The sequence below is a fragment of the Carcharodon carcharias genome, chromosome 5, assembly GCF_017639515.1.
Source record: "Carcharodon carcharias isolate sCarCar2 chromosome 5, sCarCar2.pri, whole genome shotgun sequence".
In the NCBI taxonomy this organism is placed as follows: domain Eukaryota; kingdom Metazoa; phylum Chordata; class Chondrichthyes; order Lamniformes; family Lamnidae; genus Carcharodon; species Carcharodon carcharias.
In genome coordinates this window covers 95,055,483-95,117,906 of record NC_054471.1, presented here as the reverse complement: position 1 = coordinate 95,117,906, position 62,424 = coordinate 95,055,483, and the positions used below count along the sequence as shown (strand labels likewise).

General features: G+C 41.8%; 1 protein-coding gene across 5 annotated transcripts; it reads right to left on the bottom strand.

The window, feature by feature from the left end:
- Positions 1-11,893: 11,893 nt before the first annotated feature.
- Positions 11,894-60,804, bottom strand: fbxo25 (F-box protein 25). 5 transcript variants are annotated; one of them, XM_041188515.1, is made up of 10 exons: positions 60,436-60,804; positions 51,062-51,165; positions 44,975-45,024; positions 44,798-44,890; positions 38,456-38,549; positions 32,896-33,080; positions 26,850-27,032; positions 20,744-20,887; positions 13,089-13,115; positions 11,894-12,811 (listed from the first exon to the last, which is right to left on the bottom strand). In XM_041188515.1, the coding sequence occupies exons 1-10, from the start codon at positions 60,612-60,614 to the stop codon at positions 12,722-12,724; spliced, it is 1,149 nt and encodes a 382-aa protein (XP_041044449.1). In that variant the 5' UTR covers positions 60,615-60,804; the 3' UTR covers positions 11,894-12,721. The 5 variants fall into 5 exon arrangements, with proteins under 5 accessions (XP_041044449.1, XP_041044450.1, XP_041044452.1 ...); XM_041188516.1 differs by lacking the exon at positions 13,089-13,115; XM_041188518.1 differs by lacking the exon at positions 44,798-44,890 and having other exon boundaries at positions 38,456-38,540.
- Positions 60,805-62,424: the final 1,620 nt, after the last annotated feature.

Sequence of the window (62,424 nt, the reverse complement as noted above, 5' to 3'; positions counted from 1 at the left end):
TAAATGTTTCATCCCAGGCAACATCCTGGTGAATCTCCTCTGCACCCTCTCCAGTGCAATCACATCCTTCCTATAATGTGGCAAATAGAACTGCACGCAGTACTTCAGCTGTGGCCTCACCAAGGTTCTATACAATTCCAACATGACCTCCCTACTTTTGTAATCTATGCCTCGATTGATAAAGACAAGTGTCCCATATGCCTTTTTCACCACCCCACTAACATGCCCCTCCGCCTTCAGAGATCTATGGACACACACGCCATGTTCCCTTTGTTACTCAGAACTTCCCAGTGTCATGCTGTTCATTGAATACTTCCTTGTTAAATTACTCCTTCCAAAGTGTATCACCTCACACTTTTCAGTGTTAAATTCCATCTGCCACTTATCTGCCCATTTGACCATCCCGTCTATATCTTCCCATAACTCAAGACCCTCAACCTCACTGTCAACCACCCAACCAATCTTTGTGTCATCCGTAAACTTACTAATCCTACCGCCCACATAGTCATCTATGTCATTTATATAATTGACAAATAATAGGGGACCAAGCACAGATCCCTGTGGTACGCCACTGGACACCGGCTTCCAGTCACTAAAGCATCCTTCTGTCATAACCCTCTGCCTCCTAAAACTAAGCCAATTTTGAATCCACCTTATCAAATTACCCTGTATCCCATTTGCCTTTGCCTTCTTTACAAGTCTCCCATGTGGGACCTTGGCAAAGGCTTTGCTGAAATCCATATAATTTACATCAACTGCACTACCCTCATCTACACACCTGGTCACCTCCTCAAAAAATTCAATCAAATTTGTTATGCATGACCTACCTCTGACAAAGCTATGCTAACTATCCCTGATCAAACCTTGCCTCTCCAAGTGGAGATAGATATTCTCCTTCAGAACTTTCTCCAATAGATCTCCTACCACTAACGTGAGACTCACTAGCCTGTTGTTTCCTGACTTATCTCTACAACCCTTCTTAAATAGAGGAACCACATTAGCTGTTCTCCAGTCCTCTGGTACCTCCCCCGTGTCCAGAGAGGAATTAAAAATTTGGGTCAGAGCCCCTGCGATCTCCTCCCTTGCCTCCTCAGCAGTCTGGGACACAAATCATCCAGACCTGGAGATTTGTCCACTTTTAAGCCTTCCAACACCTCCAATACCTTGTCACCCCCTATATCAATTTGCTTAAGAACCTCGCAGTCTCTCTCCTCGAGTTCGATACCTTCATCCTCATTCTCTTGGGTGAGTCATGTGTGCAGTCAATGGAACCCTGAATGTGGGGGATTCCAGCAATCACTTCAAAGTCTCTAGCTTACTCAGCCTGGCTGGCCTTGTCTGTACAGTAAAGAATAAAGGTCAGTACCTGCCTGAACAGAGCGTTCTCTCACCAGCTTGATGCAACTGTGAACAGCTGATTGGTGGAGTCCACAGAGATCCCCCACTGTGACCTTCAGAGCCACTGGCATGGGGTGTCCACCCACACATTCGGAGCTGATCTCAGGCCCAATCATCTGGCAAATGGAGGTCACGCTCTCCTTTGAGAGGCCTCCTTCAGTATTGTACCTTGGATATATTGAGGTAGCTGCATCACCACCTGTAAGTCCTGGCAGCAGGATATTGGCATCTTCTGCGGCCACCTGCACTTTGGACTACCTGCTGGCCCTGTGTCCTTTGTGTCTGCGCCTCTCCTCCCACAGATCGCTCCCCTGGAAGCTGCACTGGGGCACCTGGCCTCCTTTCTGCCCCTCTCTTCCTCCTCAGAGGAGGTGCCACCAGTGGAGACCACAATCCCCATTACCAGCGAGATGGAAGGCTGTCTGATACCTGGACGGGTCCACACAGTCTGAATCCTTCGGGTTCCTCGGAGCCATCAAGGAGTCCTGAAATGAAGTCTGGAAAAGCTAAGAATGAAGACCTGAACAGAGTTGAAGCTGCCAAGTACCAATAAGTCACCAGCAACAAACTATATACCAAACTCCTCACTACTCATGTTTTGAGTCCGTATGACTCTTCAACAGAGCTAAGGAAAAATAGAAGAGAAGTGAAATATAAGCTGGTGTAAGTGGGTGGCAGGGTGGGTGGGATAGATAGAGCTGGATAGAGGGACAGTGCTAAGTGGACATTGCCAAAAGATGTCATAGACAAAAGGACAAAGAGGTGTTGATGGTGGTGATATTAGGTAAGAAATGTGCTAATAGGTGACATTAAGGGTAGAAAGCAGGATGAGCAAGGTACAGATAGTCCTAGTAGGGGTGGGGTGGGGGGAAGGGATCGAAATAGGCTAAAAGGTAGAGATATAACAATGCATGGAAATACATTTAAAAATAATGGAAATAGGTGGGAAAAGAAAAGTATATATAAATTATTGGAAAAAAGGGGGATTAGAAAGGGGGTGGGGATGGAGGAGAGAGTTCATGATCGAAAATTGTTGAACTCAATATTCAGTCCGGAAAGCTGTAAAGTGCCTAGTCGGAAGATGAGGTACTGTTCCTCCAGTTTGCGTTGAGTTTCACTGGAACATTGCAGCAGGCCAAGGACAGACATGTGGGCATGAGAGCAGGGTGGTGTGTTGAAATGGCAAGCGACAGGGAGGTCTGGGTCATGCTTGCGGACAGACTGGAGGTGTTCTGCAAAGCGGTCACCCAGACTGCGTTTGGTCTCTCCAATGTAGAGAGACTGCATTGGGAGCAGCGAATGCAGTAGGCTAAATTGAGGGAAGTGCAAGTGAAATACTGCTTCACTTGAAAGGAGTGTTTGGGCCCTTGGACGGTGAGGAGGGGGGGAAGTAAAGGGTCAGGTATTGCACCTTCTGCGGTTGCATGGGAAGGTGCCGTGGGAGGGGGTTGAGGTGTAGGGGGTGATGGAGGAGTGGTCCAGGGTGTCCCGGAGGGAACGATCCCTGTGGAATGCCGCCGTTGTGGGGGTGGGGGTGAAGGGAAGATGTGTTTGGTGGTGGCATCATGCTGGAGTTGCGGAAATGGCGGAGGATGACCCTTTGAATGCGGAGGCTGGTGGGGCGATAAGTGAGGACAAGGGGGACCCTATCATGTTTCTGGGAGGGAGAGGAAGGTGTGAGGGTGGATGCACGGGAGATGGGCTGGACACGGTTGAGGGCCCTGTCAACGACCGTGGGTGGAAAACCTCGGTTAAGGAGGAAGGAAGACATGTCAGAGGAACTGTTTTTGAAAGTGGCATCATCAGAACAGATGCGACAGAGACGAAGGAACTGAGAGAATGGGATGGAGTCCTTACAGGAGGCGGAGTGTGAGGAGCTGTAGTCAAGGTAGCTGTGGGAGTCGGTAGGCTTGTAATGGATATTGGTGGACAGTCTATCACCAGAAATTGAGACAGAGAGGTCAAGGAAGGGAAGGGAAGTGTCAGAGATGAACCATGTGAAAATGATGGAGGGATGGAAATTGGAAGCAAAATTAATAAATTTTTCCAGGTCCAGATGAGAGTATGAAGCAGCACCGAAGCAGTCATCGAGGTACCGGAGAAAGAATTGTGAGAGGGGGCTGGAATAGGACTGGAACAAGGAATGTTCCACATACCCCATAAAGAGACAGGCATAACAGGGGCCCATGCGGGTACCCATAGCCACACATTTTATTTTGGAGGAAGTGAGAGGAGTTTAAGGAGAAATTGTTCAGTGTGAGAACAAATTCAGCCAGAGGAGAGTTGTGGTGGATAGGGATTGTTTGGGCCTCTGTTTGAGGAAGAAGCGGAGAGCCCTCAGACCATCCCGGTGGAGAATGGAGGTGTAGAGGGATGTCCAATCCCTGCTTTTGCTGTTGTTGTTTTTGTTTTGGATTTCCAGCATCCGCAGTTTTTTGCTTTTATCCACATGACTCCCACTGTCAATGCTGCTCTTTTTATCCCACTCGTGGATGAGGTTTTTGAAGATGTCAGCTGGCTGCCTGCCCACTTTGCCCATGCAACGAGTGCAAAATCATACAGGCAATGTTAAATTGCTGTCAATTGGATTGTTAATGGCCTTAAGTGGCCTGTTAATTAATGGCGGGTGCAGCTTTGGCACCTGATCATGCCCACCGACCAAAATATTGCGCAAGTGCACGATGACATTGAGATGCTCACCCGACATCATTGTGCATTATTTTACACCCGATTGGGTCAGGCGTGCACCTACCTGCGGGATGTAAAATTCTGTCCTGTGTGTCACTTCCTCATAGAATAATATTGTATTAGGTGAAAGCAAGCATCTGAAGGAAATCTGTGGTAGCAGATAGCTGATTGAAGAACTGTGTAACATGAGAAATTGGTTTTGTAAAAGAAAGAAACATAGGGCGGAATTTTCTGTGTCTGCTGGCATCAGGCCTCCCAAGTCAGGGTGGTGAGAAAGCTGGACCTTCTGTGGCCAGAACTGGGGTGGAGGATATCACGGTGGTCCTCCAAAAGGCATTCCAGTAATGGGTCACTGAACTCTTCTTGGCTTTCAAGGCCATGTCTTCACTGGAGCAGTCCTGGGCTGCAAACGTTGAGAAATGTGACCTCCTTGCTCCTGTACTCAAGTCCTCTCACAATGAAATTTTCAGTGACTGGTGTACAAGGACACCAGGTCCCTTTGTAGATCAACATTCCCCATAATCTATCACCATTTAAACAATGCTCTGCCATTCTGTTTTTCTGGAGTGGATAAAGGTGAAGCTATATCCACGTTATACTGTTTTTGCCATGTATTTTCCCACTCACTGAAGCCTGTTAACATCCCACTCACCACTCACATTCTCACCAACTTTTATGTCATCAGCAAGCTTGGAAATATTACACTTGGTTCTGTTATCCAAATCGTTGATATATATTGTGAATAATGGGGCCCAAGTACTGACCCCTGCGGTGCACCACTAGTCACCACCTATCACTCCAAAAAAAACCCCATTTATTCCTACTCTCTGTTTCTCAATCCATGCCAATATATTACTCCCAATTTCATGTGTTTCAACTTTGTGCACAAACCTCTTATGTGGACTTTATCAAAAGCTTTCTGAAAGTCCAAATAAATCACATGCACTGGTTCTCCCTTACCTATTCTGCCAATTAAATCCTCAAAAAACTCCAGTAGGTTGGTCAAATATGATTTCCCTTTCAAACATCCATGTTGACTTTGTCTAATCCCATTGATATTTTCTAAGTGCCTTGTTATCACATCCTACTACTGATGTTAGGCTAACTAGTCTGTAACTCTGTTTTCTCCAGCTCTTTTTTAAATAGTAAGATTACATTTGCCACCTTCCAATTTGCTAGGACTGTTGCAGAATCTAAAGAATTTTGGAAGATGACAACAAACGCATCCACTATGTCCATGGCCACCTCCTTTAGTGCCCTGGGGATTTATTGGCTTTCAATCCCATTAATTTCTCCAGCATTTTTTTTTAGTAATACTAATTGCCTTCAATTCCTCTTTCTTACTAGACTCTTGGTTCCCTATAATTTCTTGGAAGTTATTTGTGCCATCTTAATTGTTCTGCCTTGTTCCCTGTTATAAATTCTCCTGTTTTGGACTGTAAGGGATCTACATTTGTCGTCACTAATCTTTTTCTTTTTACATACTTATAGAAGATTTTACCGTCCATTTTCTAACAACTTTATATGACTCCTCTTTTGGTCTAATACTATCTGTAATTTCTTTTGTAAGGCATGGTTGTGTTTTAGCATCAGAAAGGAATGTATAACAGCTGCAATGCATACATTAGTTACTTATATACTAGCCATTGCAAAGCCACTGTCATACCTATTAATGAAGTCTCCTAATCTATGTTAGCCTGCTCACGCCTCACACCTTTGTAATTTCCTGTTTAGCTTTGAGACCCTAGCTTTAGATTGGACTACTTCACTTTCCATCCTATTGAAGAATTCTATCATGTTATGGTCATTCTTCCCTAAAGGATCCCTCACAAGATTATTAATTAACCGCATCTCATTGCACAATACCAAATTTTGGATAGCTTGATCCCTAGTCAGTTCCTTACACACTCCAGGAATTCAACTGCCACAATATTTTTGCTAATTTGGTTTGCCCAGTCTATATGTAGGTTAAAGTCACCTATGATTATTGTAGCACCCTTGTTACATACATTTCTAATTTCCTGTTTAATACCATTCCCCTACCTTACCATCACTGTTTGGAGGCTTAAAGACAGCTCCCACTATTGTTTTCTGTCCTTTGTTGCTGATTAGCTCCACCTGGATTGATTCTACATCTAGGTTTTCTAAACCAAAATCCTCTCCCACTATTGCACTGATTTCATCCTTAACTAACTACGCCACCCCACCTGCTTTTTCTTTTTGTCTGTTCTTCCTAAATGTCAAATACGCTTGGATATTCAGTTCACAGCCTTGGTCACCCTGCAGCCATGTCATAGAAACATGGGAAAATAGAATTAGGGATTGGTCGTTCGGCCCTTCGAGCCTACTCTGCCATTCAATATGATCATCGCCTCTATCTCAATGCCAAACTCCCACTCTCTCCCTATAACCCTTGATGACTTTAGAGTCTAGAAATCTACTTCCTACTTAAATATGTTCAGTGACTTGGTCTCCACAGCCTTCTGTGGTTTAGAATTCCACAGGTTCACCACCCTCAGTGAAGAAGTTTCTCATCTCAGTCCTAAATGGCCGATCCCATATCCTGAGATTATGACCTCTTATTCTAGATTCCCCAGCCAGAGGAAACATCATCCCTGCATCCAGTCTGTCAAGCCCTGTCAGAATTTTATATATTTCAATGAGATCCCCTCTCATTCATCTAAACTCCAGTACATACAGGCCTGGTCAGCCCAATCTCTCCTCATATGACAATCCTGCCATCCCAGGAATCAGTCTGGTGAACCTTCACTGCACTTCCTCCATGGCACTCCCTCTATGGATTGTCTCTGTAATCACAATCATACTGTACCCATTTACATCTATTTGCAATGTTAATTTGTCTCCCTTATTACAAATGCTCCATGCATTCAGATTGTGAATAAAACAAGTCTAAAGACACTTTTTAAAAATACAATATCCCTATTTTCGGCTATCCCTCATTTCCTCAGCCTTCCACTACTGCTTTCTACTTTTCTTTTTTCATTCCTATCTTTGCTTCCCTCTCGTGTCTCCATGCTCAGGTTCCCATCCTCCTGCTACTCTAGTTTAAACCCTCCCCCTCAGTACTAGCAAATACCCCTGCAAGGATATTGGTGCCGGCCCTGTTGGGGTGCAACCCGTTCAGCTTGTACAGGTGCTATCTTCCCCAGAATCGGTCCCATTGTCTCAGGAATCTAAATCCCCCCTCCTACGCCATTGATCCAGCTACACATTCATCTGGTCTATTCTCCTATTCCTGATCTTGCTACCATGTGGCATTGGGAGCAATCCTGAGATTACTACCATTTTAATTTATTTCCTAGCTCCTTATACTCTGCTTTCAGGACCTCATCCCTCTTTTTATCCATGTTGTTGGTATTAATGGACCATGAGCCCTCCCCTTTAGAACACCCTGCAGCCACTTAGTGACACCTTTGAACCTGGCACCATTCTGATGTCATGTCTGTGGCTGCAAAACATCTATTTCCCTTACAATTGAATCCCCTATCACTATTGCTCTCCCACTCTTCTTTCTCCCCCGTATAGCTGAGCCACTTGCAGTGTCATGGACTTGGTTTCTCAGGAGAATACAGCAACAGCCATCTCCCCCAGCAGCTTTCAAAACACAAAATCTGTTAGAGAGGGAGATGGACACACCTGCCTAGTGCTTTTAATCTGTCTGGTCATCACCCATTCCTTTTCTGCCTGTGGACTAAAACTCACCTCCTGCCAACCCAAAGAGCAACTTTCAGTTAATTGCTAAATTAAAGACTATAGATAGAAATTAACCCAGAAGGGTCCCTCTCACCAAACTCCAACTTAGCACACTAAAGCAGCCCAAAGTAGCACTCCAATGCAAGAGGGGAGCCATTAAACCACAGTGCATAGTAAATGAAGATGTCATTCTTTTTAAAAATAGACATTAACTGCATGTTAGTTCTTCTACCAGCTTAATAGTGAGCTTCCTGGAACACATTGCCAAAGGGTGCAGACTCCCTCTACACCTTCGTAAAAGGAGCCGGTCCAGTTCTTGACTGGGACTGATACCGCATTATAAAGATGGTAAGTGACCCTAAATTAATAAATCTTTTGGACTGGTTTTGATCACCTCGGAGGGTCAGAGAGGAATTTTTCAGAATATATTCCCCCACAAACTTGCTCTGAAATTCCTCATCCCGTCAGCAATCCAACAACTTACCACCCCCACAATCACCCAACATTACACAGGAGTTGCAGTTTTGGCCTATGCTAATGATCTGATCTTGCAAAATACATTAGGGTCAGTACCTTAAATCACTGGCAGGCAGATGTTCTAGTCACCATCACTGGAGCAGAAACAGGCTCATGTAATGTTGAGATGAATATTTATCAGCTCTGGGATCTAGGATCCAATGCAGCTAAGGCAAGTTAAATTATCCATTAATAAATATCATGGCACACTGAATTATATTTGCTTAGCAGTTCACAAATTGCCTGAAGTTATGAAATTCAATATTATAAACCATTAGAGCTAAGTTTGCATTCTACCATTCCTTGGTGGATATTAGTGCACTACACCACTGGGCCTCTGCAATATTATAATGTAACAGTCAGCATTTGATATATAGAGAAGCACTATCTGATTATCTCTTATATGAAATGAGACTGCTTTGAAATTCATAAAGGACATTTTTGGCATATACAGGAATGTACTGGCAGTTATTGGAATAGGAAATATAATCTAAAATGTATTGCAAAAGCTTACTACTAGACAGAAAATGAAATCAATGGTTTTATTGGCATTGCATGTGTTTGCTATTATGGGTTGAAAGGCAATGATGCCTACATCTTTAAATCCTAACTATAATAAATCCAAAAAATATAGCTATCTGGAAACATTAATCTGCAGATTGATATTTTTGCATTGATAATGTATTATTTCAACACATAGGAAAATGTGAGCCTGATGTTCTTGGGTTTGCTAGAATCATCAGTGAAAAATATCCAGAGAACTGAATGTTAACCACTATTACTTTGGTAGAGTTGACATGAGATTCACATCTATGACCAGAACACCAATCTAGAATTATCTAAACTGTATTCTAAAAATTCAACTGCACTTTCGTGGAAATTTTTGCAATGAATGCAGCTCCCAAGCTTGTTTTCAATTTCTCTCATGCTAGAGCCAATTTGGGATTTCTCAAGGGTCAATATGGATCAGTATATAATACTTGCTTGTAACTATCCATGCTTTGACTGGGCTGTCAAGATTACAAAAAAGTGAACACTCATAAAATATTTATTCACAACTGTACCTTTTGTGTCAACTACAAAACCTGCTCTAGTTTCAACTATTATATTCTCAACACTTGTTAAATGAGAATGAACATAGTTATAATAGTTTGTTCAATACTGAAGTATGATTGCCTTTTAACTCTTTAGTGCTAAACAGGAGACCTGACTTTTGACAAAGCTTAAGATAATCAAAAATATGAATTCATTGATAAGTGGGAAAACATTTCCATTTTTGGACTATAATGCATGCAGCCATCCTCCTTCACCTAGCTGAACTTGTTCTCATATTGAACTACTCCTTTAACTCAATTCCTTCAAAAAAGGTATTGCTATGCTTACCCATGAGTCCTAGCCTATTTGTGGTATGTGTGGAACGTTCTGTGTTCCAGGCCTACCTGGGTCCCCTCCTTCACCCCTTTTTCCTGGTACAATGATGACTATATCAGCACAATTCCCTGCTCTTGCCCTGAACTGGAAAACTTCACATCAACTCTGCTTCCAGTTTTCTTCCTTATCTTACCTTCATATGACACACTCAATCAAATGCTGCTTGATGTCAAGGGCAGCCATTTTCACTTCACTTCAATTCAGCTCATTTGTCCATGTTTTGACCAAGACTGAAATGAAGCCTGGAGCCAAGTGACCCTAGTGGAACTCAAACTGAGCATTGGTGAGCTGTTGTTGCTGAGTGTCTGTAGATAGCACTGTCGATGACACCTTCTATCACTTTGCTGATGACTTGAGAGTAGACTGATGGGATAGTAATTGGTCGGATTGAATTTTTGTCCTGCTTTTTGTGAATACATAACCTGGGCACTTTTCCGCATACATCAGGTAGTTTAGAGGTGAAGAATGATCTATAAAGCTCCTAAAAGGTTTTACAGGATAAATATGCAGACAGGCTGTTTTCTCGAGCTGGAGAGTTTATAACTGTAAATCAGTCTCAAAGTATCGGGTTGATCATTTAGGATTGTGATAAAAGAGAAAGCTCTTCACTCAAAAAGGTTGTCAATCTTTGTTATTCTCTACTCCAGAGTCCTGTGAATGCTCAATGAGCATATACAGGACTGAAATTGATAGATTTTGGTAAACTAAGAGATATGGGGACAGGGCAGGAAATTAGAGTTGATGCAGAAATTCAGCCATAATCTTACTGAATGGCAGAACAAGCTTGAGGGACCATAAGGCCTATTCCTGCTCCTATCTCTTGCATTTATACAAGACGATCTGGACAAGGAGCCAAGCACATACTGTAATTTAATAAAAAGTTTGAAAAGGAGAGGAAAGCTTAAACATCAGTGTTTGATGAACAAATATAAAGGGTAAGCAGTGTACTTTTATAGGCATTCAGCCAAATATGCTGGATAAATGCATTGCTATGGTTAGTAAGTAGAGGCTAAACAAGCACAACCTTAAATAAGCAAAGAAAAATTAAATCAAATATATAATGAGGAAATATTTTCTTTACAAAAACTGCAGGAGAAAATGTGAGGGGATCCACTGGGATTCTTTCAATAAAAAGATAAGCTAGTGCGCACAAAAATAAACAAAAATCCTAATGAGTATAAAAGTTAGTATATTATCTACCTTGTCAAAAACAGAATTACCTGGAAAAGCTCAGCAGGTCTGGCAGCATCACAACTTGAGTTCGAGTACAAGAAAGAGTTGAAATATAAGCTGGTTTAAGGTGTGTGTGTGTGTGTGTGTGTGGCGGGGTGGGGGGCGGAGAGAGAGAGAGAGAGAAGTGGAGGGGGTTGGTGCGGTTGTAGGGACAAACAAGCAGTGATAGAAGCAGATCATCATTTTGTCCCTACAACCACACCAACTCCCTCCACTTCTCTCTCTCTCCGCACCCCCCAACACACCTTAAAACAGCTTATATTTCAACTCTTTCTTGTACTTGAACTCAAGTTCTGTCAAAGGGTCATGAGGACTCGAAACGTCAACTCTTTTCTTCTCCGCCGATGCTGCCAGACCTGCGAGTTTTTCCAGGTAATTCTGTTTTTGTTTTGGATTTCCAGCATCCGCAGTTTTTTTGTTATTATCTACCTTGTGTTCATCTTAACTGATTACTTCATTCATGTATTCACTTGGAAATATACAAGCAACTTGTTCCCCTAAATAACCAATCCCAGTAGAAGCAACAAATGAGGGGAAAGTCTAAGATGATCAGAAAGTTAAAATAAATGCATATACAGGTGTTTGTCCTCAAATACTAACACAAACTTGAGAAAGGTTCACAAGACAATTACAATCATGATTTGCTCTAACTAGATGGTGCACATGTAAATCAACAGGATTAGGCTCAGCCATTGTGTTATCTATGACAATAGCTTTCAGACATCATCTTGGCTCACACATGAAGAACAGTAATTAGGGCAGGTTGCCAGAGGTATTGCTGGTATCACTGGAACCCTATCCCAGCAAACGCAGGACAGGAATAGGGAGAAAGCTGAAGAATAAACTTTTTTTAAAAAAGCAAATATTGACTTCAATCTCCAGTATGTAATACATAGGTGAATAGATTATACAATTGGGGATCAAATTATCTTTATTTCCTCCTCACTTCCCAAATATCTACAGGATACAAGCAATACATTACTGTTTTCGCACCAAAAAAAATTTACATTTAATTAATATTGTGGGAGTTTTTTTTCCATTTTAAACAACAATTGTATATTCTGCACTTCAAGCTTGTAACAATATAGTATTTGCTTTCAGCAAGCCTCTTATCCCAGCATCACAGGCAGCTGGAATTATTTTATAAAATAATGTACATCTGCAATATTTTTGAAAAAACCTTAAATATCACAATTCATAGCAGTAACATGGTTTTATCCTATCCATGTGGATCAGTCTTAATGAATAATCATACATAATGCTTTGTAGGGGTTAATATCCTGTTCAAAAAGCAGCTTAAAAAACAGAAAAAAGTGCTTTGTTTTAAAAAAGGCGGTACACTAGTTTAGAAATTTTTTTTCACCAATCTTAACAGATTTTAACATGTAGGCTAAAAAAACAGAACTAAAGCAACTGTTTCAATATGTAAATTACATTTCAGGCTAAATGTATCCATTATGTGCAAAAATATTTATTTTTAAACTTAACAACTTGTAACATTATTGAAGGTTTTAAATCAAGAATCTACTTCCAGATGTTTACATGGAGTTAATGCTTTTGTATTCTACAGGAACTTAAGTCTACATGATTTTCTTTTCTGATGGAGGAAATGTTTCTAATTAGTTTTAAATAAAAACAGCATACAAGAACACATGTATTGCACAAGAATAAGCAGCAACGTGCTCTCCTACAAAAAACAGCACCATCTAAAATAAAATCTTTAAAGCATTAATAGCTCCATTTAAAACTTAAAAAGGTCTATGAAATGCTGAGGTGATACTGGTGTAGAGCAGCTTTCAGGATTGTTGGCTGTACATGGATGTCCTGTGTCCTAGTAAAAAGGAAATATAACAAATTAATAGAAACCTTTTTAAGTGCTTTCGTGACTGATTAGAGTATCAAAAAACTTGCTACTCACATGCTTGCTACTTCTCAAGCAAGCCGAACATAATTTCTCTTTATGGAAAATGCCATGTGCAGTTTTACAATCCTGCCCTTGTCTCCTAACATTATGTTTAACTGAGGTATCAACATTTTGACTGCTATATCATTATTTATTTAATTTACTGAAGCAGTTAGAATTCAAGGATGTAAATATTTCAAAATACCTTGAATAATAAAGCAAGATGGTAGTCCTTTGAGATCAAGGAAGAAGGGAAGCATGAAGGAAAAAGGGAGAAAAAGGATAAATAGGAACAATTAAAAGAAGAGTTAAGGATTTTTCCCAACCTGATCACCCCTTCCAGTTAACTTTTCCTAAATAAAAAGTTAGTGTTCTGTAATATTGCTCTTAATTGGTTAATGGAATGAAAAACAATTACACAATATGTATGATATTTTTGGCAATTTGTTTTAAGATATTGGAATAACTGATTATTTTCACTCATTAGATAGCTTGGGGTCAATTGTGAAGAATGAACAGATACTATTCATAACAGATTTAATGAATTAGAGATGCTAGATTTCTTGCTCTACACAGCAGACAGTGCACAATGCTCGTGCTTCATATTTCTAATTCAATAGTTGGGAATTGAATGAAAATTCACAATTTGTCCAAACAATACTGGCGAGTATAATGGCTTTGAGGGGAATCAGCAAGCTTCAAACTTTCCTCAGCTTATAGGAAGCAGCCTGACAGAGCACTGTATAAGTTATACTTCAGTACTTATCGACGTTATCATTCAAACAAATTTTACAGAGTAAATACTAATACTTTTACATTTTCTGTAAATAATGTGGGGTAAATATGACAGAAGAGAGCCATAAATTTTAAAGGGACTTAACTAAAAGTTTCAGATTTTTGCAATCTATTATTGCTTTGACCCCAAGGCAAGTTAAGTTTTCACCCACACATCCTCTCCATCACCAACAGTGCCAAATTCCATCGCTGTAACATTGCATGTCTCCTGTCCTGCCTCAGTCTATCTGCTGCTGAAACCGTCATCCATGATTTACCTCCAGGTTCCACTATTGAGGACTCGAAACGTCAACTCTTTTCTTCTCCGCCGATGCTGCCAGACATGCTGAGTTTTTCCAGGTAATTCTGTTTTTGTTTTGGATTTCCAGCATCCGCAGTTTTTTTGTTTTTATCTGTGTTTAATTGACTGCCACTGCTCTTCAAGAAATGCCTACCTCCTTGAAGAAGCTCTGTTCTTTTCTGCGATAAGATTTCCGTACCTCTCTTTTGCCTTGCTCACCTTCATTGATTTCCATTTCCCTCCTGGTGTTTGATGATCTGCCTCTATCACTGCTTGTTTGTCCCTACAACCACACCAACCCCCTCCACTTCTCTTTCTCTCTCTCTCTCCCCCCCGCACCCCCCCCCCCCCAACCCCACCACACACACACGCGCGCACACACGCGCGCACACACACGCGCACGCACACGCGCACGCACACGCGCACACACACGCGCACACACACGCGCACACACACGCGCACACACACGCGCACACACACGCGCACACACACGCGCACACACACGCGCACACACACGCGCACACACACGCGCACACACACGCGCACACACACGCGCACACACACGCGCACACACACGCACACACACACGCACACACACACGCACACACACACGCACACACACACGCACACACACACGCACACACACACGCACACACACACGCACACACACACGCACACACACACGCACACACGCACACACACACGCACACACACACGCACACACACACGCACACACACACGCACACACACACGCACACACACACGCACACACACACCGCACACACACACCGCACACACACACCGCACACACACACGCACACACACACGCACACACACACGCACACACACACGCACACACACACGCACACACACACGCACACACACACGCACACACACACGCACACACACACGCACACACACACGCACACACACACGCACACACACACACCTTAAACCAGCTTATATTTCAACTCTTTCTTGGACTCGAACTCAAGTTCTGTCGAAGGGTCATGAGGACTCGAAACGTCAACTCTTTTCTTCTCCGCCGATGCTGCCAGACCTGCTGAGTTTTTCCAGGTAATTCTGTTTTTGTTTTGGATTTCCAGCATCCACAGTTTTTTTGTTTTTATCCACTATTCCAATGTTCTCCTGCTCAGAGTCTGACCTTCCTTTGGCTTGAGCTCATCCAAAACTGCTCGTATCCCAACTTGCAACAACTAACATTCACCCATTACCCCTGTACTTGCTGACATACATTTTTTCCTGGTTTCCAAATGCTTCAATTTTAAAATTCTCATCACATGCAAATCGTTCCATGGCCTCCAACTCCTCTAGCCTGTAGCCCTTTGAGACCTTAATTTCTCCAATTTTGGCTTACTGTACATACCAGATCTCCTTCACCTCAACATTGTTGACCATTCAGTTGCTTAAGCCCCAAGCGTTGGAATTCGCTCCCTAAACTAGTCTCCCACCCCCCTCTCTCCTCCATTAAGACACTTATTAAAACCTACCTCTTTGACCTGTCCTAATGTTTCCTTTTCTGGCTGGGTGACAAATCTGTTCTTATTATACTCCTGGGAAGTGTCTTAGGATGTTTTCCTGTGTTGCATCTGTTTTACTATATTAGAAGTGTTACATAAATAAGCTGCTGCGGTTGGTAACATATTTTGCTTCAAAAAAAAAACAACAAACGCTCTATAAGTATTTAAGTCAACATTTAAACTTAAAGTCAACAAATTGGCTCTGAATTCAGATAACCTAAATAAAAAAAAAACTGCAATCTGGAATTAATTCAAAACTACATAAGTTAAAATGCAATGCTCATTCAGAAATAGATTTAAAATTCAATTACTGGAAACTTTATATCAAAATACTTCATACTGGGACAATTCTAGATTTAAAAAAATGCATTTAAAATATATTCCATCGGACTGAAACTTCACACCCACTTTAGCAAGGTCAATGCAGCTCTCACTGTATTAGAAAAACTTCCCTCTAGTCTAGTTCTACTCTAGGCAGGGAATGTCAATGTACTGTCATATTATCATGCTCACAACCATTCAGTTCATGAATCCAAGACCACAGACCTATTGTAATACTCATAGTCCTGTAATCTTATGCTTGTATTATATGAATGGGAATCTTACAGCAGAGAAGGAAGCCATTTAGCCTATCAGTCCTGTACTGGTTCTTTGAAAGAGCTGCCCAGATTAATCTCACACTCCTACTTTTCCCCCTAGAATCCTGCAAATCAGACTTCAAATAAACATCCAACTACCTTCCAGAAGTTCTTGTGTAATCTGATTTCACCATCCTTTCAGGTAGTGTGCTTCTCTGCGCAAAGAAATGTCTCATTTCCCTTGCAACTTTTTAAATATCTATGACCCATGGTTACCAACTAATTTGCCAAAGAAATTACTTTCTCCCTACTTGCTACATAAAAAGTCCTCAAGTACCTGTATTAGGTCTCCCTTAATCTTCTCCACTTCAAAGGAGAATAAGTTCAACTTCTCCAATCTCTCCACATAACTAATCTCCCTCTTTCTTGATATTACTCTAGGAAGGGTGTCAGGGCCCTGGAGAGGGTATAGCAGAGATTTACTAAAGCACGGAGGTCAGAATTGTACACAATACTCCAGCTGGGCCCAAGCAGAGTCTTGTAAAGTTTTAGCATGACATCCTTGTATGCAATGCTTCTATTTATAAAACCAAGTATCCTGTATTCTCTCTTAACCACCTTCTCAACTTACCAAGTCATCTTCAAAGATTTTAAAAATATGCACCCCTAGGACTTTCTGTTCATGCATCCCTTTCAAAATAGTACCCTTTAGATTCTACTGTTTCTTGATGTTGTGACTTCAAAAGTGCAAAGTCCACATTAAATTGCATCTGCCAGGTTTTTGCCCATTTAACAGTCTATGTCCTCCTGATGCCTTCTACTTTTATGCTCATTATTTACTATGTTGCTAAGTTTTATATTGCCCACTCAAGTCCAGGTCATTCGTATATAAGAAAACAATGATCCTAATATCAACCCCTAGGGGAGCCCATTGAATACTTCTCTCATCATAAAAACGTTCATCACTACACTTTGCCCCCCCCCCATCACTTGGATAATTTTTCTACACAAGTTACAATCATTCTTTAATACCACGTGCTTTTACTTTCCAATTAAGTGTTTATCAAATGCCTTCTGAAGGTCCATCAAATATAGGTATCCTTCATCAACCTTCAGGTTTGTTTCTAAAGTAACAGTCAAGTTGGTCAGGCTCCATTTGCCTTTAATAAAAACATATTGGCTGTCCCTTATTAATCCATATTTCTCCAAGTGAGAATTAACTTATTGTTCACAATAATCTCTAGTACTTTCTTACCTTACGTTAGACTGTCTGGTCTGTAGTTCCCATGTTGATCCCTCTTCCCTTTTTTTGAAGAGGGGTGTAAGATTTGCATTCCTCCAGACCATTCCAATATTTAGGGAGGTTCTAAGATTGCAGCCAGAGCTTCTCTGCTGTATCTCCTCTATCTTCCCTCAGCAAACTAGGATACATCCCATTTGGACCAGATGATTAGTTAACTGAATGATGCTAACCCATTTAGCACCTTTTTTCTATTTTTATCCAATTTAAAACTGCACCCACCTCCTCTACAGCAACATTTGCTTCATCCTAGTCTTTGTGAAGACAGATACAAAGTACTCATTCAGTACCTTAGTCATACTGTCTGCCTCCACAAAATTTCCTTTTATGTCCCTAATTGTTCTCTCAATTCCAATTACAAACATATAAGTAAAAAAAGTAATAGATTTTGGGCTCCTTTTCATGTTACTTGCAAATTTTCCTCATACTCTCCCTTTGCCCTTGTATCTTTTGCAATTTTCTCTGCACTCTTTATATTCTGATTATTCTGATTTCCAGTTGTATTCTGTACCTGACATTTGTCATAAACCTAATTTTTCTATTTTATTTTAACCTTTATTTATCATCCTGGGAGCCCTAACTTTGGGTTCTTTATCATTCTTCCTTATGGGAACAAGCTTGGTTCATCCACGAACAAACAAAAACTCTTCGTCTTTGCTTATTTACTGCTTTCCAAGTTTTTTTTTGCCCAGTACACCTGTGGTCGATCCTTTAAATCACAGAAATTGGTTTCCCACTAGTTTGATATTTTCATCTTTGATCTTTTTGTCCCTTTTTGTTTTTATTATTGTACTTAAATATTAATTATATCAGAATTATTGCCCAGAGCTTTTCCCCAAGAAAAACACGGCAGTTCTCTACTACACTCCCAAGAACTAAATCCAACACTGTTACAACCATCATTGGGCTTGAAACAGAATGGAGGAGGAGAACTTCCGTCATCAGCCTCCTTGCCCTTCACTCTGCTTCTTTTAAATCCCCAGCCTTTGTTCGGGTGAAATCCCTTATTATTACTGCTAGATTATGCTTGTATTTCTCCAAATTTACTTACAGATTTGCTCTTCAATCTCCTTCGCAATATTTGGGAACCTATAGTAAACACCCAACAATATAATAGCTCCTTTTCTTGTACCTCAGCTCTAACCTAATAAACCCAGGCATGAATCTTTTGGTCGGCGAGCAGGGAGAGGGAGGGGGGGCCCATTTGCCGACACGTAAAATGGCATGCAGTGACGTCAGGTGTGTGTCCTGACGTCACCGCGCATCATTCCGATCTTCAGTTTGGCATGTGCACACTGGCTGAACTGTCAAAGGCTTATTAAGGCCATTTAAAAGCCACTTCAATCAATTAACAGGGTTGCCTATACAACCACAGGCGGGATGAGATTTCATGGAGTGTTTATAAATTGAATAAAAAAATGATTAAAATTCATTGACATGTCCCAGCTCATGTGACACTATCACATGAGGGGACGTCTTAAAAAATTTTTTCTTTCTTTATTTAAATTTTTCAAAATCAAACTAATCTCCCTGAGGCAGCTCTGTGCCTCAAGAGATTTCTGGGCTCTTTCACAAAAGAGCGCAGGCCCCGACTCAGCCTCCTCCCTCCAGCCGCACAGGGAGCGCTCAATGCTTTCGGGTGCGCTTCACACTGGTGGGGGCCTTAATTGGTCTGCCCACTTAAAATGGCAGCATGCAACCAATCACCTTCCCTGTGCCTGCTCAGCTCCCCAGATGGGGAGAAAATTCCCCCCTCAGTCTTTGAACCCTTTAGTTTAGCTTCCCTCTGTAGAACTGTAATATCCCTGACCAACATTCCTACTACCCAAACACCCCGAACCTTTTTCTTTTCCCTATCCCTCCTGAATACATTGCAGGCAGGAATATTTCTCCATTCCTCCCCAAGTTGAAGCCAGATCTGTTATAGCCACTATATCATAACCCCAAGTCGCAATTTGCATCTGCAGCTGAACCACCTTATGCATTACTCTCCTTCCACTAACACATATACATTTCAACACCATGCTCAATTGCTTTACTTTTTAAAAAAATCTCCATTCGCTTTTGATTCTCATTACTCTATTTTTTGTTCTATTGCAATTTGTTTGAATTGGTTTTCTGTGCATCAGGTCACTCTTCTCTGCTGCTGTGTCCTGGTGGCTTTTAAACTCACCCCCATCACATTAGTTGTCTTTGCGGAGGGCTTATTGATCTCAGCCCTGTTCAGGCACAACCCATCTGGTTTGTACAGGTCCCTCCCACCTCAGAAATCTAAAGCCTTCTTTCCTGCGCGACCTCTTCAACCACATATTCACTGCTATTATCTTCCAGTTTCTGTACTCACACGCACGTCACACTGGAATTAGAGATAATCACTTTCGGACATCCTGTTCTTTAATCTTCTTCCTGTCTCTAAAAACTCTGGAACCTGGGAGGCACAGAATGCCAGTGTTTGTGGATATCACAGTCCCAAGAGTTTCCTGCACTGCCTGGGTGTTCCTTCTGATGGTCACCCATTCCCTCTCCCTGTGAACTATTTGTAGCTGCAGGGTGACCACCTCCCGAGACATGCTGTCCACAAAACTCTCAGCTTCCAGTACGTGCTATAGTGATGCCAGCCACCCCTTCAAGCTCAAAGAGCTTGAGCAGTTGGCAGCACTTCCTGCATGGTGGTTCTGCAGGATACAGTGTCCTTGAGTTCCCACATGGCATAGGATGTGCCCCAGCTGCCCTGCCATGTTAGCCAATAAGTATTTAAATACCTTTAAAAGTAAAACAAATCAATTTTAACAATTTAACACCAATACATAAACTTTAACCACTAAACTAAATACTTATAATACTTGAACAGTAACTACCAAATATTTATCCCAAGACTTATTATACAATTCCTCAGATTCGACCCTCCATGAAGGCTGTGGCGTTCCTTCTTCAGTTTTACCTCCGTGATTGTTTCGGAACACTCAGCTGCTCTTGTGCTGTTTTGATGCTCGAGCAAAAAAACCCCCCACAAAAATTGCCGTATTAAAATGCAAGTTTCAAATGGTACACAATCAGTTATTTTCTCTAATCCTGAATAACATACATTTGAAAAGGCTGCATATTAGCCCAAATTAAACATTCAAAATTGATGCAAGCAAGCAGTTACAAATATGGGGTTTAGTCACATCACTGGGGAAAAGAGAAAATTCCATGCATGTATGCATTGTTTGCTACATGCATATAATGCAGTTTGGCTGTCTACTAGTGATACTTAAAACGATAGAGAAAAAACCTCTCATAGATCTTGTTATTTTTAAAATAGTCAATCACAGTATTAGAAACGAAGATGATTTTCAGGTGGACTTGGTACTGACATCAAATTACCTTCCAGAACAAAATGCTGCAATGGCGACAGAACTGTAGGGCATCTCCATATTGCTCCTTCTTTGGACAATATTTTTGTAGTGTGAAATACATTAGTTTCCAGTCAACGCAGCCCTTCTCAGTCAGAATCAGGTGCCTGCAGAACTGCAAAGGACATCAGATGCAAAGTTTGGCTAACTTCATGCTTAAAACATTTCACTCAAAGTTACTTAATTCAGAAGGTCTTTGAAGAAGGGGAAAAGCTGCAAAGTGATTTTTGTTACAATAATGTTTCATGCAAGAAATGGAATAATGCATTTTAAAATGAATTCGTAAGAATTATACCACTTCAAGTAAATGGGGGAGGAGAGTGGAGAGGGTTTTGCCAAACAATGCAAACTTCATTTCATCCAAAAAAATCAATTAAGTGTTGAAGAAGATAATGCAACTGATGTTATGTAGATGGACTTCCAAATGGTTTTTGATAAGGGGTCATCCATACAACAGGTTTGTCAGCCAATTTGAAGCCCATGGAATAAAAGGGACACTGGCAACATGGGTTAGTGCTGCAAGTTTCATTTCACTGGAAATTTAAGGTTTCATTTCCACAGAAAGGTGGCTAATGGGATAACTAGCCTTAGATAATGATGACTAGCCTGAAAAAGGACCCAGGAATAGAAGGCCTCTTGAAACAGTTAGAGTGCAATACTTAAAACAAACATAGTACAAAGCTGTGCTAGGCTTTTCATTTAACCTTGCTTAATTAATTGTGTGTGGAAGTAGAATATAACTTATTTTAGTGATCAACATCATGGTTCAACAGCCTGAATAAGACAACTGATATGAATGGCTATTATGAACAACTTGTTAACAGGTCTTAGACACAGTCTTAAGACATAAATAACTGATAATTAAACTTGTGGTAGTCAGTTTGATGCTCGAGATGGATTTTACTGGGGAGGATGAAACTATTCAGATAGAACAGTTTGAGATGCAATATGGAAAAGATGAGAGGTAAAGACGAGGCAAGAGTGATTGATCATGGCCAAGAGGTATGTGCAAAAGCCCAAGAAGCTAATGGCAGGTGAATGACATTAAAAGGTGGGATTTTCAACCCAAGGCTCAGACAAAGAACTCAATGCTTTATAGGACCATAAGAACTAGTCAATAATCCAGGTATCCACCTCTGAAAAACAGTATAAAAAGAGAGAATTTGGGAGAGCTCAGTGCAGTAGGCAGTGGAAAAAAGCTCTCAAGGAAGCCTCGGGTCAAATACTCTTGAGGGGTCTGAGTAGTAGAGAATACTTAGGTACTCTAAAGAGTAGAAGAAAAAGCCGTTTACGCATGCCTGCTGCCGGGCCCAATTTGAAACAATACTCACTACTTGTCATGTATGTTTTTGCAGTATCATTCATGTATTAATTCATATCTTAAACCTTCATTCAACATTCCACGTTGGTTGCACTCGATCCTAATTGATTAGATTGTGATAATCTTTAAAAGATACTTGAATTGATTAATGATAATTAGGACTATTGCTTTTCTTGGTCTATATTAATGGCCTAGACTTGGTTGTGCAGTGTGACGACAGCTCCTCACGCCCTGCTTTCTGTAAGGACTCCATCCCATTCTCTCACTTCCTTCACATCTGTTCCGATGATGCCACTTTCCAAAACAGTTCCTCTGACATGTCTTCCTTCTTTCTTAACTGAGGTTTTCCAACCACGGTGGTTGACAGGGCCCTCAACTGTGTCCAGCCCAACTCCCGCGCATCCGCCCTCACACGTTCCTCTCCCTCCAAGAACCACGGTAGGGTCCCCCTTGTCCTCACTTATCACTCCACCAGCCTCCGCATTCAAAGGATCATCCTCGGCCATTTCCGCCAACTCCAGCATGATGCCACCACCAAACACATCTTCTCTTCACCCCTCCGTCAACATTCCATAGGGACCGTTCCCTTCGGGACACCCTGGTCCACTCCTCCATCATCCCCTACACCTCAAACCCCTCCCACGGCAACTTCCCATGCAACCACAGAAAGTGCAACACCTGCCCCTTTACTTCCCCCCTCCTCACCGTCCAAGGGGCCAAACACTCCTTTCCAGTGAAGCAGCACTTCACTTGCACTTCCCTCAATTTAGTCTACTGCATTCACTGCTCCCAATGCGGTTTCCTCTACATTGGAGAGACCAAATGCAGACTGGGTGACTGCTTTGGTCTGTCCGCAAGCATGACCCAGACCTCCCTGTCGCTTGCCATTTCAACACACCACCTTGCTCTCATACCCACATGTCTGTCCTTGGCCTGCTGCAATGTTCCAGTGAAGCTCAATGCAAACTTGAGGAACAGCACCTCATCTTCCGATTAGGCACTTTGCAGCCTTCCGGACTTAACACAGAGTTCAACAACTTCATATCATGAATTCTCTTCTCCATCCCCACCCCCTTTCCGATCCTCTTTTTCCAATAATTGATAATTTAAAAAATATATATTTTTCTTTTCCCACCTATTTCTATTAGTTTTAAATTTATTTCCATCCATTATTTTATCTCCAACTTTTAGCCTATTTTGATCCCTTTCCCCCACCCCACCCAGGCCATCTGTCACTTGCCCGCCCTGCTTTCTACTCTTAATGTTACCATTAATACATTCCTTAGCTAATATCACCACCATCAACACCCCTTTGTCCTTTTGTCTATGACAATCTCTTCTTTGCCTCAACCTATCACTGGCCCTCTATCCAGCTCTACCTGTCCCACCCCCCTCAACCAGCTTATATTTCACCTCCTTTCTATTTTTCCTTAGTCTAATGAAGAGTCATACGGACTCAAAACGTTAATTGTCTTCCTTTCCGCAGATGCTGTCAGACCTGCTGAGTTTTTCCAGCTGTTTTTGTTTCAGATTTCCAGCATCTACAATATTTTGCTTTTATCTATTTTGGACTGTTGCTTTAAAGAGGGTATATAACTGGGAGTCAGGTTAAAGAATTTTAGGATTTATTATACTAGTAATTGTAGTCTTATGTTCTTGAAATTTTTTTTGTTAATAAAAATTTTAATTTTTAAAAAAAATCTCTAAAAGGTCTTGGCGGACTCATTACTTCTGAATTCAGTGCACACATCTTCTCATAATAAACACAAGTTGTAAAACCATTGTGATAGCGCGACCAAGTTTCCCTAGTGGATTTGGTCAGCCTGGCACACATTTGCTACATCATAAGAGCAGGGCACAATTTCAAAATTTGCAGATGACACAAATATTTATGGAAGATAGTGAACCTCGAGGAAGATAGTGATAGATTTCAAGAGGACCACAGACAGACCAGTGGAATGAGTGGATAGATGGCAGAAAATTTAATGAAGAGAAGTGTGATGTGATACATTTTGGTGGAAAGAATGAGAGGCAATATAAAATAAAAGGATATAATTCTACAGAGGGGGTTATAGGAATAGAGAAACTTGGTGGTAAATATGCACAAATCACTGACGGAGAACCTTTATAAAACACTGGTTATAAAACACTTGAGCATTGTGAAGGCAGAGGGAGTGCAGAAAAGATCTGAGAATGGCCCAGGTACGGGGCACTTTAGTTAAATGGATAAATTGGAGAAGCTGGGTCTGTTCCCCTTAGAGAAGGTTTGATAGCGATGTTCAAAACAATCAGGGGTCTGGACAAAGAAAATAGCAAGGAACTGCTTTCATTGGAGGAAGGGTCAAGGACCAATTAGGACACTAAATGAAGGTGATCGGCAAAACTCAAAGGTAGCAGGAGGAAAAACTCTCTCTCTCTAAAAACGCAAGGAGTGGTTAAGATCGGAAATGTGATACTTCAAGTTATGAAGAAGAGCCATATTGGACTCGAAACATTAACTCTGTTTCTCTCTTCACAGATGCTGCCAGATCTGCTGAGTTTTTCCAGCACTTTGTCTTTTATTTCTAATTTATACTTCCCGGTTTAGGCTCTGCATTTCTCAGTGAGGATTCTTCAATCTTATTGTTTGAACAGTCATGCAGATTCAGAACAAAAACAGAATTACCTGGAAAAACCCAGCAGGTCTGGCAGCATCGGTGGAGAAGAGTTGACGTTTCGAGTCCTCATGACCCTTCAACAGAACTAGGTGAATGCAAGGAAGGGGTGAAATATAAGCTGGTTTAAGGTGGGGGGTTGGGTGGGGGGGGGGGAGAAGTGGTGGGGGGTGGTGTGGTTGTAGGGACAAGCACTGATAGAAGCAGATCATCAACAGATGTCACAGACAAAAGAACACATAGGTGTTGAAGTTGGTGATATTATCTAAACGAATGTGCTAATTAAGAATGGATGGTAGGGCACTCAAGGTATAGCTCTAGTGGGGGTGGGGGGAGCATAAAAAATTTAAAAATATTTAAAAATAGGTGGGAAAAGAAAAATCTATATCATTTATTGGAAAAAACAAAAGGAAGGGGGAAGAAACAGAAAGGGGGTGGGGATGGAGGAGGGAGTTCAAGACCTAAAGTTGTTAATTTCAATATTCAGTCTGGAAGGCTGTAAAGTGCCTAGTCGGAAGATGAGGTATTGTTCCTCCAGTTTGCGTTGGGCTTCACTGGAACAATGCAGCAAGCCAAGGACAGACATGTGGGCAAGAGAGCAGGGTGGAGTGTTAAAATGGCAAGCGACAGGGAGGTTTGGGTCATTCTTGTGGACAGACCACAGGTGTTCTGCAAAGCGGTCGCCCAGTTTACGTTTGGTCTCTCCAATGTAGAGGAGACCGCTTTGGGAGCAACGAATGCAGTAGACTAAGTTGGGGGAAATGCAAGTGAAATGCTGCTTCACTTGAAAGGAGTGTTTGGGCCCTTGGACGGTGAGGAGAGAGGAAGTGAAGGGGCAGGTGTTACATCTTTTGCGTGGGCATGGGGTGGTGCCATAGGTGGGGGTTGAGGAGTAGGGGGTGATGGAGGAGTGGACCAGGGTGTCCCGGAGGGAACGATCCCTACGGAATGCCGACAGGGGGGGTGAAGGGAAGATGTGTTTGGTGGTGGCATCATGCTGGAGTTGGCGGAAATGGTGGAGGATGATCCTTTGAATGCGGAGGCTGGTGGGGTGATAAGTGAGGACAAGGGGGACCCTATCATGTTTCTGGGAGGGAGGAAAAGGCGTGAGGGCGGATGCGTGGGAGATGGGCCAGACACGGTTGAGGGCCCTGTCAACGACCGTGGGTGGAAAACCTCAGTTAAGGAAGAAGGAGGACATGTCAGAGGAACTGTTTTTGAAGGCAGCATCATCGGAACAGATGCGACGGAGGCGAAGGAACTGAGAGAATGGGATGGAGTCCTTACAAGAAGCAGGGTGTAAGGAGCTGTAGTCGAGGTAGCTGTGGGAGTCGGTAGGCTTGTAATGGATATTGGCGGACAGTCTATCACCAGAAATTGAGACAGAGAGGTCAAGGAAGGGAAGTGTCAGAGATGGACCACGTGAAAATGATGGAGGGGTGGAGATTGGAAGCAAAATTAATAAATTTTTCCAAGTCCCGACGAGAGCATGAAGCATGCAGATTCAGTGTAGGTGCACACTGGGTCAGATATCTGATGATAACAAGTGGCCACTTAGCCTGCAAAAATTCTTGGAAGACAGAATGCAGACTAATATCCCCACTCTCAAATGGGTAGATATCTTGCAAGGTGACGAGAGAAAAATCAGGAGACACAATTTCTTCACATCACCTTAGCAAAGCTTGAGACCAGGAATCCCCAAGAATTTCTACCTTGAATGCTCCCAAGTGGGTGCAATTGGATTGCCGAATGTAACAGAAGACAGCTACGGTTCTGATTTTTAAAAAAAACATCAACTCTGGAACCCTGTCAGTCGGCTGACGTTGCAACAAAGTACCACAGTGTAACTGAACACCTCCTCAACACAATATCTGAGAACAGCGTAGGCATCCAACTAAAGTATTAAAGTAGTGACTCCACATGCAGGCTTGATGAAGCTACTGATCATAATCCTCAGTTTTAACATGCATTCTAGGGGTAAAACTATTATTTCTCAATTTCAGCATTAGTTCTTTTGAAGCCATTTCACACACAAATTATTTCAGTTTCATACTTTGACTGCATTTTATTAGGTCACATTCTACTTCATCTGACAGACTTGCCTGCTTTTCTGCAAAATGGTACTGGCAAAGTTTTTTCCACAGATGTCTATCTTCACTGAGCATGTGCAGAGTAGAAGTCACTTGGCCCAAGCTGACAATATCCAGACCATCAGAAAACCTATATAGAATGCTGTTCTGCATATGAAGGGGAAGATCACTCAATGTTGCTCCATTATTTATTTGCTGTAAACAAAGAAAAATTGTGCCATCAGCTTCCTTCAAATGGGAGAATAGTGCTTTTTTATACCAAGATTTTTATAATATTGCTGAAATTATAAGATACTACACCATTTACACAATGCAGTTACAACCCTCAGGAGTGTACCAGAGGACTTTCAGGTTTAGAAATATAGGACCCAATATTTACTCAGAGCCTGACTAACTCAACTGAGGACAGGGGAGGGGTGGGATTGAGGTGAAAAATGATTTTTTTTTAATATGCATAGGAAACCCAGTTGTAAGACATGCCGAAATTCAACAGGTCTCCCACTGGGTTTCAAAAGTAGCCCAGAAACAGATGTCTGATAAGGAGGGTCATTTGCCAAATAGCAGGGTCCAATCATGTGGAAGAAAGCTTACTGGGCCTGGAGCAAACACTCCTGCTCCTCCTGTCTCACAAGCAGTGCTGTAAATGTACATTCCTTATAAGTGCACTGGATATAGAAAAGGCTATGCACCTCAACAATATCCTGACTGTAGTGCTGAAGACCTATGCTCCAGAACTAGATGCGCCTCTAGCCAAACAATTACAATAACGGCATTTACCAAAAAAAAAGTGGAAACTTGCCCAGGTACATCCTGTCAGCCAAAAGCAGGAAAATTTAACCTGCCCCAGCAGTCTACTTTCCAATCACCAATCAAGTGATGAAATACATCAGTGTTACCAAGTGGTACTTACTCACCAATACTCTGTTAGCACCAAAACAAAAACAAAATTACCTGGAAAAACTCAGCAGGTCTGGCAGCATCGGCGGAGAAGAAAAGAGTTGATGTTTCGAGTCCTCATGACCCTTCGACAGAACTTGAGTTCGAGTCCGAGAAAGAGTTGAAATATAAGCTGGTTTAAGGTGTGTGTTTGGGGGGGCGGAGAGAGAGACAGAGAGAGAGGCGGAGTGGGGGTGTGGTTGTAGGGACAAACAAGCAGTGATAGAAGCAGATCATCAAAAGATGTCAACAACAATAATACAAAAGAACACATAGGTGTTAAAGTTAAAGTTGGTGCATCCGCCCTCACGCCTTCTCCTCCCTCCCAGAAACATGATAGGGTCCCCCTTGTCCTCACTTATCACCCCACCAGCCTCCGCATTCAAAGGATCATCCTCCGCCATTTCCGCCAACTCCAGCATGATGCCACCACCAAACACATCTTCCCTTCACCCCCCCTATCGGCATTCCGTAGGGATCGCTCCCTCCGGGACACCCTGGTCCACTCCTCCATCACCCCCTACTCCTCAACCCCCTCCTATGGCACCACCCCATGCCCACGCAAAAGATGCAATACCTGCCCCTTCACTTCCTCTCTCCTCACCGTCCAAGGACCCAAACACTCCTTTCAAGTGAAGCAGCATTTCACTTGCATTTCCCCCAACTTAGTCAACTGCGTTCGTTGCTCCCAATGTGGTCTCCTCTACATTGGAGAGACCAAACGTAAACTGGGCGACCGCTTTGCAGAACACCTGCGGTCTGTCCGCAAGAATGACCCAAACCTCCCTGTTGCTTGCCATTTTAACACTCCACCCTGCTCTCTTGCCCACATGTCTGTCCTTGGCTTGCTGCATTGTTCCAGTGAAACCCAACGCAAACTGGAGGAACAACACCTCATCTTCCGACTAGGCACTTTACAGCCATCCGGACTGAATATTGAATTCAACAACTTTAGGTCGTGAGCTCCCTCCCCCATCCCCACCCCCTTTCTGTTTCCCCCTTCCTTTTCTCTTTTTTTCCCCAATAAATTATATAGATTTTCCTTTTCCCACCTATTTCCATTATAAAAAAAAAAATTATTTATTTATTTTATATATTTTTTTTTTACATCTTTTATGCTCTCCCCACCCCCACTAGAGCTATACCTTGAGTGCCCTATCATCCATTCTTAATTAGCACATTCGTTTAGATAATATCACCAACTTTAACTTTAACACCTATGTACTTTTGTATTATTGTTGTTGACATCTTTTGATGATCTGCTTCTATCACTGCTTGTTTGTCCCTACAACCACACCCCCACTCCACCTCTCTCTCTCTCCGCCCCCCACACACACACCTTAAACCAGCTTATATTTCAACTCTTTCTTGGACTCGAACTCAAGTTCTGTCGAAGGGTCATGAGGAATCGAAACGTCAACTCTTTTCTTCTCCGCCGATGCTGCCAGACCTGCTGAGTTTTTCCAGGTAATTCTGTTTTTGTTTTTGTTTTGGATTTCCAGCATCTGCAGTTTTTTTGTTTTTATCTCTGTTAGCACCACTCGATTCCAGACCTTATTACAGCCTTGATCCAAACATGGATCAAATAACCATATTTCAGAGGGGAGGGGAGAGCAAATGCTCTTGATATCATGACCAGCATCTGATAGTGCATTAAGGAGCACTAAAATTGTAGTCAATAAAAATCAGGAAAATCTCTCCATTGACTGGATCATAGCTAACACAGACTGTGGTTGTGGGAGGCCAAATCATCCCAGCCCCAAGAATTCCTGAGGGTAGTGCCCTAGGCCCAAGCATCTCAACTGCTCCAATGACCTTTCCTCTATTAAAGCTCAGAAATGGGGTTGTTCACTGACGATTGCACAATGTTTGGTTCCATTTGCAACTCTGAGAAAATGAAGCAGTCTGTGTCTGCATGCAGAAAGTCTTGAACAATATTCAGGCTCAAGTTGATATATGGTACAAATGTTACTTGTCATTTAAGTGCCAGATAATCTCTAACAATAAAGATAGTCTAACCACCTTCCTCTTGACATTTTATGGAATCACCATTGCTGAATCCCCCACCATCAACATTCTGGGGATAACGTTTGACTAAAAGTTTAAATGGGACCAGCCATATAGATACTTTAATTACAAGACCAGGTCAAAGGCTAGGAATTTTGCAGCAAGTGATTGATCTCTCAACTTCCAAATACTGGTCCACCATGTACATGGCACAAATCAAGAGCGTGATGGAATACTTTCCACTTGCCTGAATCAGTGCAGCTCCAGCACTACTCAAAAAGGCTTTACACTATCCAGGATGAAGATGATCAACATTCATCCACCACCTCTGCAACTGCAGAAAACCAAAGTTTCTTTGACTGCACCTTCCAAACTTGTGAACTCTACCACCTAGAATAGCAAGGCAGCAGGTTCATGAAGTACCTCCTGCAAGTTCCTTCCCAAGCCACACATCATCCTGACTTCATATATGAAAAAAAAATGCTGTTCCTTCATTGTTGCTGGGTCAAGGTCAAAATCCAGGAACTCTCTACTAACAGGACTGTGGATGCACTTAAATGCACACACACACACACAGACACAACACACCTGTTCTTGGGGTTTAAAATTCTCATCATAAATTCCTGCAGGAATGACTGGCCAAAGATAAGAAGGTCTTAAAACTTTGTGACAAGGAATCATGTAATTATAGTACTTCTTAGGATGTGTCGTGAATGCAAATGCTTCTAGGCCATTTCAAACGGGTGGAACTATTCAACATCAAGGTGGGTACAAACATTAGGCTTCCGTTTGTTTACCTTCTATTACTATCAAAACTGTGGACCAATGCATTTGTATGAAATCATCAAAGTGACCTTAGCATTTCAGCATTCAATGCAGTTAGCGCATGTAACACAGGGTAAAGTCCATGGTAACAACAGAACATGACCGTGCAAACTTATTCATAAACTTCCAGTATGAAAGTTTCCAAACACTGCTCTAACTGGTTTGGTTTTGCCTTTTAGTAGATTCAAGGTATAAAATGGAGTGACTAAAATCCATCATGGCATTCAAAACTTGCATCTACTATGGCTTTAATGTAGAGAAAAAAGTGCTCGTCAAAGATGTGGAGCTTTTTCTCCTTTAATTAGTATTAGTCTTGAACAACTGAAACCAATAGTACACTATTGATAAACTGAACTGAAGTTTCTTTACTATTGTAGGAAGTTTGAGAGATGGCACAATTTAGATCTTTAAATGTCTACTTTAAAAAAAAATCACGAAAGGCATTGATAAAGAGTAAAGGGTATCAAAAAAAATTGTTAATTTTGTAGTCAGATCTGATTGCAATCACTCTCATTCATAAAGCATTTGATGTCATGTCAATTAACCTTTTTGATAAACTGAATGAAGAGATTGTCAACAATAAGAATAAAGACAAAGATGATCAAATACTATGTGAAACACACTGCTGGGAACACTGATGAGTGGCTTGTGGAATGCAGATGGTCATAGTTGATATGTTGGGTTAAAATGTTGGATTCATACTCAAATTATCCTTGGAATTTGGAAATACGTTTCAGAAGAAAAATCAAAAGCAACGGCTATGTTGTTTGGAAATCTTTTCTTGCAAATCTTGCTATCTTTTGTGTGTATTTAATTGCAGGAAAAAAAATAGCAATTGAGCTATCTTTAAATGCTCCAAAACTATCTGCATTGCAGTAATATCAATTTGAGCAGTCATTTATTTGGATGATTCAACATTACCAAAACAGCATTTTGTGCTGCAAATTGGAACAGCAAGCAAATCAGGATGAACAAGAAGGGGGACAAGAGGGCAAGTCAAATAATATTATACTTTCAACTACTGGGAACATCTCAAAGCTGATTGCAGGAGCTGGCAAACAGCAATGTCACGTGTTCTGCGAATCGTAATATTGATCTGAAGTGGCAATAGCCGAATAGCGAATAGCAACATGTCCAATGTGTAGGACAGCTTGGCTCTCAGAAACCTTTAATACTCAGCAGAACAGAAAACACAAACTACATAGTAAGGTCCAAAGGGCGCAGGCAGATCTGATGCCCAAGGTGCAAGACCCTCCCAAGCAACCAAGAACATTGGTGGTGTCCAAACCATCTGAAAAGCATCAGACCTGGAAATGTAAAATTATTCTAATATTGAGTACCCAAATTGCAAATAACATTGGTCATGGTGTCAGCTACACCCAGAGAGAGCCCAGATAATGAGAAATTCGGGGAGTTGTTTGAACCTACCCAGACTAGCTGCCTTCAGATTCTTTCACACTGATTGAAACTGGATGGTGGCTATTTTATGGGGACCCAGATCCCCTTCCATTAACAGGCAGTTCCTTTAGGGACACCAGGCCCACATCTGGGCCCCCAAAGTGTTAAACTGGCACTTCTACAAATCTTCCTCCATTTCTCCTCTCCCTTCAAGGGGACATTCTGCAAACTCATCTGGGCTATGTCACTGCGAAAAGGCTTTCACCTTTTCAGGTCAGTGTGCCAAGAACGCAGCCCTGCCTTTGTGGATGGCAGCCAGATCCAGACTGGCGCAAGGCTGAATGGCAGCTCCCCGAGGGCTGCTCCCAGCCTCGTGGAGCCTGGTGAAGATTTTCCAGGCTTCCTAAGACTCCCAGCTCTTTTTTGTTTCTCTGCTTCTTCTCCTTGGCCTGTTGGAAGATGCCAGATGGGCTAGAGTATTTGTCCAGCAGCTGGTCAAAAAGTGATTGGCGAAGGAGCAGCCAAAGTCTCCTGCCTGGTGGCAGTTGGACCAGGCAGAATAACGGCTCCTTGACCTCCAATCGCAGGTTCCTTCAGGCATTCTGAAACCTGTGAGCCCACATATTTTATTCTTGAAAATCAGTGCTCTGTATTTATAAAATGTAATTTGAATTAAAAACAAGCAACAAGGTGTATAGCCCAATACAAGATTACAAATTATATACCCAAAAGCAACTTCAGCCATGGTGAATAGGGTGATATCAAGGAAGCAACAAATTTACATTACTACAACACGGATCAATTGCTAACATAAAGGTTCATACATCTGATCAACAAGAAAGTTAAACCAAAAGAAGGGTTGTAGGCAATAAAGTGAGTTTAGTATTCCTACCCTGGTAATCTGCAGATTATTTAGCTGGTGTTGCCAATTCAGAATAGTTTCCATACGGTAAACCCAGATGTTAATGTTACCAACAAGGACACACCTTCCCACCTCACGAACTAGGATACAGAGGGCAGAGCCCAGATCCTGAAGAAGGTTTTTGATTAGTCGAGGATTCTGTTGGTCCTCAAGTACTGTAACAGAACCAGAAAACATATTTCAATGTTCACACAATTGAAAAAAATAAAAACCACAGGATAGAATTACAGATGGACTGGATAGTGCAGTGATTTGCAAATGATCTTTGCAAATTAGGGTTTGTTCATACCTATTGAACCTATAGGATGAGGTAAATGTCCCATCTCTTTTGATAGTTACAAATGAGTTAACACAAGCATCAGCCAAATTCCTATTTTGAGCAAAACTGTTTCAAGTTCAATGATAACAAACTTATTCCTGGGTATTGACCCCAGCCCTGCCTTTGTGGATGGCAGCCAGATCCAGACTGGTGCAAGGCTGAATGGCAGCTCCCCCAGGGCTGCTCCCAGCCTCGTGGAGCCTGGTGGAGATTTTCCAGGCTTCCTAAGACTCCCAGCTCTTTTTTGTTTCTCTGCTTTTTCTCCTTGGCCTGTTGGAAGATGCCAAATGGGTTAGAGTATTTGTCCAGCAGCTGGTCAAAAAGTGATTGGCGAAGGAGTAGCCAAAGTCTCTTGCCTGGTGGCAGTTGGACCAGGCAGAATAACAGCTCCTTGACCTCCAATCACAGGTTCCTTCAGGCATTCTGAAACCTGTGAGCTCACATATTTTATTCAGCCCTGGGGGAGCTGCTGGTGGAAATGGAAAATTTCACATTACTGAAGGTGGTCTTGTGTGATTTAAGTTGACTGGAAGAAATTTTACACTGAATCTGTATTGTTTACCTGACCAGAGTATGCTAAAGACGATGCCAGCTGCCAAAGATGGAACAAAGGTGTTTTATTCACTGAAGGAGGAGGCTCACAAATACCCTCATCTTCAATGATGGGGGAGCCAAGCACATCAGTACAAAAGATAAGGTTGTTACAAATCTTCAGCCAGAAATGCTGAGTGGATGATCCATCTCTGCCTCCTCTGGAGGTCCCCAGCATCACAGATACCAGTCTTCAGCCAATTGACTGCATGTGATGTCACGAAACAGCTAAAGGCACTGGAAACTGCCAAGGACATGGCCCCCGGCAATAGTACTGAAGACTTATGTTCCAGAATTTGCCGCAACCCTAACCAAGCTGATCCAGCATAGCTACAACACTGGCAACTACCCAGCTATGTGGAAAATTGCCCAGGAATGTCTTGTACATAAAAAGCAGGACAAACCCAACCTGGCCAATTACCACCCCATCAGTCTACTTGCAATAATCAGTAAAGTAATGGAAGGGATCATCAAAAGTGCTATCAAGCGGACTTGTTTAGCAATAACCTGTTCGCTGGTGCCCAGTTTGGGTTCCACCAGGGCCACTCAGCTCCTGACCTCATTACAGCCTTGGTTCAAACGTGGACAAAAGAGGTGAACTTCTGAGGTGAGGAGTCAGTGACTGTCCTTGACATCAAGGCCGCATTTGACCAAGTGTGGCATCAAGGGGCCCTAGCAATAATGGAGTCAATGGGAATCAGGGGGAAAATCTCCACTGGTTGGAGTCATACCTAGCACAAAGGAAGATGGTTGTGGTTGTTGGAGGTCAGTCATCTCAACTCCAGGACATCACTATAGGAATTCCTCAGGGTAGTGTAATTAGCCCAAACAGTTTTAGCTGCCTCATCAATGGCCTTCCTTCCATAAGGTCAGAAGTGGAGATATTTGCTGATGATTGTACAATGTTCATCACCATTTGCAACTCCTTAGATACTGAAGCAGTCCATGTCCTGGCTTGGGCTGACAAGTGCCACACAAGCACAAGTGCTAGGCAATCTCCAACAAGAGAGAATCTAACCATCTGGACGTTCAATGGCATCACGATCACTGAATCCCCAACAAATGACATCCTGGGGGTTACCAATGACCAGAAACTGAACTAGCCATATAAATACTGTGGTTACAAGAGCAGGTCAGAGGCTAGGAATCCTGTGATGAGTAACTCACCTCCTGACTCCCTAAAGTCTGTCCATCTACAAAGCACAAGTTAGGAGTGTGATAGAATGCTCTCCACTTGCCTGGATGAGTGCAGCTCCCATAGCACTCAAGAAGCTTGACATCATCCAGGACAAAGCAGCCCGCTTGATTGGCACCACATCCATAAGCATTTACTCCATCTATCACCAACGCACACAGTAGCAGCAGTGCGTGCCACCTACAAGATGCACTGCGGAAATTCACCAAGGCTCCCTATATAGCACCTTCCAAACCCACGACCACTACCATCTAGAAGGACAAAGGCAGCAGATAGATGGGAACACCACCACCTGGAAGTTCCCCTCCAAGTCACTCAGCACCTTGACTTGGAAATATATCGCTGTTCCTTCATTGTCATTGGAACAAAACCCTGGAACAACTCCTTTCCTAACAGCACTGTGGGTGTACCTACAGTACATGGACTGCAGCTGTTCAAGAAGGCAGCTCACCACCACCTTCTTAGGGGCAACTAAGGATGGGCAATAAATGCTGGCCCAGTCAGTGAAGCCCACTTCCTGTGAATGAATAAAAATAATTCTTTAGTAATGACTGCCTTCATCTTCCCATTTTGATTAGTACAAAAAATTACAAAGTTACATTTAAGAATCCCATCCAACTTTACTGATTTTTGAGATGGAAAGTGGTGGGGGGGGGGGGGGTGGAGAGATAAAAGCAAAAAAGATTTGCATAGCATGAAACTTACCAGAGTATTTTACAACTTCTGTCTAATCAATTATCTTCAATGCTCAAAGTTCAGATTTTAATTTAGAATTCTAACCACACTAAGATGTATTACTTTTAGACATTACACATTTGAAAATATATTTCCAGTAAATGTGATTTTGGGTATGGCAACATAAAGGAGTTGCAGTTTTACAAGTATTGTCACTTTTAAAAAAAAAAACCACATCATCAAGTCACATTATTCAAAGAACTGTTTCTATTAGCTGATTAAGAACTCATGAGGTAAGGACTAAATGATTGCAAACAGCATGCTTGAATTCCTTTTCACGAATCAAAATTCACAACTCTACTAAAGATCAGCATATTTACTGAGGAAGTTGGGAGTCAAAAGAGCTGATTGTGATTATTAATATGCTTTTAAGCATGACACAAAAACCTAAAACATTCATGAAAGTCAGATATGCTTCATACAGAAGACTACTCAATGTTTACAAGGCGGCAAATTATAGCGTGTAAAGTAATTTGTACAAAGTAATCTGTGAAACTAATTCATGGTTTATCCAGATGGTGACAAGAATTTATCTTTAGTGCTTATATTTTTGTGTAATTAGGTACTCTTAACTGACATCACATTGATTGAGGAAAATTGAGATGATTTTAGATAAAGCCAATGATTGGATAATTCATGACTGAAAGGACTAAACTGGTATATTAATGTGTAGTCTAATGTGTTAAGCACTGGATGAATAGGACTTACTAATTCGCAAATTTCATAAACAGGCAGGAAAAATAAACTGCCACAGATCCAGGAAGCAGATAGGGGGAAAAAAAAGTCTCTTAAATCCCAACCACATCTTCCAACCTACCTTAGCTGCTGTGCAGGAACCAGTTTAAAACAATCATGGAGAAAATAAAAAAGGGCAAAAAAAGCCCAATAAAAAAAAAAATCACACAAGCACTGTGTTAACACTAGAATTGTCCAGCAGTCCCCAGGAATTGAAGGTTAATCTCCTGGGCTCTGTTGTTGGCATCCTAGAAGAGAACACTTTCTGTATGTATTTCATGACTGCGTGCCTTCATGCTCTAAATTCTCACCCCACCATGGCACTCAAGGACTGTCCATTTTCAGTTTCAGTCACTCCCTGCCGGAATTTCCTTATGTCTGGCCCTGCCCTAGAAATAGGGCACCAGAAATACTTACCTGTCCTCTGCCTTTCACAATGTCACTCGCAGGAGCAATATCAAGTTTTTCTTAAACATTGAAAGATATACAGGTACATATTATATTAAAAACAAATTAATAGCTATAAAATGGGGTCCGTTTTCCTTGATGGTATAATTATGCAAGCTAATGTTCCCTGTTGCACACTTATCAAACAATAGTGTGATTCAGGAGTATGAGAAAGTGTTTACAAAAGGAACCCCGCAGGACAGCCACAAGGAAATTACTTGTGCTTGTAATCACTGCTTTTTGAAACTCAAATGGAAGAAAAAAAAAAATCTATCCACATCTCCTGTCTAACCAATCTGGTATGTGGTGGAAACCATATTCTACTCTGAGAATTTCTTGTTAGATAAAGTGAACACGTTTGGAAATTTTGCAATGCACTGTGGATGGTTTAAATATTGGATGACCAAGTGTCACGATTTATTGCAACAAGGTCAAATCTACACGAAACACCCAGAGTTGGCAACCTTCTAACATAAATGGTTTAAATTTCAAAAAATGCTTGTCAGTTAATTGTCAGTCACAATTAACTGGCACATTCTTGATGGCAATGCCTCTACCAGAGTCCACTTGCCAACCAGTCAGCATTCTCTTCTCACACAGTATAAAGTTGTTGCTTCCCCTGACACTGGTATTTTTGCGATTGTCCTGATGAGTGCAAGATGAATAGTTGCGAAAAAATGTCTTTTTTCAGCAATACTCAAGTGGATTTCCCTTTCTTCCACTCTTCAGCCTCTACACTTTTATACTTTAAGGCTGCAATTTCTTCTGCTATTCATTAGACAATAACTTAAAGAAAAACAGCTCAAGAGATGGAACCAGGATCTTTAAAAGAAATGAGTATGGAACATGGGTGTTCAGCCGATATGCCCATTTCACTTCGAGACTCTACATTAATTACCAGTTTGAGATTGGAGTAAAGTCAGCGTAGGCCAATTTGGAGATGCCATTCCTTTCACAAAAAGCAATGTCTCGATTTACTAATATTTTAGAGAATTATCTAGCATACTTTTCATAAATTGAATAAGATAAATATACACCATGAAACAAGAAGATTATCAGTTTCAACCATTGTGAGGACACCATTATCACCAATTAGCTTTGCAAGCCAATTTTTGCATTTCAACCTGGGAGTTCACAGTGAATTTCACAAATTGGCTACTGTGTTTCCTACATTACAACAGTGACTACGCTTCAAAAGTAATTCACTGGCAGTAATGCACCTTGGGGCATCCGGAGGTCATGAAGGTGCTATAAGCGCAAATTATCTTCTTCAAACATTCCGCATGCTGTAATACTACTTTACTTGAAAATTCTACACAGTCTGTAAGATAAATAAGTGGACACTAATCCTGTCTAGTATGTAACTAGGTTTAAGACTTCTGAATATAAAGATAAAACAACTAATTCTTTAAAATGTCTTTGAGGAAGGAACTTCATATTGATCTCTCTGCATTTCTAGTCTGAGAAATAGGTTTTACACATTTGCACATTTAAAGAGTTAAGTTTACCTTTCCGAACAATCTTTTCCAGAATATTGAAGTAGTTCTTCTGTGCAGCTCCACTTAAAGAGGTCAGCTGTGAATTTGCTATAAGCTGCAAAAGCTGTTGAGTTAAAAAGTTTTAATCAATCATGAATCTTTACTACAGTAAAATTGTGTTTTCTTTGCTACAGATCTTCAAGCAAGCATTTCATTACAAATGTACACCTGTACTGTAAGTACATAATTAAAATAGGAGTTGTAATAAAATTAAGATATAGAATTCAAATACAAAGCTTCCTTCCTCCTCAAGGTTCAGTTCTTCGCACATTAAAATTACTGGTACAAAGAATTGAGTATATGTCCCAACAAGAATTATAGAATGCATATTGCAGCAGCAGTTCAAGAAGTGACTAATGATAGTGTTTAAGCATTGATATACAGAAAGGCAAGGATAGGAGGAAAAAAGTGGTTATTAGCTTGAAGGACAAATGCTTATGCACTTGCTTATAATATCACAAGTAGATGCATTTTACTAGAGGCAAATTGTTTTCCAGTAGCAGTCTGTTTTTAAATAAACCATACAACTGCAGCATGCATCATCTGCAGTACTGCAGTTTGAATTATGTGATATTGTTATGGTTATCCAAGAACTCTTCAATTTCAATATTAAAGTTCATAACTTGATTATATAAAAGACTCAGACAGGTTTTCAAAGCCTCAAGGTCAAAATTTGACTTTACTGTTGTTGGAACTCTTCAATGACGTAGCAAGCTATTCATGATCAGTGTTCTAAGACCCACGATGGATCCATATTTTCTGATATCTAGGGAGTCTAGAAGATAAATGGAAGCAAGGCACAAATCAGGAGTGTGATGGAATACTTTCCATTTGCCTGGATGAATGCAGCTCCAGCAACACTCAAGAAACTTGAAGGCCATCTAGGACAAAGCAGCCCGCTTGTTTGGCACTCCACCTATAAACATTCGCTCCCGCTACCACCGACACAACGGCAGCAGTGTGCACCATCTACAAGATGCATTGCAAGAACTCACCAACGCTCCTTAGACAACACTTTCCAAACCCATCTAGAATGACAAGGACAGCAAACATATGGTAACACCACCACCTGGAAGTTCCCCTCCAAGCCATTCACCAGCCTGACTTGGAAGTACATCACCATTCCTTCACTGTCACTGGGTCAAAATCTTGGAATTCCCTCCCTAACAGCACTGTCATGTACCTACACCACATGAACTGCAACAGTTCAAGGCAGCAGCTCACCCTCACGCTCTGAAGGGCAATTAGGATGGGCAATGAATGGTGGCCTAGCCAGTGACACCCATATCCCATGAATGAATAAAATAAAACTGTTTTGCATTAGCCGAGTAGGATGCCGATACTGTTTGAACACAGACAGGACACTTGAAGATTTAAAAGGACCAGGAGTTCCCAGACTGGGCCTTGCAGATAGAAGCCAGTTCAAGGATACTCAGAAGGGACTTTCAAAAGAACACAGGAAGACTAGAAGACTCATCTTGGTGTGACAGAAAGAAGGGGGTCTGCTGAAAAGCCAGGAGGAGTGCAGGACTTAACGGCAAGGCCACATATCTGCTGAGAGCATGGCAAAATGTAGAAAACGAGCAGTATTTTCAGCTGAATTAATTAGTTAGTTAGTGGGGAAGTAATTTTACTTAATAGGCAACTATTATACTAAATTACAAGAAATATTTAGCCTATTGTTAGGAAATAGACATAGTTAAAGTTATATTGGTATTTGTGGGTGTTAGCAATGAGTTTGAGCTTTAGAGTGTAAGTTTGATTTGTATTTCTGTATCTGTGCTAAGAAAGGTTAAACTGAGTTTTAGTTTCATGACTGCTAAAGAGAGGGCCAGAGAGGCTGGTCCCTCCCATTCATACACGACACACACATAAAAAAACAGCAACAGCAGTTTTGTTTTGGAAGCTGTTAGAGTTCAGTTGGTTTGAAGACAGCTGTAAAGCAAACCTAGAAGGGGAAAGATAGCCAGTCCCAAGCTAAGGAAAACCCCAAAATCCAGGAGAGTAGAAGAGGGGGAAGTCCAAAGCAGACCTTCTAGTCAAAGGAAGGACAGGGATCTGGAAAAAGTCCTGTTAAGTGAAGTTAAGAAAAAAGAGTGAGAGGCAGAGAGAAAGGCTCCAGGCTTCAGATTTAAAGAGACAAAAGCTGCAGAAAGCAGATTCAAGGCAAGAACAGCTTGCAAGAAGCAAGAAGGTCCAAAGAGATAAGTGAACGTCTGTAACTCTCTGCTAAGAGCATGTGAAACAGTGGTATACTGTTGACAGCTGAGAGGGAGACAGTGTGTGTGGAAAACAGCTTGAATGCATGTGGTAACCCAGGGAAAAGGAACATCGGAAGGAGAGTTTGAAATCATGGGGGTGGCCCTTGTGGAAGGGGTCTGAGAGAAAGTGTTAATTTGAGAGAAGATTCCAGGGTAAGGTCTTGGAGATTGGAAACCCTCATGTGAAAGACAGAGTGCAGTGAGACCAGTTGGTTCATGGCGTGACAAGCGTCTGAGGGGGGAGTTGAGGAGAAATCTATAGCATCTGGTTGAGGTGGCATCTGTCACTTGGTTTCAGAACGTGGTGTGTCTGGCCACAGGGTGCCTATAATGTACACAGTCCATGTATCAAGAGTATAATATAGCTTTTGTAACTTGTGTTATCCTTACAAATCCGTATATTTCTGTAAGGGTATAGTATCTTTTCTTGTTTAATAAATGTTTTATTCTTTTGTTAAAAGTTCATCAGCTGACTCCTATGACTCTGGTAGCTACTCTCCACGTATCCAAACAAACAAATAAATGTTGGGATCTATCAAGCTGGGTTCCACCCTGGGATCAGGCTTGTTCAGGGGTAATCTCAGCAGGGGATATGACACTATATTAATTTAGTCTGCCTGTTTACAGTAAAAGTCTTTCAACATGAAATCGTGCAACTTTGTCACTGGAAGTTCAGTTTTTTTTCTAAAAGTTATTGGTCTCTATAGAGACTGTTACAATATTATTAGCATCAGTAAACACCAACACAACAAATTGTAAAGTATCAAATCTGAGCCGATTTATTTTGATCACAATCACTGGGATGCCCAGTGGCACATATACTAAACAACAGCGAGATTAGACTAAGAGAAAGATCTCCTCTATTGATGCATCTAATCTATTCTGTCTTGTGGCAGTTGACCATAGATAGTGCTAACTGACTCTTTCAAAAGGCTGGCACAGGCATGATGGGCCAAATGGCCTCCTTCTCTGCTGTATTATTCTATGATTCTAAAGGCTGAAAAATGATTCATTTAAGCATGTGCCCACTATGTAGCAAAGTTTGGAGCACCACACCAACTGGAAATGCCATGGATCCTGCAATTTATCAGAAAACATAATATATCTGTACATCAGTTGTGGACTCTAAAATCCATAATTTAACACAAAATTAGTGAGCATCCAGAAATGGATCAATCTTATCTACCAGCACAAATTCATTAAAGTCACATTTCAGTTTTTTTTTAAAAAGAGGTAACCAAGTAGATAGATAAAGAGAATGTAGTACATGACTTTTCAGAAGGTGTTCAATAAAGGTGGCTCTTAAGAGGCTTGTCACATGGATAGAAAATTTGTTAACAGATAAAAAACAGATGGAATGATTTTTAACCTTGCTGGCCTGGTAGAGACAAGGCAAATGGGCAATTAAAATGGCTTTGGAGACTCAACTGCTGACATTCCACAGGTTTCAATTTTAGCCTGCTCTTCTACAATTGGCACGATCCATTATTAAGTATGCAAATCAGGCTCCAATGAAGCCTTTTGGACTCGACTGCGAACTTAAGCATGGACTTAAGGGTAAGGTCTTGTAGCTTTCTTGTCAACTTAGTGGGAAGAGGAGATAGGACCAGCAGAAGCCTAAAAAACAAACAATTTCCTTGTGGCTTTAAGTGTTCTCTAATAAGCCCTATTTACCCAAGTACTGAGGACCAATCGTTCAGTATGCAAATTAGTAAAAAAATGCAAACGGAAGTCAAAGGAATCTCTAGGCTCAGCTCAATTTGGGAGAAGACTAACATGTTCCAAGGGTGGTGATCAGTGGCAAATAGAAATTAATCCAGATAAGAGAGAGGTGATGCACTGGGGCAGGACAAACAAGGTACGGAAATACACGATGAATGGTAGGACCCTGGGAAGTACTGAGGATCAGAGGGACCTTGGTATGCATGTCCACCAGTCCCTTAAGGTAGCGGGACAGGTAGATAAGGTGGTTAAGAAGGTATATGGGATACTTGCCTTTATTAGCCAAGGCATAGAATATAAGAACAGGGAGGTTATGCTGGAACTGTATAAAATGCTGGTCAGGCCACAGCTAGGGTATTGCATGCAGTTCTGGAATCCGCATTATAGGAAGGATGTGATTGCATTAGAAAGAGTGCAGATGAGATTTACCAGGATGTTGCCTGGGCTGGAGAGTTTTAGTTGTGAGGAGATTGGATAGACTGGGATTATTTTCCCTGGAGCAGAGGAGATTGAGGGGGAACGTGAATGAAGTGTATAAAATTATGAGGGGCATAGATAGGGTAGACAGGAAGGAACTTTTCCCCTTGGAGGGGTCAATAACCAGGGGGCATAGATTTAAGGTAAAGGGCAGGAGGTTTAAGGGGGATGTGAGGAAGAATTTTTTCACCCAGAGGGTGATAGGAATTTGGAATTCACTGCCTGAAAGGGTGGTGAGGCAGAAACGCTCATAACATTTAAGAAGTATTTGGATGTACACTTGCGATACCATGGCATACAAGGCTATGGGCCTAATGCTGGAAAACGGGATTAGAATAGTTAGGTACTTGTTTGGCTGGCGCAGACTCGATGGGCCGGAGGGCCTTTTTCTGTGCTGTAAACCTCTATGGCTCTATGACTTAAGAGGAAAGGGAGGTTAGAAATGAAGCAGTAGTTTGCTGGGACAGAGTGGTCAAGCATTTTCTTTTGTGGAGAGGGATGCTGACTGCAGATTTGAAGGAGGGGAGGGGGCACAGAACCCGAGGAGAGTGGACCATTAATAGTATCAACCAATGTGAAAGTCAGCAAGGGAAGTTGGGTGGTCAGTAGGTTTAGGAGCAGGTGGTTTGTCACATGGACAAGATGTGCTCAAAGAGATTGCAAAGATAGGAGAAACTTGGAGGAGGAAACAAATCAGGGCAAGGGGTAGGGGTGGCGGGGTGCCTTAGAGGAAGTTTGGCCAGGTGGACCAGGGAAATGGAAGGAAGTAACAAATGCAGATGATCAAATGGTCTCAATGTTGGTGATAAAGATGTCCATGAGCTCCTCACACTTGTCACTGGAAATAAGGGTGGAGGAGACAGATGAGAGGCTTTATGAAGATGGCTTGCAGCCAAGAAAAGAAGCAAAGAGTTACTTTTGCATTCCAAGATGATTCTGAAATGGTAAAGTTTTTGCAGATGACAGCAGGGCCCAATTGTGCTTTATGCGGTCCAGCCAGATCTGGCAATGTCTGACTAAACCAGTCGCTATCTGTTCAAGACTGCGTCCCTTGGACTTAAGAGGATGGAGATGAAGGCTGTACTAGGAGAACAGCCAGGGTAAGAGAAAGAATGGACCCATAGGATATATAAGCTATAAATCTTCTCATAACACCAGTTTATAACACTGGTAATATACGGTTCTTAATGCAACTGAAGAATAATATTCCATGCCAAGTGCCACATTCTACAAAAAGAATTATTATTCAATTTCTTAAATCAAAAACAGACTCCAGTGAGCTTATATAGCACTAACCATATCACAAATTACATTAGAATATCTTTGTCCCAGAATTCAAAAATTATTTTAAACTGTATTAATTGTGAAGCCAAATGTCTCGGGGAAGCATGACTTTATCTAGTTAGTGACCATCCATAAAAGTAAAGCCCACTTATCTCCTGTGGTTTCTTATTTAAAAAGTATGACAATTATCCGAAATCTGCAATTAAATTAGATAATTGAAAATAAAAATTTAATTTTTGACCAGGGAAAGATAACTTTGATTCATTTCTTTTTAGGCAAGTTAAAATATGTTCATAATACATGCAGTTATAATTTTTACTGTAAAAATTAGCCATAGCAATGCAAGCATTTTGATAACAACCCAATTTAAATAACTTGTGTTGAAAAATTCGATATGTCCTAGATATGTGAATAAATGTAAATCAATATTTTATGGTTACTGCATTTCTAAAGACAAGATAAAAAAATCTGAAAAAAAATGGGATTTCAACATCACTTGGTGCTTTGCTTGATCCCAAATACAAATATGTTCTTTACAAGGACACCAAGTTCAAAGAAAACAACTTACTTTAACAACATAGTTAAATCTTCTCATGTCTTGAATTGCACTTGAAAAATCCAAGCGGTTAAAAGCTTCTCCCAACGTACAATAACCATGTCTCTACAAATAAAATGAAGTTACAACATTTAAAAACAGATATAAAAATTAAAGTGACAATGAAGATTATACAGCATTTTAACCTACTTCTTTGGTGCTTCCTTTATGAACATAGATCCACTTTTCCTGATAGAAGTCTGAAAAACATGAAACATAAATACATTTTTCAAAGTATTCTACAGTTCATTATTGGATGAGTGACATGAATACAAACTGATACAATGGCTGACACTTGCATTAACTTCTATTGGATGTATGGTGTTACAAGATCATATAAGATTGGTGATTCTAACTCCATTTTCATAACATCATTGCTCTTTGTATGAATATTTTACAGGTTAAATCTAATTATAGAATCTCATGTATTTAGGCCTGGTACAAGAATGCATGTATTCCATCGTGGGTTGGAGATCATTTTCAAATCTCAATCTAATTTCCCCATTCTCATATTTTCATTTTTGACTCCGTCTTTCCTATTGTTAAAGTTGATTTTCCAGGCAACTTTTCTTTGTTGAAACATTGAACTTTATTTACACGACAGCAGCAGCAGCAGCAACATATGTGCATCTAACTCTATAACTAAAGAAAAACTCCCGAGGGTCCTCGTGCTATTTCACTGGTTTACATAGATCATGTGAACTTACAACACCAGATTATTCTTAAAGCAACAGCCCTACATTAATCAAAACTATAATTACACCACCTATCTACTGAACAAATTACCTAATGCTCAGAATAATTTTCCCTTACAAATGTCAAGGCTGAGACTCTCAAACAAAAATAAAGGAAATTATATTTTTCCACAGCCATTTAACAGTTTTCTTGCATTTATTACAGCCAGTGAAGCATGTAGCCTGATCCAAGACTTCCACTGGATTCTGAAGCAAGATGAACCACCAAAATTATCAGCAGCTGTAAGCACATTTATCTCCCTTGCAGCAAGTACACAAATCGGGATGGGCAGCTATTTTCCCTGGATACTTTAGGCAGTTAAAGAGCCTCAGAGGTGGCCGAGCTGAGATCCTTAGCTGCAACCCTAGATTAGCCCACCTTTCGTGCAAAATGGCATCTTGGTAAAGAGATTTGAAATGCCTACTGGGAACAATCGCCCCAAAGATAGTTAAGGCACAGATTAAAAATTAATGACTCCAAGCAGCCACTTTGAAGAAGCTGCACACCATCATTTTGCTGGCTAGCACAGCAATTAATGACCTCTCCCAACAGTCAGAATATGCTGCCTTAAGCTCGCAATTGAATATGTTAAGGAGCATGAAGGATTCTTCCAACCAATGCTATTTAAAAAAGGATCATGAACTTACAGGTTAGTTGCTGGATTATTTCTCAGCTGTAGGTGCAATTCTGTGTTCTGAAACTTTCCTATATTTGTCTAAAATTTCAGTAGTCTACAGGGAAAGGTTTAATTGGCAAGGTACTTTGATGGCTTGTGCTGAAATAAGTGGTGGGCTGCTTGGAAATGAGCATTACTGGGAGAATGACAAGAGGCCACAGGCAGCACAAAGAGGGATGCGAGAGGCAAGAAGGGATCTCAGCAAGAAATCACATCCATCAAGGGTCTTTAGGGAGCAATTCTCTTTCCTGAACTTCAGCAATGACCAATGCTCAAGACATCTGTGCTTCAAGAAAGGGATAGTGACTGAAATCTTTGACTGCTGTAGTCACAGCTGCATTCTCAGCAGGGGCAAGGATTGCATTCCCTGGAGCTGTCAAAGTCTTCAATTATGTGTCTGACTGCTTCCAGGCTGCTGCTGTGCACGGTAGTTTGCAGTACACAGCTGCATAAGGGAGGGCATAGGAGGCTGTTAGCATAAAGAAACTGCTTCAGCCTCATCCCTCAAGGTTTTCATGGATTATAGGCTTCCTCACCAGTGTAGGGTGTTGAGTGCATGCACATCGCTTGTGTGTGACTCTCATAATTTCTGCTATTTTTGTGTGTTAGGAAATGGAGACAGTTTAAGTAAGTTATATTTGAGTGTGTTAGGAATGAGGTTTAGCTGAAAGTTTAAATTTGATTTGTATTTCTGTGTCTGTGTGTTATGGAACTTCCATACTGAGTTTTATTTTACTTTCAAAAGGTGCTTGCATTTCTAATGGAATTTTTTTTATGACTGTAAGCTGAGGTAATCAAGGGAGGAAGAATTGGGCTGTCGCCTAGCAACAGGGCACCAGAGAGGCAGGTCCCTCCTACAGACACACAAAGAGAAACAGCTGTTTGAGTTCAGATGGTTTGAAGAAAGCTGTGAAACAGAAGCAACCTAGAAAAGGGCAGATAGCCTGCTCCAAGCTAAAATTAGTTGAAAGTAGCTTGTGAGAGAGACTGGAGTCTAGAAAGGACAAATAGCCAGTCCCAAGCTAAGGAAAACCCCAAAACCCAGGGGCATGGAAGAGGCAAAAGTCCAAAGAAATCCCTCTTGTCAAAGGAAGGACAGGAACCTGGAAAAGATCCTGTTGAGTGAAGTTAAGAGTGAGGGGCTGAGAAAGGTTTTCAATTAAATTAAAGCTTCAAGCTGCAGAAAGCAGATTTAAAGTGAGAACAGCTTGCAAGAGGCAAGAAGGTCCAAAGAGACAACTGAAGGTCTGTAACTCTTTGCTATGGGCACGTGAAGCAGTGTGTATTGTTGACGGCTGAGTCAGTGAGAGAGTGCACGGAAGACAGTTTGAATGCATGTGTTGACCCAGGAAATAGGAACGTCGGAAGAAGCATTCGAAACCCTGGAGGTGAACCCTTGCGGAAGGCATCTGAGAGAAAGCGTTGGTTTGGGAGAAGATTCCAAAGCGAGCTCTTGGAGTGGAGATTGGAAACCCACGTGAGAAAAATGGAGTTCGGTGAGACTGGTTGCCTCACAGTGTGAGGAGCGTCTTTGTGGGGGGGGGGGGGGGAAAGAGATAGTTGAAAAGAGATCCATAGCATAGCATCTGCTTGAGGTGGCATCTGTCATTTGGTTCAGAATGTGGTGTGTCTGAACACAGGTTACCTATTGTGGACATTAGAGTATAAGATAGCTTTTGGATCTTGTGTTACCCTTACAAATCTGTAAAAGTATAGTTGTGGGTGAAGGACTATTGTAATATAGTTAATATTTTCTTGTTGAATAAATGTTTTCTTTTATTAAAAGTTCATCAGCTGACTCCTGTGACTCTGTTCAATAGCTACTCTCCACGTATCTGAACAAACAAATAAAAGTTAGGATCTATCAGCTGGGCTCCACTCTGGGTTCAGGCTTGTCTGGGGGTAACTTCAGCAGGGATCGTAACATCCGAATGGAAAGGGACTCCACTGCCCAAATGTGCAGCTGGTATACAACCAGGCACAGCGCATCATACCGCTGAATGACCATTATCCTCACAGTAGTCATGATTCCTTCATTTCTGTGGAAGTCCTCTGTGCCAGCTGTATTTTATGCACCACGGCAAGTCATAGGATGGCTACTGTGTGGGGAGGGTTATCCACTCAGGACATGGCTCCTGACTCTGGTCCAGAGTCCACACAAATGCATACAGCAGGCCTATAATGAGAACCATACTGCCACAAGGAACATTACAACACACCTTTGGTGCTCTCAAGCAACACTCTGCTACATGGACAACTTAAGAGGTCTTGTAGTACTCAGCTGAGCAAGTATAGAGAGATTTGTTGTACACAGCCTGGCCAAATGAGTGATACCCCATGTTGCCACCTGTCAGGCAAGAAGAACAAGCGGAAGAGGTGGAGGGTGTGCAATATTAGGTGGAGGAACAGGAAGAGAGGATACAATGTACAGTCCTTTTCTGCCTGGGTTCCAAGATCAAATAATTGATAAGTGTTATCAGTAACCCCAACCGCAACTCCCCATTACGAACAAGGAGCAGGAGTAGGCCATTCAGCCCCTCAAGTCTACTCTGCCTTTTAATAAGATCATAGTTGATCTGATAGTATACTGAAATCTGCATCCTACCTACTGCTGAGAACCTATCACTCCTTGAATACCAAGAATCTATTCACCTCTACCTTAAAAATATTCAAAGATTCTGCTTCCACCGCCTTTTCAGGAAGAGAGTTCCAAAGACTCACGACCTTAGAGAGAAAAAATTCTCATCTTTGTCTTAAATGGGCAACTTCTTATTTTTAAACAGTGAACCGTAGTTCTAGATTCTCCCACAAGAGGAAACCTCCTCTCCACATCCACCCTCAGGACCTTACATGTTTCAATCAAGTCGCCTCTTACTCTTCTACATTCCAGCAGATATAAGCCTAGTCTGTCCAACCTTTCCTCATAAGACATTCCACCCATTCCAGGTATTAGTCTGGTAAACCTTCTAACTGTTTACAACAGTCCCGTACTCTTTACCTTCTCTCTATCACTGACCATGACATCTGACCACACACACTTTTTTTTGTGCCTCTAGAAGGCCTCGGACACTGACCTTGAACTGAAAGCCCAGTAGGGCTTGCTTTAGGCTGCACCATCTTGGCCTGCACTGCAGCAGTCTGTGCTGGCAGGCATGCAACGGCAAGGCCACTGGGAGAGTGGAATGGGTGGGAACTCAAACAGAATCGTGTCTCCTTACAGGAAGTGGAGTGGGAGAAAGTGCAGTCAGAATAGCTATGGGAATCAATAGACTTACAATGGATATTGGTCCATATCCTATCCCCAGAAAGGGAGATAGAAAATTTGAGGAAGAGAAGGAAGAAAAGTTGAGGAAAGAAAAAGTGTCAAGAGATGGACCACGTGAAGGCACATGGAAATTGGAAGCAAAGTCGATTAATTTTCTAGTTTGGGGAAGAGCAGAAAACAGTATGAAAAAAAAATCAAGGTACTGGAAAAAAGAAAAGGTGGGTAAGAATCAGAGTAGGACTGGAACAAAGAATGTTCCACATGTTTCACAAAAAGGCAACTGCAGATAATGCTTCTACTTTTGCCCTTACATCTCCTTCATGTTTCTTGTCTCATTACCTTCTCCTTTTGCCTTGCACAAAAATCCCTTTTTTTATTTAATCTCCCCCGCCCTCTACCCTATCACAGATGTTACTTTTTGTTCTTCCCCTCGCCTCTGTGAAGTTTACTTGTTACATCTCTAGCTTTTTCCAGTTCTGACAATAGATGATTAACCTGAAATGCTAACTTGCTCTCTTGATAGAGATACTGCCTGGGTATTTTGTTTTTATATCTTTATGTAACACTTTGCACTCTTAATTCCAGATCCCTGCTGATAAGTGCAGCCAATGAACAGAACAAGGAGTACTTGCTGCATTCTGCAATCATTTAAAACAAAAGGCATCATGAATTTATCATGATGCCAGTATTGCAGTGAACGGGCGCCAGCTAACTGTGCATTGAGATCCCAATATCCATTTTTGGGGATTATCTAACCATTCTCCCCACCATTCTACTGTTCCTGTCATTAGTTTGAGCTTGTTCTTTGTCAAAATTAGTCAAACACTTCCTCAAAGATCAAAAAGGAACAACGAAAATTGTTAGGATTGTTGATAATTATTAGCATAGCAGTTTTCATTATAGTTCTAATATTGGCACAGCCCATATTTCCTGCTTATTAGCAGGAGTGCTATGCTTTAAAAAAAAGCACACTTTCTGACAAAGTTGCTGCTAATCAGGCTCATTCTTGAAGTTGTTAGCTATCACCACAGCATCCAGAGGGCAGAAAGTTATAAGTAAGTATCGTACTTGTATATTGTAAATTGAACTAGAGGTCATTTAATAGGTACAAGCATTCTAACAATTACATTTGAGGGTCTCCTCTTATACTGTGTTATATCCAGAGAAAATGTTCCAGAGAATCTCAGATAGTTTCTATAAGTTAACTAAATGCTGTCCTTTGCCATATTTATAATTCAAATGGGAATCTAGGGAATTAAAAAGAGAAAATGAGATCCTGCAGTGATGAAAGATATTCTATTTTCTTAAGGCCAAAATGGACGTACACGCATCCGGAAAAATGCACAGTTCGGCACTGAAAAATATCCCTGTACCTGGCATTAAACCAAGTAGTTCAGAAATCAATTGTACAATAGCTGTTTGTGAAGAGTAATTTGATTGCTGTATCTAATCAACACATACATAATCATTTACATGATTTTTCATAACTGTAGGAGTCAAATAATTTAGCCTACAAGTGTTTAGTGTTCACCTTAAAAGAAGTGAATATTAAGAACCTTACATTGGGTCTTTGTGTTGTTATTGAAGTGATCTTTCTTCCTCTTTTTCACTACCACCTCACAATCTTCCCCAATAATTTCACTTCCCTTGTTCTCTTCCTGCAATCTATTGAAAACAAAAGGCGCTTAAATACTTCATGAAAATAATGTGATCATAGTATAGACATTAGTTTTATGCAAAAGTTTCATGTGGCTAAATACTGAATTTACGCAACATTTTTAAATAGTATTAAAGAGTCTGTAATGAAGCAAGTCATACATTCAAAAGACACCGTTCTGAAAGAACTATTATTATATTATGAAAATAGGGACAATTCTGTTAGAGATTTCAAACTTTTTTGGCATTGTACGATAGCTTTTCCCTCTGCTGTTAATGTATACATGCACATCAAATTGTAATTCCAAAGGCATTGCATTCTGAAACTTTCACAATGAAGTTGTGTCAAAGACAGAGTAAACAGGTTAATTACAAACTCCTCATTGGAAACAAAAAAATGTTTTTCAGATTGTTTAAAATATATAGCTTTAACTTCTTGTAATTTAGAATTTATGTTCAAACAAAAATGCAGTAGCAATGAAATGTCATCTACAGTGAACGCTTCATTTGGTTCATTTAATGAATGATTACCGAGCACAAATATTTAGATTTAAACAATATGTACTTAAGATTTCCTGTAGAGATGCTTTTGTTAAATAAACTACGGAGAGAAGTGGTATGCAATTACAACACTGATATGGTGGTCCAGACAGATCCTAACCTGCTTTGCTTCAATGTAAAACAAAAAAAAAAGCTAGGTACTGCATGGCTTTTATTTGCATTATAACCCCAAACTTTTTTTAAAAATTCATTTGTGGGATGTGGGAGTCACCAGCTAGGTCAGCATTTACTGCCCATCCTTAATTGCCCTTTAGAAGGTGGTGGTGAGCTGTCTCCTTGTACTGCTGCAGTCCATGGGGTACAGTTACGTGTACAGTGCTGCTAGGGAGGGAGTTCCAGGATTTTGACCCAGCAGTTGTGAGGGAACAGTGACACAGGATGGTGAGAGGCTTGCAGGGTAAATTCCAGGTGGTGTTTCCATCTGTCTGTTGCCCTTGCCTTCTAAATGGTAGTGGTTTTGGAAGGTGCTGTCTAAGGAGCCTTGCAGTGCATCTCGTAGATGGTACATAATACTGCCATTGTGAGTCAGTGGGGGAGGGAGTGCCAATCCAGCAGGGTGGATGAGGTGCCAATCAGGCAGGTTGCTTGTCCTGGATGGTGTCAAGCTTCTTCAGTGTTGTTGGGCTGCACTCATCCAGGCAAGTGGGGAGTATTCCATCACACTCCTGACTTGTGCCTTGTAGATGGTCAACATGCTTTGGGGAGTCAGGGGGTAGTTACTTGCCACAGGGTTCCCAGCCTCTGATCTGCTCTTGTAGCCACATTATTCATGTGGCAATTCCAGATCAGTTTCTGGTCAATGGTAACCCCCAGGATGTTGTTATTGGGGATTCAGTGATGGTAATGCTATTTATGTCAAGGGGCAATGGTTAGATTCTCTCTTGTTGGGAGATTGTCATTGCCCAGCACTTGTCTGGCACGAATGTTACTTGCCACATGTGAGCCCAAGCCTGGACATAGTCCAGGCCTTTCTTCATTTAGACATGGGCTGCTTCAGTACCCTGGGAGTCATAAATGGTGCTGCACATTGCACAATCATCAGTGAACATCCCCACTTCTGACCTCATGATGGAAAGAAGGTCATTGATGAAGCAGCTGAAGATGGTTCAGCCTAGGACACAACCCTGAGGAACTCCTGCAGTGATGTCCTGGAGCTGAAATTATTGACCACCAACAACCACAACCATCTTCTTTTGTGCTAAGTATGACTTTAGCCAGTGGGAAGTTACCTCCTACCCCTACCACCCCCGCCCCCCACACCCCCACCCCCACCCCCTGATTCTCATCAGCCTTGATGACATACTCGATCATATGCTACCTTGATATCAAGGGCAGTCACTCTCACTTCACTTCTGGAGTGCAGCTCTGTCATCTATGTTTGAATCAAGGCTGTAATGAGTCGAGGGATCCTGGCAGAACCCAAACTGAGCATCAGTGAGCAGGTTATTGCTAAGCAAGTGCTGCTTGATAGCACTGTTGACGACCCCTTCCATCACTTTATTGATGATCGAGAGTAGGCTGATGGGGCAGTAAATAGCCAGTTTAGATTTGTCCTGCTTTCTGTGCACAGGACATGCTTGGGCAATTGTCCACATTGCCAGGTAGATGCCAGTGTTGTAGCTGTACTGGAACCGTTTGGCTAGGGACGCGGCAAGTTCTGCAGCACAAGTCTTCAATAATATTGCTAGAATACTGTCAGGGCCCAAAGCCTTTGCAGTATCCCGTGCCTTCAGCACTTGATTCAGAGCTCTGTATGAAATGCATTAACTTTAGTAAATGCTGCAATGCAAACTCACACACAATACTATACTGGGATCAATATCACTTTCGAAAGATCAGCCAAGAGTTGGAGAATGGAGTTAGGCAATTCAAATGCACTTGGGAAAATCAGCAGCAGATTAATTCAATACAGATAAGTGCAAGGTATTACACAACGGCAGAACAAATGGATATCACATACATGCTAGAAAAAACTAATGGTAGTGCAGAAGGAGATAGAGTATGATTATAGATTCAGAACCTAAAAAAGTGGAGCAGAAATAAACAAAGCAATTGAGATACATAATACTCGGTCAGTTCAGCACAATTCAGAAAATGTCATGATTAAATTATACAGTGCCCTACTCAGATTGCATATTGAACTCTTCTGTTTTGCTCACTCAAGAAAAATGCAAGTTATGGATGCAGTGCAGAGAAAAACCAGGATGCATCAAAAGTTTGTTATGGTGAAAGACTGGCAAAATTGAGACTTGCCAGCCATGAAAATCGCCAGGGATGGGACCCCAGAGAAACATACAGGATATCTACTGACAGTCACGATTAAACCAAAAGCCACTTGAGAATTTGCCAGGCACCATTACTAAGGGGCCTGGTGAAAGTGGAGGACAGATGCCAGGAAAAACAGCACAAAGTCAATGATCAATGCCTAGAAGAGAGAATTCTAAGTAAATCAGCAGAGGCAACAATCTTAGACTTAATTGATGTCAGTTAAATAGCATAGGGAGAAAAAAAAAGAGAACTACATGCCTCTTATTCCAGATTACAGTGGCATGAATGAGCTTCATTTGTACCCATTTTATGAATGGTACAAATTCATCAAATTTGCTGTACGTGAAACAGATTCCAATAGTTCAATACAAGTTGAATATCCTTTCTGTACATCTGAATATTGAACACATCCAAAAATCAATTTTTTAAAACTGTTTTGCAGTTAGTTTATATGTTAATAAAGCAATGTATTTTTATACTATAGGTGTGATAAGTGTTGACAAGTAAGAAGTAGGGTGGGAGAGGGTTGGTAAATGTGGAGAAACAACCTAATATTTCTACTATTAAAGACTTTAAATTTCTTTTTAAAACTTGAATGCAAAGAACAATGTAAACAGCCTACCTGATAATTCAAAGCTCTTCTTGTGCTAAACATTCAAGTCATGTAAACAACAGTGTGGACACTAGTGTTTACAAAATAAAAATTAGGCAATTTGAATGAAGTGATTTAGTTCAGTTTGGTCTTAATTTAAAATTACAGCATTCCACGTGCACAATAGGCAGGTCAAAACAACTTTCTCTTCACCACTCTATGGTGGGACACAACCCTATTCAGATATACTTTGATACGCTGCCAATGGGCATTCAAAAAGGAAATGGGGAGGGTACAGGCTCAACATGTTCCCTCTAGGGTGACAGGAAGGAGTAACAAGCCCAGAGAACCATGGATGACCAGAGGTATTCAGGATACGATGAGAAGGAAAAGAGAGGCTTTTAGCAGGTACAAGGGGAGCTAATCAGCGGAGGCATTAGTGGAGTACAGAAAGTGCAGGGTGGAGTTTAAGAAAACAATTAGGAGAGCAAAGAGGGGATACGAGAAAGCTCTGGCTGGTAAAAGTAGGGAAAATCCCAAGATATTCTATAAGTATATCAATGGGAAGAGGATAACCAGCGAAAGAGTAGGGCCCATTAGGGGGCAATTTATGGGTGGAGCCAGAGGACATCATTAGAGTGTTGAACGAAAACTTCACATCTGTCTTCACCCAAGAGAATGAGGATGAAGGTATCAAACTCGGGGAGAGAGACTGCGAAGTTCTTAAGCATATTGATATAGGGAGTGACAAGGTGTTGACAGGCTTAAAAGTGGACAAATCTCCAGATCCGGGTGATTTGTGTCCCGGACTGCTGAGGGAGGCAAGGGACAAAATCGCAGGGGCTCTGACCCAAATTTTTAATTCCTCGCTGGCCACGGGGGAGGTGCCAGAGGACTGGAGAACAGCTAATGTGGTTCCACTATTTAAGAAGAGTTGTAGAGAGAAGCAAGGGAACCACAGGCCAGTGAGTTTCACGTCAGTGGTAGGGAAACTATTGGAGAAAATTCTGAAGGAGAGTATCTATCTCCACTTGGAGAGGCAAGGTTTGATCAGGGATAGTCAGCATGGCTTTGTCAGAGGGAGGTTATGCCTAACAAATTTGATTCAATTTTTTGAGGTGACAACCATATGTGTAAATGAGGGTAGTGCAGTTGATGTAGTTCATATGGATTTCAGCAAATCCTTTGACAAGGCCCCACAGGGGAGACTTATAAAGAAGGCAAATGCACATGGGGTTCAGGGTAATTTGATAAGGTGGATTCAAAATTGGCTTAGTTGTTGGAGGCAGAGGGTGATGACAGGAGGATGCTTTAGAGACTGGAAGCCAGTGTCATACTACAGGGATCTGTGCTGGGTCCCTTATTATTTGTCATTTATGTAAACGACATAGATGACTATGTGGGGGATAGGATTAGTAAGTTTGCGGATGACGCAAAGATTAGCTGGGTGGTTAACAGTGAGGTTGAGTGTCCTGGGCTACAGGAAGATATAGACAGGATGGTCAACTGGACAGATGGAATTTAACCCTGAAAAGTGTGAGGTGATACACTTTGGAAGGAGTAATTTGACAAGGAAGTATTCAATGAACGGCATGACACTAGGAAGTTCTGAGGAACAAAGGGAACATGGCATGTGTGCCCATTGATCTCTGAAGGCGGAGGGGCATGTTAATGGGGTGGTGAAAAAGGCATATGGGACACTTGTCTTTATCAATCGAGGCATAGATTACAAAAGTAGGGAGGTCATGTTGGAGTTGTATAGAACCTTGGTGAGGCCACAGCTGGGCTGGAGTACTGCATGCAGTTCTGGTCGCCACATTTTAGGAAGGGTGTGATTGCACTGGAGGGGGTGCAGAGGAGATTCACCAGGATGTTGCCTGGGATGAAACATTTAAGTTATGAAGAGAGGCTGGATAGACTTGGGTTGTTTTCATTGGAGCAGAGAAGATCGAGGTGTACAAGATTATGAGCGGCGTGGAAAGAGCGGATAGGGAGCAGCTGTTCTCCTTAGTTGAAGGGTCAGTCACAAGGGGGCACAAGTTCAAGGTGAGGGGCAGGAGGTTTGGTGGTGGTGGGGCAAGGTGGGGGGCGGGGTGGTGTGGAGGATGTGAGGAAAAAACCTTTTCACCCAGAGGGTGGTGAAGGTGTGGAATGCGCTGCCTGGGAGGGTGGTGGAGGCAGGTTGCCTCACATCCTTTAAAAAGTGCCTGGATGAGCACTTGGCATGTCATAACATTCAAGGCTATGGGCCAAGCGCTGGTAAAAGGGATTAAGTAGGTAGGTCAGGTGTTTCTCATGTGTTGGTGCAGACTCAATGGGCTGAAGGGCCTCTTCAGCACTGTGAGATTCTGTGAAAAATGGCCAAAATTGGATCTTGACAAATTTGCAGATTCAAGTGATAAGACAGCACCAAGATTTTAACTGCAGATCTCTCTGGATTCTAACCATAGATTGATGAGCACAGGAGGACGACATTCAGCCCTTTGTGCCTGCTCTTTGAAATAACTATCCAGCTGGTTGCACTTCCCTGTCCCCATGGCCGTTCAAACTCCCCACCCACACCCCCAATTAGTTATCCAGTTCCCCTTAGGAAGTTGTTATTGAATTTGCTTCCACCACCCTTCAGGCTATGCATTCCAGAACACAGCTTTCTTCATGGAAATATTCTGCTGCATCTCAGGTTATTTTGTCAATTACCTTAAATCTTTGTTCACCCTTCTGCCACTGGAGACAATTTCTCCTTTTTTACACTATCAAAATCTCTCATGATTTTCAACATTTCAATACTACCTTTCTACTTCATGGAGAGCAATCTCAGCTTATCCAGTCTCTAGACAATTGAAGTCCATCACTGGTGCGATTCTAGTAAACTTCCTTTGCACCCTTTCTACAAGACTGCAGAATAAATTTTGAGCAAAAATCTTAAGCATCTTTGCTCTTATGAAGAATCAGTATCATGTAAATGATTACGTCTATAAACTTAAAATGATAACTCAATACTTTATAGCAGATTCACCTCATTCATAGATGCATTTATTCAGTGGAACTGGGCTACAATGTCTTGGATTTACTAGTGATAACCGTGCATCATCTTCATATTTTAGACAGATCCTCGCGATCGTTAGTTGGCTTCAGTTTTTTTTGGGGGGGGGGGGGGGCGGAAATCTGAAGAAACAAATCTTATTCTACATTGAATGAAACAAGGAAATGATTGCCTCTGATAATACAATAATAAACTAAATCTCTGATGAATTTGCAGTACCAATTCAGTAAATAGAAAGTTCATCATTGTTGTCAGCATCCATTTGTATAAAAATAACATACATGCATAAACTCATATCCATCTGGTTTAGGGTAGCTTTATATGATGCGTTTTTGCTGATGGCAGAAGAGACCCATCCATGGTGAAGCAGGTTCTGCCACAAATGGTGAAGTGGTTATCAGCTAGTCATTGCTTTCAGTGTTGGCACCTGTTACCAAGCTGCTGTAGCCACTGATCATCTATGGTCTTCTCACTCTGGCAACCTTAACAGCCAGAAAATTCCTAGGTATGCAACCATCTTCCATCCTACAAATGTATCTCAGCCAGCAAAGTCACCTCTGCTTGGGTGAGTGCCAGCATACTTGGGAGATTTGCCTTTGAGAAGTCATTTGGGATTTTGTCCTTTCATGAGATGCTCAGAATGCACTGGAAACAATGAAAATGAAAGTTGTGAGCTCTCTTTCTTGAAAGCTGTAAGCTGTGCATATTTCACAGCCTAAAACAAGATGCTGGGCAACTCACCAAGGCTCCTTTGAGATCCCTTTCTAAACCCATGATCTCTACCACCTAGAAGGATAAGGGCAGCAGATGCATTGAATTCTAGCACCTGCAAGTTCCCCTCCAAGCCACATACCATTCTAACTTGGAACCATTATCACCACTCCTTCACTGTCACTGGGTCAAAATCCTAGAACTCTCTATCTAACAGTACTTTGGTGTACCTACACCACATGGACTGCAGCGGTTCAAGGCAGTGGCTCACCAAAACCTTCCAAAGGGCAATTAGAGATGTGCAATAAATGCTGGCCTAGCCAGTAATATCCACATCCCATGAAGGAGTGGAAAAAAAAGGCCTCATAAACCAGCAACTTGGTCCCAAAGTTCAGTTTGATATTATTCTATGCGCACTTAGTGAGTTGGCTAAATGTGGTAGCTGCTTTCCCTTTGTGTGTACTGAGTTCCGCATCAAGAGACAGATTACCTGTCACCATGGACCCAAGGTAGCAGAATTTGCTAACTACTTACGGTAGGGTATTCATGAAGTGGCTCAGTAAACTTTTAAATGACACTAGGCCATGAAACACTCTCCATCACAAGTCCTCATTGGTGCCAGGATGCTCTCCAATGCCACCCACCAAATCATACCCATCACCCAATAACAGGACAAAGCCCCAGGTAGCAGCCAGTGTATACAGTCAGAATAGAGTAGCTCTGGAAGTCTTAGATATTGATCCTGGATCCCATGAAGTTTCATGCCATCAGGTCAAAGTCGGTTAAGGAACCCTCCTGCTGCTCATCACCTATCACCCTCCCTCAGCCAATGAATCAGTGTTCCTCCATGTTGAGCATCACTTGGAAGAAGCACTGCAAAAAAAAAACAAACAGCAGCAGCAAGATTTCAATGTCCATTATCAAGAGGAGCTTGCTTACACTTCCACAAGAGTGCTGACCAAACCCTAAAGACATAGCTGCCAGGAAAAAAAACTATTTGGTATCCTCACCAGGCTACCTGTTACAGACACCTGTGCCCATAAGAGAACTGTTAGTAGTGACCATACCACAAGGTCCTTGAGGAGACCAGGTCCCAGCTTCTCAATGAGGATACCATCCAAAATATTGTGGGGTCGCTACCAGAGTTAAACTGGAGAGATTCAGAGCAGGGTGCAGCTTTGTACAAAAAGTGCAACAAGTTAAAGAGAAGTAACTTGGAGAGTCACCACCAAAGGATTTTTTTTGTTGCACTTGGAGAAATAAATCTATTCAATCCAAAGCCTCTCTGTCCTGAGATTCTGACAGTTAGAGGTGGGGTGTTCAGGGCAGCTTGGCATACAGCAGTGGTGGGCAACATGGAACCCACAGGCCACATGCAGCTTCAGGATTTTAGTGCAGCCCACAAGAAATTTTGTTGGCCACTGCCCCCAAACAGGGTTGCCAGATTTCACTGGTTTCCATCCACGTAGTTTTTTTCCTACCAGTATTACTAAAGTGATACACACGCAAAGCAAGGGCACATGAAGTGAGGAGCATGCTGATTGCACACAACATTGACTTTGTGAGCCATGCGCTTCCTTCTGCAACCAATCAAAAAGCACAGCTAAGGTTCAAGTTAGCACAGCCTGGAAATTCTTATATAGGGGTCATGGTGAGTGCACATGCCCGATTTCAATCTTGCAGCCCACTGAAATGAAGGAGGCCACTCATGCGGCCCATTCACTAGCCTAGGTTGTCCATCACTGACATAGGCTGTAGCTGAGGCTGATAGCATTAGTGATCCAACTCAATTAAACTCGATTAAACCCCCAGGAGACAGGAAGCTTGAAACATCGCTGACTGTGGGCTAATTGCAACCATGGCCAAAGGCACAGAGGGGATTAAGCCAAAATACCAAAAAAACCAAGCAACCGGAGGGGGAGTTGAGGGCAGGGGGTCAACGCAAAAGTGAAAAATAGAAAGCTACCCGCAGAAAACAAAAACGGAGAGGAGAAACAAGGCACAGAAGCAAAACAAAAGACAAATTTTAAGCTCATGTTTCTGATGTTGTGGGTAAGGATTTTCCTTAAAACTGCTGGTCAGTGCCGGATATGCGAGCACTCACTGTCCACACAGCTGCTGCTTCCCTTGGCGGCGGCGACGGCTGCAGCTCTCCCCATCATCATCGTCATCGTCGTCATCATCCTCCTCCTCCTCTCGGTAGAACTCGAACCGTTTCCAGCCATCCTCGGACTTCACCCAGCACCCTCCCGGGGATCGCCAGTCCTGCCCCAAGAACGGCATCCTTCCCTCCTCCCTCCCTTGGGAACGACGGCTAGCCCGCACTGCTTCAAAGTGAACCGACCGTCCTCATGAACCCTCCCCCACACAGGGGCCGTTACTCGGCGGTTGAAATTAGAATAGGCGCTCGCGCTGCTTCTGTTTACAAACAGCTGCACCACCCTTTATTGACGGAAGCGCAACAGCCATCCGCCCCGGGCCGGAAATCCCACCTCCTCCCGCGCGCTCCTTGTCCTGGCCAATTAGTTATCCCTGTCGCCCGCCTGGTTCCCCCATTTCGAGCTCTCATTGGTGTACGTCACAGTCAAACATCGAGGAGCTGGGACGGTTGTTATTCCGCGTGGTTTAGTAGACGTGAACAGGCGGATTTATGCTACCTTCAGCGCACCGGGTTCAATGTTTATTTATACCCTCGTCTTTCATTTTTCTTGAGTTTGTGGAAGTTGAAGAGTGCAGTTTGTGTAAGAAATGTTATACCATTCCAAAGTGATTTGGGATCTATGTTTTCATGAACTTATGTATGTATCCATAATGCCACATACTGCACTTACACACGTACAGTGTTCTGCCACATATGAAGCCATGTGAGAAATTATGCACGATTTGAGCTCCAAAATTTGTATCAAAAGCGTGTTTTCTTTTGGAGTTCTGGTGCAGAAGTCGTGACATGGTGGCAGCAGGGTGTTTGCAAGTGGGCACTCAAATCTTCAAAGAATGCAAATAATGCTAAACTAGATTGTGACAATCAACCTGAGAAAGTGCCCAAGCAAACTGAATCGTGTGAAAATGAAATGAACAATGAGTGTGCAGTTCCAGTCCGTTATGTATTGGGAGGAGGCCAATGATGTGGCGGGAATGTTCAAGCATAAGTTCAAGAATAATTGCAAATTAACATTCAACAGTTTCCTGAAGGGCACTAGTGAAGAGGAAAAGGTCAATAACATAGTTTTGTGGGCAAGAGAAAAAGAGTATGCCTTTGTAATAGCTGGGAAATGATTGAGGATGACAGGAAAATCCCAGCCAAAATTTTCAAGAATTTCAGCACACATCTCCAGCCAATTAGTCAAACCATCAGAGCCATTGATATGAATTTCATTGCCTGAGGCAGGAATCAGATGAGCCTGCTGACAATTTCTTAATGAGATTGAGAAATATAGTCTGCAAGTGTAAAAAGTAAAAAAGATAAAAGGCTGTCAGATTAGCTCATCTGGGTCTCTGCACACCTGATGTACAAAAAGCCCTAAATTGGAAAGGACAAGCTCACAACATCACAGGCTGTTGACACTGAAGCCATGAATAGACAGGTGAAGACACAGACTACCCAAATGACTAGCCTTCAGTTAAATCAAGGGAAAGGCAGTAGGGCTGATGCAGTGAAACAGCAGCAAAATAATGCACGCCATTCAGAGAATAATCTGGCAGAGCTGTGGATGACCACATGAGTTCACAGACAGAAAGAAATGTCTTGCAAATGGATCAAGCTGCGGAGCTTGTGGAAAGCCCAATTACTGGGAAAAGATGTGGAAGACGAAAAAAGCTGATAGCAAAGGAATTACCAGAGGCAGAGCAAGAGTGAATGAGAAAGAAAAGAAACAAAAACATCCCTGTCCTGGCAAATGACAGAGTTTGAGACACAATAGACATAGGAACCATAAACCAAACGCCTACATGAAATGTTTGGATGCAGCAGTTTCCAAAGGAGAAATTCACACAACCATTCAGATCAGAGGAGGGTGAGAGATAAGCCTACAACCATAAATCTGAAATTGAAGCTTAATACTGAACACAGAGTAACATTATTCCACTCCGGCTA

What these genes read in the sequence shown, in the direction of transcription:
- fbxo25 (XM_041188515.1), bottom strand. Translation starts at nt 60,614, where the DNA reads ATGCCGTTCTTGGGGCAGGACTGGCGATCCCCGGGAGGGTGCTGGGTG. An exon ending in GATTTAACTATGTTGTTAAA is followed by an intron (nt 38,550 to 44,797) that starts GTAAGTTGTTTT and finishes TTAACTCAACAG; the next exon opens with CTTTTGCAGCTTATAGCAAA. An exon ending in ACCATTTTGCAGAAAAGCAG is followed by an intron (nt 20,888 to 26,849) that starts GCAAGTCTGTCA and finishes TGTCCTTTGCAG; the next exon opens with TTCTGCAGGCACCTGATTCT.